The following is a 64,505-nucleotide window of genomic DNA, read 5'->3' as shown; positions in this document are numbered from 1 at the left end:
AGCCACAACCCCACCTCCCACCCCAGGAAGACACCACGGTGGGGCGGGTAAAGGATACACCAGGTCCGAGCGAGATGGGCCCCAGTACGTCACAGCCCTACGCCCCTCTTCCCCTCAACACGACCAGAAGCATCCTCGCAGTAATAACCAGCTACATCTCAGCCGGGGCAGCCTTCACCAGGATCAGGGTGGGACTTGTCCAAGTACAATCCCAAACAGCACTGTGGCATCAGCCACCGTCCGTGCCGAGGAAGGATCGGCAACCATATGTCCTTCTGCTGTTGCCCCCTGCAGCACCGCGGCATCAGCCACCATCTGTGCCGGGGAAGGGTCAGCCACTGTATGCCCTTCTGCTGCAGCCACACCTGAAACCTGCCCCGTGGTGGTGGCCACCGTATGCCCCAGGTTGGACGTATTGGCCACCATACACGCATTGGCTTATGTACCAGAGGGAGGTGGAACCGCAGCATCTGCCACCGTCTGTGCCAGGGAAGGGTTGGCCACAGTATGCCCTTCATCCGCCTCCTCCTCCTTCGCGAGCAGCACCGCGGTATCGGCCACCGTCCATGCCAGGGAAGGATTGGCCACTGTACGCCCTTCTGCTGCTGCCCTCAGGGTCTGTGGAACCACAACATCGGCCACCGTCCATGTCGGGGAAGGGTCGGCCACCGTACGTCCTTCGTCCACAGTCTCTAGGGCTTCTCTGTCGGAGGGAGACCCTGGCGCAGCCCACCCTCCACCCAGAGGCCACGCAGGGTGATCTCCCCACTCTCTCCACAGGTGTGGTTCCCAGGAGAAGCTGCAGTTCGAGGAGTGATGGCAGGGTCCGATTGCTGAGGAGGGGATCCACACCCTTCGGATTGCCCCTGGCTGATGCCCAGGCCTGACAGACACCACCCGGAGGGGACACCGCAGCCAACCCCTGATGGTGCTCCAGTCTCATAGCGACTGCAGTCCCCATCCTCCCAGGGACATCCCCCGGACCCCAGGGCGGGACCTCCCGGGCTCCTCCCGACGCCGGCCCTCTGCCTGGAGCATGAGGGGTCAGGAGCGACTCCTGACCCTGTTTGGCCCCAGTCCCGAGGGCCACTCACCAGGTCGAGGCTCCGCCAGGAGGAAGCCTCCCTGCACCCCTGACCAGGACTGCGCCCGGGCCACGACTCCCCCTGTAGTGGTTCCATGCCTCCTACGGGAAGGCACGTCCGTGAGCCAACCCTCTACGCCCGGGCGCCACCTCGACTAGACCCAGGTTTCAGCAGCCCATGGAAGTCTCTAGTGCAATCTTAACGCCGGGAAATAGAGACTGACCATACCCATACTGTGTGTTTGAACTCAGAGTAGCGATACAGTGAAAACTGACAGTGAACGTATCTGCAGACAGTGTACTCTGAGATTCAGTGCGGGTTACTTAAGGCCAGAAACTAAGAACGATACACAAGGACTGTGGCACAGACGGTGACTGTGGGGACTATATGGACTGTATCTCCAACCCCTATGTATTATTTATATATGTTATTGACTAAGGATAATCACATTGTATGTGTAGTGTGTTGCAAATACTGCCACTAATAAGCCTGTCACTGTGCCTATGCCCTGTATTGTATGCCATTGTATGTATATTGTAAGGAGGTCAAACAAAGGCAATATATGTGCTATGGTAGCCTGCCGAGTTTTTATGCCCTGTTCCTCTGTTAAGATGTTCTAGTTCCGGTATCGAAAGAGGACCCCGCTCAGTAGCTAGTGTCTATAGGGCGAGAAGTTGACCTAAAAACACCTAGCATAACAATATATATATATATATATATATATATATATATATATATATATATATTTAAGTATTCTAGAGAATGCCTAGCATATTTTTGGCAAAGTATAATGTACTAGGCAACAGGGGGTTAGGCTGGAATAATCTAGGTTAAGTTTAAGTTAGGTTGGGCTAGGTTAGGCCAAGGTAAGTTAGATTAGGTTAATTTAGGAGAACGCTAAGTTATGTTAAGCGCTTATCTAAAGTAGCCTAACCTAACCTAGCCTAATGTAACCTAAATTTAACCTTACTAACCTAGCCTAATCTAATCTAAACTTAACCTAGATTATCCCAGCCTAACCTAACCGCAGCCTAAATTAACCTAATGTTAATGAAATGACTGATTTCACAGTTTGCCTGTTTGATGCGGGTTGGTCGTTTCACATGTTGACTAAAACAAACTCGGTAATCTATAGAATACCTAGGAAATGTGTGCAGGTGAATTTTGTCTTGAAGTCTTAGGCATTCTATAGAATACCTAGGCATTCTATATAATGACGGGTTTCCCACTTTGCAGGTAACATATACCGGTATATATACTGTGTGTGTGTGTGTGTGTGTGTGTGTGTGTGTGTGTGTGTGTGTGTGTGTATTTCACTGTCAGATGCATTCTTATAACTGTGCATTATGCAAGTCTATTTTAATACGCTTCATTATAAAACCCAATTATTAAATGCTTATCATTACAAAAAGTCCATACTTCTCATATATTTCATTGCAGAACAGTTCTTTTATATTTCGCTTCAAAAACGAGACTAAGGAAAACTGTGAACTACCAATATACTTGTTCAAGGAACCATCTACTCACCGACTTCTGATGCTGAATGCAGAGATATAGATCCCTCTTTTGATATAAGCTTCGAAGGTCTGTATTCACTCAAAAGTATACTTAATTTAGTCCGTCATTTCTTGGATTCGGAGATTTTCTTGAGGAGACTAACAATTAACAGTTCCATGTGACAATCACCTTCTGCCTGGCACCCAACTGTATTTCCAAATAGTTTCAGTTAACAGTGTATAACAGCCACACAGGCACACACACACACACACACACACACACACACACAGCCACTGCCAACCAGAGACATAAACTGCATCTGATGAATACGCTTCAGATTACTTCTGAAGCTGCATCACTTCAAGGGGCGCGCTCAACACCTCACAGGCGCCAGGAGAGTTCATGCTCTTCAAAGCTTTGTTTCAGTGTTCCCATATTATGAACCCACAAATTAGCCTAAAGCTGGGGAATATGCTTTTGATACGAAAGATATACAGTATTTGAAAATGTAGCCAATAATTATAATCTACTTCATTATCCTCTCGAGCCTCGACGTTCAGAGATGAAAAACACAAATGATGCTCCAAAACCGAACCTCCTACATTAACCCCTTGAATTCGCCGACGGTTTTCATATTTTATTCTTGCTACCATCAGACCCTGTGCTCAGGAGTGTGCCTTAAGGCCCGTTCACACGATCAGTAAGCGCCTGTGGTGGTGGAATATGGTAATGGAGAAAGCATGGAAAATGACTGTGTAGAAGTGGTGAACTGAAGCTTCATCCATGCCACAGGTCCACTTTTTATATCGTGTTTCGTCACAGCGTTTCGACACTGATGAACAGCGACTTGGACTAACAACTGATGTCCACTGCATGTGTAGACGAGCCTCTGATGGTAAAGTGACTGATGAAAGCTTAGACTAACCCTTGCCGTTCAAAAAATCCCTCTTAAACTGAATGAAACTGTCTGAAGAAAGCAAGAATATAATAAAAATGTGGCCACCGTATTGATGGTGCTAACTGAAATGCAGCATTTATGTGGAAAAGGTGGAGCTGGTGATACAAGGAAAAGTGTAGAGAGCAACTATGCTTAGGGACGGGTTGAGGGGTAAGGAGAAAAATGGAATGGAAACGAGGGTTACTGTACCAAATCAGTAGGTAGGTCAGCAGAGAGCTTCCCTCGTGTTTGTTCGGTCTCAGAGGGGCAATCGGTGTCAGTATATTGGTTGGCACAGGAGAATTTGTAGTGCCTACCGCTTAGCGATTTACTTCCATCTTACACCAAAATTTCTCTTATTTATTGTGTTTCATATGGCTGATACAGGCTCAGTTTGTATCAGTAGCATAAAAGAAAATTTTAAATATGTGATATGCAAAATCCATAGCTGAAGAAGAGGCGTTACTAAATCTCCTAGAAATGCGGCCCTGAGTACGAAATTGTGGGTCCCCTCCGATAACATGCCACATTCAAGCCAGATTGGAGGTGGAGGCGGTGGTGCATTGGTTTGCACGATCAACTCGCAACTGGAAGAACCAAAGTCCGACGCTCAGGCCAGCGAGGCTGGTAAATTCACTTTGCTTCCACTCTGTCGTCTATCCACGTTCACCCAGCAGCACAGTTTACCACCTGGAAGTGGTGGCTGGTGGGGACGCCCATCATCTACTCACATGATGTAGTGCTGACTACTTCTTCCTTCATGTCTCATTCTTTTTCTGTCTGTCCTCCTCTCTTCCAATCTCTCTCATCCTTCGTGTCATTGTTTATTACTCTTCTTTCCATTTCATATGGCTCTACACCAGTGGTTCTCATCCAGAGGAAAATTTACCGCTAAGGGATTAAAAAAATCCCATGGCTGAGGGTAAATAAGTCATTTCCAAAATCAAGTAGTATTTCTGAAATATTTACTAAACAAGTAAACTGGCTGAGACGCTACAGCAACAGTGTTTTCTCTTATAAGTGGTTTTGATATTTTTGTTAAACTCGGACTGATATGAGTGAACCGTATTTTGACTTCCAGCTTCAAAGTTAATTTTTTTTTTTACAGTACCTTGATATTAAAAGTATTGTCTATCTTTGTATTTTGCGCCTGAATGCCCTTTATTGTATGTGTGTGTGTGGGGGGGAGGGGAAGGCTGGTTGCACCCAGCCTTGAGGGTAAATGATAGAAGAAAAAGAATCACTGCTGTACACTGTGTAACAAGGCAAATGATTTCCCGTAACCCAAGAAACTATGTACAGTACAACGCTGGGTGGTAAACATATAGCCAAATAACGAGGTGACGTGAAGCCCAATATTGTAACCCTACTAATGCAAATGCAGCATCCACCCAGGAACCAAACCTTCACACCAATGCCCACGTCAAGCTGTGGTGAGGCGCTGTCAGTCACATGGGAACGTCGGTTCACTGTAAGGCACGGCCCTGAAGGGGCGGTTGTTTGCCTGCGATTGATGGGTCTGCCTGATCAAACAGACCGGGGTAGCACAGAATCAACAACAACGACCTGGACGTGATATAAACTATTGCGGGTCGTGTTATAGGGAAGGACTGGGACTTAACAAGTAGAACTGTATATTGTATGCCTTAATGATCCTCGTGCAGTCCATAAGCAGTAACCTAAACCTTTTTTAACCTCCCCCCCGTGGACATATCTGGTTACCCTCCTATCTTGTAGTGCACTGGTACCGTAACGGATGGTCCATTGTGGTGAAAATAACTGGCAGTTTTGTACATACCTAATGGAGGATAACTGCAATAGTCTATGTTATGATGGACTGCCAGCATTACCCAATTAATATGCGACGGGAGTGTTAGATACGGTGGTTTACTGGTCGTTGATCTCAGCAGTGGTGCTCTCATACTGAGTTCTAATGCAGCCATGATGGGCATTCAGAGTAGGCACTGATAGCTTGTCCTTTCGTCAAACTTACGTTCGCACATTGTCGGATTATACCAGTGCTATGATGTGGCTGCAAACGTTGACACACACACACACACACACACACACACACACACACACACACACACACACACACACACGCACACACACACAATACAGGAAAGGGAAAGATGGGTGGACAGTATCTATTTAGATTTCAAGAAAGCTTTTGACACAGTACCACACCAAAGACTTTCATGGAAACTGTACCATCAAGGAGGAATTCGAGGCAAACTGTTTTGTTGGATGCAAGACTTTCTCATAAAAAGAGAAATGAGGACAGTACTAAGAGGAAACTACTCATCATGGAAAGAAGTGACTAGTGGAGTACCACAGGGTTCAGTGCTGGCACCAATCATGTTTTTAGTGTATATAAATGATATAAACAGTAACACTGGAAATGAGAGCTATCTTAATATGTTTGCAGATGATGCAAAAATACAAAGGAGAATTACTAACACAGACTCTTGTAAAGAGCTACAAGAAGAATTAAATAAACTTCATGAATGGAGTAGTACATGGCAAATGGAATTCAATGTGGACAAGTGTCATGTGATCAAGTTTGGTAAAAGTGGAAAAAGACCTGATTGGGATTATAAGTTAGGAAATAAAACCCTATACACATCAGAAAGAGAGAAAGACCTAGGTGTGATTATCAATAACAGACTATCTCCGGCTGACCACATCAGCGAGAAGGTACGGAACATGTATACACTGCTTGTAAATATGAGAACAGCATTCACATACACAAATGAAGACATGCTAAGAAGGATAATAACATCATTCATTAGACCAACCCTGGAATATGCATCAGTAGTCTGGAGACCTCATCTCAAAAAGCATATAGACAAGATCGAAAAAGTTCAAAGGGCCGCTACAAGATGGATACCAAGCTTAAGGGACCTAAGCTACGAAGAAAGACTAAATAAACTGAATCTACCAACACTACAGGAGAGAAGGAAAAGAGGTGACATGATAATGCTATATAAGTGCATATCAGGAAAGGAGAAAATAGACATAAATGATTACTTAACATATGGAGAAGCATCAGCAAGAGGACACTGCAAAAACTGCATAAGGAGAGGTGATAAAGACGTAAGGAAATTCAGTTTCCCAAACAGAGCAACTGATCAATGGAATGCACTACCGAATGAAATAGTGTGTGCCAATACAATTCACAAATTTAAGGATATGTACGATAAATATGGTTTAAGACACGGGACAGTACGAGCTTGACTCATTCCTGTAAAGATACAATTAGGTAAGAACACACACACACACACACACACACACACACACAGCGCAACATTTACAACATTTCAAATCCCACACGCAGTGCTCGTACTTGAGCCATTCCTTCCTGGTTCGTACTTAGTCGGCATGAGGAAACGTAAATTCAGGCATCACTTTCGCTCACCGCTTCTGGTCCTCTCACTCCTTACCTCCTCTAGCCCTCCTGACTCCCTCTCACCTCTTCTATAGTCTCCTGATCCCCAAACACCTATCCAACATGCACGCTACATCCATAATAATTGATTTAATAAGGACGATCCACCAGTGTTCAACAGAAAGCACTAATCGGCGACCCCCATCCCCCCAGCGGTGGAAATTAGGGCCAGTGAACGACCCATTCACTCTAAGGGCAAACAAAAGGCCAAGGAGGAGGATGGTCAGTGTGGGTTCAGAGTGATATGATGGGGAAGACAGCGGAGATACTGCTTATTGCCTTCACTTGTGTATACCTTAATCCACAAGTTCTTAATCCTTTAACAGACATGATAATTATTTTATGTGAGCAAAGTCGTCGGGTGCTAACCTGAATATAATATCTAAGTGTATCCAGAATTGTGAAAAGATTAAGTAACCTAATTATGGACGAAATCTATTATAATGTTAGTTCTAAACCTCCTTAGGTGATGTGAAACATGTATGATAAAATCAGTAAATAAACATAGAATATTTAAATAATAACACACTGAACCTTGCAGCTATGTGCATCAGTTTTCTTTTTATTATATCTATACATACACGCCTGAAACCGTAACAATTAGCAGAACGATGTTACCGATGGCAGTTAAAGGTAAGACACAAAATACTGGCAGCCTAATTATTAAATGCAAACACTGGTATACTGTACATAAGACGGTGAGACTGTGTATCAAGCGAAAAGAAAGAAGTATAATAAAAGGAGGAAAACGATAAGGTAAAAAAAAAGAAAAAAGAAAAGAAAAGAAGGAAAGAAAAAGAAAGGAGAGAAGATAAATTGTACGAGGTAAAAAAAAAAAATGGAGGAAAGGATATCAGTTTTGATAACAAAAGACATTATAAGCCGTATTTTTGTCGTCCATGCTGCAGCTTGGGATTCGAAGCGCGTCTTGGAGCGCTTGGTTTCTGTCCGCAAAAACAGTCCAGGATACGTAGAGCCGAAAAATTACATGCCAATCGCAAAGTAAACAAAGGGGTTCGCCGAAGATCTTCTGACGAATATGCAGCTTTAATGTAGCCGTTATTTGTGCTGAACTGGCTCTATATGTCGTTAATATTAGCCATCTGCTCCCTAATTTTATGTACATGGTGTTGATTTCATGATATTTATCATTTGCATGTCCTTGCTGGCCAATCTCACTCTCTCCAAGCTACACCAAGACTGCTCCGGACCACGCTTGGGTGAGATACGAAGACGGTCTTGGTTTCGATGACAAACGCTTGGGTCAGCTTCGTATCACTTTGGCCGACAAAAACAGGGCAGCTTGGTTTCACCGAAGATGGCTTCGAATCCGACCCGTCTGCCTGGACGACAAAAACGCGGCATATAGATAGATAGGTAGATAGAAAGACATAGAGAGATTGATACAGATATAGATATAAATATTGATATACAAGTTTTAAGAATTACATCCTTTAAAAGAAACGTAGGAAGCGATACAAGTAAAATAGAGGAAATTATAAATGATAAAAAAAAAAAAGAGGGGTTGCACGAGAGAGAGAGAGAGAGAGAGAGAGAGAGAGAGAGAGAGAGAGAGATTATACGATTTAATATCGGAGGCAACGATTGGAGAAACAAACAAACAAACAAACAAAAAAAAGGGAGGACAAAAAAGGAGGAGTTGAGCTGAAAAGCAGGAAGAAGTATCCGTTTTAAAAATGAAGAGATTATGCGAGCTGAAAAAATAAAAATGAAAATATACTAGGTGTAAATCAGGCCCATACACACCAGGTCAGAACAATAATGACCTCACTTGTCTCACAGTCAAGTCTCGTCCAGCAACAAAATATGTTAGACCCTCTTCTGCGACACCATCTAAGTTCATCATGTACCCACTTTTTATATTCCAGTGGTTTTCTTTATCTTTACTACCAAGCTCAGATACCACAGGTAGTGATGCAAACATCACGGACAAAAATATTCTGCGATGTGGAGAATCTCCATTTCCACCACTACATCTGGTCTCCCATTCGAATCTTGTGTTACATTTTCTTCTTCAAAACTTTCTTAGAATTGGACTTAGTGCCTACTATTGCATTACATTTTCCAACAAGGTGTATTCTCACTCGATGTTTTACAGATAATGGGGAAGAAAGGTCATGACAGGACCCCAGTTTCCTAAGACGGAAAAAATAAAATCTTTAAGCTATCGACTTCTTCCAGTGACGTCACAGCAATCACGTGGTTTTGTTTACGACTCGATATTGGACGGCAAACTCCTCGCAGTAATGGCTGTCCAGACAGGGCTGTCAGCAATGAAACTGTCAGATATAAGCAGAAATCTGAATCTACGCCACCAAGATCTGTACAGGAACAACATAAATTGTTTTGGACTAGATCCTTACACCATATCTAGGGAGAAATTCACCAGTTTCAAGGATTGGGGACCGAAACCTGGTCTCAGATATGGCGATCTCTATCACTCCAGCAATGTTCACCGGGTCATCCTTCAAGGTAAACAGACATGTCATATTGTACATGCGCAATGTAGACAGTTGGAACTGACATATGGTACTTGTAAATTGTCTTGGTAATCAGTAAATTATTGATGCGGGGCCAAGGGGGGAGGGATTGTATACACCGGCCGGGAATCGAGTAGTTAATGAATGGAATAGGTTTCCCAGTGATGTACCCTAGTTGCTACCCCTATTTAGGAAGTTTCAAGCATAGGCTAGATAGGCGTATGAAAGGGATGGGCTGCATACAAAATCTGTTGTTCTTGTAGTCACATTCCTGTGAGAGCTGCCTAGCATGGGCTATTGTAGGCAGGGTAAATTAGTCACACTTTTGTGGGAGCTGTCTAGCATGGCCCTATTGGCCTACTGCAGTTATCCTCTCTTCTTAATCTTCAAGTTAGGTCCTAAGTTAGGTTAGGTTAGGTTAGGTTGGTTGGGTTTGCTTGGTTTGGAATAAAAAGTAAGTAATTTCCGACAGAAATGAATATCATATTCAAATTAATCACACTACCGGTATAAAACATTAAAAAATCAAAATTTTCAGCTTCAAGGTGAGTTCGGTGTAATTCTGGAAATTTACCAAAAAATTTACTTGTTTTGGAAATTTCAGTATTTAGTTTTACATAAAATGCACAATTGATAGTATATGCCAAAACTGTCAAAATTAATCTTGAAGTTAACTTTTACATTACAAATGAAACATAACATTGGCACAAATGTAAGTTAGGGCCATTTATTTCTTGCTGAATACCATAACATAAAACTAAAAGATTTCAACAACATTGTTTTAATGATTTTAATTTTATCTTAACAAAAAAATCTTAGTAGCTACATACCTGGTAAAAGATAAATATAGGGGGCTGTTGTTATAAGTACATTATATATCCTCTTATTTGTAATTATTTTTGTACTAAGTGAAGAATGTATATTTAATTGAAGCATGTACTGACAGTTTTGCTTTCTGTGGAGCATCATTCATTTCTAAATAAAACAGAAAATTATAAACAGTAATAATGGTAATTATGCTTCAGTTATAATTGAAACATTAGCACACAGGCTTACAGTGGTATATAACAGTTTTATACTGAAGTGTTGAACAATGTTCTGTACTGCAGACACAAATGACACAAATACCAGTTTCAAATGAATCACACTAAAAAGCATTGAAAAAATAAAAAGCTTTAACCTAACCTAACCTCCTTACCTAACCTAACCTAACTTTAAGTATGACCTAACCTGTAATTTATTCGGTTTTACTTACGCATCTAACATTCTTGACCATCACTGCTAAGTCCAATTTGGTTTGGGTGAAACTGGAGTAATAACAAAACAAGGCCTGTGACATGAACCTTCCCCCTCTTTTTCCACGCACACACATGGTCGTGTGGGTCTTGTGCTCTGTGACATTAACATAATTAGGATATCCCATGACACCTACAACTGCTGAGATTGGTAAATATGCCCGTATCTACTCACAAATCATCGGCTCACCTGATATGAAATGCTTGCTACAGAGGCGGGAGTAGGCCATCGACTGCCAATTCTCCCTCCCCAGTCCCCACAGCAGTTGTTCACTTCTGCCGCCTTTCCTCATTGGCTAGAAACCGGTAGAAGTGTACCCCACTTTCAGATTTCTGCTTTGTCTTACAGCCGAAGGCACAACAGTGGAATATCATTGTGGATTCTGCATTTCTTTCGAGATGTCCGACAATTTACCGTCCAAAATTGCACCGTAAACAAGTCACATGACTCAGGTAACCTCTACCATTTCATACAAGTTTGATAAAGATTGGGACGATTATGATCAGTACTTATCGTAACTTATACAGGTTCATTAACTTTCACTGGTGTTACAATTTTACTTATTTTCTGTAGTACTTTATTCTGAGCCTCTTAAGCTGAGCCAACATGCATTTTTGGGATGGTTTTGCCGTACACTGGATGCGTGAATTAAATAAGCCAATTATCAGTTAAAGTAGAAAACTGACAGGAGTGGAAGGGACATCTGACGTCACTATTTGGGGATGTCCAATGTAAATAACAGGAAATAATACCTTAGTGTAGATAACAGAGCAAATGAAAGTGAGGTGTAAATAACCGAGGAAATGTTAACGAGATGTATAGAACAGAAGAAATATGAAAATAACAGGAAATTATAACAAGGTGTAAACAGCAGAGGTGCAAATAGCGGAGAAAAATATAACGTGTAAAGAACAGGACATAACGAGGTGCAAATAACAGACGAAATGATAACGAAGTGCAAATAACGGAGGAAATGAAAGTGAAGTATAAATAACGGAGGAAATGATGACGATGTGTAAATAACGGAGGAAATGATAACGAGGTGTCAATAAAGGAGGAAATGATAACGAGGTGTCAATAAAGGAGGAAATGATAACGAGGTGTAAATAACGAGGAAACGATAGCTAAGTGTAACGGAGGAAATGATAACGATGTATAAATAACAGAGGAAATGATAACGATGTGTAAATAACGGAGGAAATGATAACGATGTATAAATAACGGAGGAAATGATGTGTAAATAACGGAGGAAACGAAAGCGATGTATACGTAACGGAGGAAATGATAACGATGTGTAAATAACGGAGTACGTGACAACGACGTGTAAATAATGGAAGAAATGATAACGTGTAAATAACGGAGGAAATGATAATGGTGTAAATAACGGAGGAAATGATAACGACGTGTAAATAAAGGAAGAAATGATAACGTGTACAGTATATAGGCTAACGGAGGACAACGATGTGTAAATATCGAGGGAAATGATAACTAGTAAAAAAGCAGGACATTTTATTACGGTGTAAATACGGAACGAAATGATACATAAACCTTAAGGGATTGGACGAACACCAGGGAAGTTTGAAATCAATTACTAAGATCATCAGGGCAGAAGATAACAATATCCCCTAAACTAAACGGATGGAAGATGAAAAAATAGACAAAGCTATACTGTTGCAACCCTCCATCTGACCAAGCACACACACACACACACACACACACACACACACACACACACACACACACACACACACACCTCCCTGCACACCTAACCGAGCGCATAACGGCCCATATCCCCCCCCCCATCTTTACTTTAAAAGATGGGGTAAGGAGAAAGCCCTGAGGAAACATAACCTCGGTCCTTCAGATTCCTTGTGCAGGTCGCACTGAAGTCTCTGGATTTTTTTTTTTTTTTACTTTTTCATTGTTAAAAAAAAAAAAAAAAATAAGACACAGGATTCTACCTATGAAAAGGCACCAGTTCGCAATAAAGACACATAACTATGTGAAATTTTATGACTATAGTGAATACCTTCTGAGTTCTGGCCCCGAGACGAAATCTCTACACCCGGCCAGCCGCCCTACAGCCAAACTCTACGGACGGACACCCATTGATCCCAGTGATAACAACACCCTCCTCTGACTCTGTCAGGTGGATGGTTAAAATATATATATATATATATATATATATATATATATATATATATATACGCTAAGTATAAGCATCAGGATGTGCCTCTCCTAACCTAAAAATAATATAATTTTCATCACAAACTGCCACAAGGAACAAAGGAAATGAAAGTGAACAACAACTGGGTAGGGTAGAGTACAACATAAAAACAATATTTCTGTGGTTTATACTTCCCAATGAAAGAAAATGTTTCCAAATCATCAAAGAAAACTGTTTTAAGGAAGTAAACACCATACTGTATCAGAATGAATATTAAACGGGAAGGAAATGGTCAATGCATCCAGGCAGTGAAGGTACCCTGAAACGAAATAGTCTTGATTTTGGTGTTATTTCGTTGACTTTAGTTGCAGAAGGAAGCTGCACGACAGTCTGCTCAAATATCTTTCATTGATCCACACACACACACACACACACACACGCTTTTGTCAACTTTTCCCTTGCATCCTACTCTCCCTAACTGGTGGGTGAGGAGGGTCGGATAATGTAGCAAATTCGCTGATGTTTCTTCCAGTCCTGCACCTGGCATTCCCTGCAACAAACCACACACGAAAACTTTTAGGTATTACAAAGGAAAATGATTACAGAGAGTGAGGATGAACAAAACAATAGAATCCACAAAAATATCATCCATAAGCATTTTAATTAAGAAACTGAAGATTATTAGACCCTGAAAGTGAAAGTGATTGTAGAAAATGAAGATGATTACATATTGAAAGAGAAGATAATGTGATGCAATGAATGGAGATGGTTTGATATATTATTGAGACATACAGATGATGAACCATATGAGAGCTACAGTACATCCACAAGAATACGGTCTATGATACTGATTAGCTTAGATTTGGCAAATGAGCAAACATGACCGTCAATGAAAATTAGCGACTTGCGAAAGTGCGTACAACATTATTATGAGCTATTTATGTGGTCAAGCTTTGATATGAATGGTAAGATTTAAAATTTTCAAGTCAGTGTGAAACAGGGAAAGGGATGAAAGTTGTATGGTAGCTGAGAAGAAGGTTTAGATGTATGCCTACCGACCGCACGAGGGTCATTACAGCAGAAGGTCAGTTATCTGACAGGTCCCGGTCTTTCCTTGTAACACGACATGCAACGGTTCGAGTTTACATCCAGGTCCCTAACTGAACTACTGGGTGAACAGGGACAAAGGTTAGGGACAATGGGTGTGGAGTGAGGTGCTGGGGGTATACCACTATATACATACATACTTATTTTAATTTATTATTTTTTACGCCCCTGACCGGGAATCGAACCCCAGATCTCTAGGTGGAGTGTCAGGCACTGATGCCACTCCACCACGGGATAATGAAAGCTGAGCCACCTGAATATTTTGACAAACCAGGTAAATCAATTATGGAAGGATATATTTCAATCACAACACATTGGGATTACTGCTCAGCCCCACACAACTCGGCAAGTAAAAGAGCAGTTTTCATTTATCCCAGATACAACACGAGCGTCATTATATGTTGGAGAAACACACATTACGAGCGTGTGTACAAATGTTTTTTATGCTCCTGACCGGGAATTGAACCCCAGACCTTTAGATAGAAGTCAGGCATCGATGCCACTCCACTACGGCGTAATGAAACTGGAACTATCTGAATTTTTTGACAAACTGTGTAAATCAGTTAAGAAAGGATATATTTCAATCACAACACATTAGGATTATAGCTCAGCCCCACGCAACTCGGCAGGTAACAGAACAGTTATAATCTATCCAAGGCACAACATGAGTGTCATTATAACTTGAAGAAACAAACATTACACGCGTGCATACAAATGTTTTTTATGCTCCTAACCGGGGATTGAACCCAAGACCTCTAGATGGAAGTCAGGCACTGATGGCACTCCACCACGGCGTGATAAAAGCTAAGTCATCTGAATTTTTTTTGACAAACCAGATAAATCAGTTATGGGAGGATTATTTCAATCACAACATATTAGGATTATAGACCAGCCCCACGCAACTCGGCAAGTACAGAGCAGTTTTAGGCCACTTTCACACAAGGCCACTGGTGGCCACCACTGGTGGCCCAGTGTCAAGGGGCCGGCAACTAGTGTCCTCTATTGAACTCACGCTACTCCTTGGCACGGTTCTCAATTGAAAGAATGGCGTCACAGCAAGAGCTCCTTCTCCTTACCTTGCTGGTGGCAACTGGTGGCGCTGTATGAAAGCTCCGATTTGAAACAAAGTTTACAGTGAGTGGCAGCAACCGCCAGTGGCGCGAGCGAGCCACCGCCGGGAGCTGGTTGCCGGCAGGGCAACCGCAGTGGCCTCGTATGAAAGGCTCCATTGAAAACTGTGAGGCCACCGGTAGCCTCGTGTGAAAGCGGCCATAATCTACCCCAGACACAACATGAGCGTCATTATATGTTGGAGAAACACACATTACACACGTATGTACAAATGTTTTTTACGCATCTGACCAGGAATCGAACACCAGTCTGTTGTGACTGAAATATAATCTCCCATAATGGATTTACCTGGTTTGGCAAAAATTCAGGTGGCTCAGCTTTTATCACGCCGTGGTGGAGTGGCATCAATGCCTGACTTCTGTCTAGAGGTCTGGGGTTCAATTCCCAGTCAGAGCATCAAAAACATATGTATACACGCATGTAATGTGCGTTTCTCCACGTGTTGTGTCTGGGATAGATTAAAACTGCTCTGTTGCTAGCCCAGTTGTGTGGGGCTGAGCAATAATCCTACTGTGTTGTAATTAAAATATATCCTCCCATAATTGATTTACCTGGTTTGACAAAAAATTCAGGTGGCTCAGCTTTTATCTCACCTTGGTGGAGTGGCATCTGTACCTGACTTCTATCTAGATTCCCGATCAGGAACGTAAAAAACAATTGTACACACGCGTGTAATGTGTTTCTCCAACATACATAAATACTATCTAACTTTCTATTGGCAGACGCCTTAATCCCGTAAGGGGTGGCCTCAAACAAATCGCCTCAATGTCTCCCTGTCCCCCGCCATTTCACTGCCCTGCTCACAGCTCACATCCCCTTCACTCATATACCTCTCCACTCCATCCCTCCATCTCATCCTTGGCCTCCCCCTTCCTTTCTCCCCCTCCACCTCACTCACATGCACTCTCCTCGTCAGTCTCTCACTCTCCACCCTCTCCACATGGCCAAACCACCTCAGTGTGTTTCTCCTAACACTTCCTATCACATCCACATCCACACCACAACGCTCCTTCACATCCTCATTTGTAAGTCTGTCTCTCCATGTGACTAAACAGGTTCCTCTTAAATAACTCATTTCCACTGTTCTCACTCTTGACTTCTGTCCCTCCATCAAGGTCCAAGCTTCACTTCCATACGTTAGAGTTGGTATCACGATACTGTCATGTAGTAACTTTTTCACTTCCATGCTCACTTCGCTGTTTCTTATCACTGCTTTCAAGGAACCAGCAGCCTTTCTTCCTTGTGCATTTTCAAGCACTTCACCCTCTAAACTTTCATCCTTACTCATCACACTACCCAAGTACTTAAACACACTAACATTTTCCACTTCCTTCTCATCCAACCTCACCGTACATTCACTGACTTTACTTCTCTCGAAGACCATAATTTTGCTCTTCCCTACATTCACCTGTAGATTCCGTTTCTTACACACTCTCCCAAACTCATCCACCAAGCCTTGCAGCTCCCCTTCGTCTTCACTTAACAACACAGTATCCTCTGTAAACAACAGTACAAGGATTTACAGTACAGCATTTACAACGCTGGGTGGTAACCTTATAACCAATCAACACGTGTTCCTTGCATGGCAACAAGTGGGTTGGCGGAGGGCTAGTGCCCCTCCCTGGAAAACGACTAACTAAAAATACGAATAAGAAGCCTCGGACCAGGACTGATCAAGAGGTGACGACTAAGGACCGAACAAGGGACTTGATACGGATTGCGACGTGGAATGTAAGGGGTGCAAATGATGAAGTGAAAGAGAGCGAGATTGTCCAGGTGCTTGAGGGTGTGAAAGTGGTTAACAGAAACTAAGTGGAGAGGTAAGAGTGTGAGATGATGGAAGTGTGGATGGGGTATATGTGAGGGAGTAGGTGAGAATGAGAGGGCAAAAGAAGGAGTGTGTATTGTTGTGAGTAACAGATGGAAGGAGAATATAAGAGCGTATGGATCTGATGGCTCAAGGACTGTGTGGATGAGAGCGAAAGTTGAAATACAAATGTGGGTGATTGTGTGCGTGTATGCGCCAACGCAAGATCATGCAAGCAGAGTGAGAGAAGAGTTCTGGACAAATGTGGAAGAGTGCATGGAAAAGTTTGAAAGGAATGAGAGAGCGTTTTTAATTGGCGATATGAATGGTAAAGTAGGGAATGTGAAGGTGGATGGAGTAGTTGGTGAGTAGAGTGTGCCTGCTGAGATTTATGAGAACGGCAGTGCTTTAGTGGACATTTGTGCCGGGAGGGGGTTGGTGATAGCCAATACAATCTTCAGGCACAAAATGATCCATAGTTATAAGAGTTTGTGGCGAGTGATGAGAAGGGTGAGTGGTGAACTGAATGAATAGAAGGCAATGATTAATTATGTGTGTGTGGATGAAAGGATGAGCAGGTGCGTAATGGATGTAACAGCATAAAGAGGTTGGGGGTGTGAACTTTCTGACCACCACCTGGTGGTGGTGAGAATCAAGGTCCAAGTGAAATGGAGAAATGGATGAAGGGAAGGACAGGAGGAAGCAGTATATGCAAGGAGGATGGAATGATTACAATAGAAAGAAAAAAAAGGCAGAATATAAGAGAGAAGTGGAGGAGCGATTGGGTAATTATGGATTGGAGCAGATGGGGAATGTGGAAGGTGTGTGCATGATATTTACAGACGAAATCCGTGCAGCATGTGAGGTGGTGTGTGGGGTGAAGAGATGACGAAAGGGGGTGCAAGGAACAGCATGGTGGAATGAAGAGGTGAGGCAGGCTGTGACACAAAAGAGGAAAGCATATAGTGGGTGGATGAGAGACAGGGACGTGGAAGAAGTTGAGGGACGTGAGTATTATATGTAAGAGAGGATGAAAGAGATGAAAAGATTAGTAAGAGAGAGTAAGAAGAGAGTGGACGAGGAAGTTGAAGGAATTTGTGTGTAAAGTGGAGGGAATGTAAGAAAATGTTCTTGAAGAGGTAAAGTGAGTTAGACAGGGTGGCAAAGAAGTTAGTCGGGGAGTGAAAGATAAAAATGGTATAATAGAAGTTGAGAAGGGAGAAAACGTGAGCAGAAGGAGAGAACACTATAATGAATTGTTGAACATAGAGAATGAAAGTAATACGAGTATAAGTGGCTGGGGAATGGCTGGGAGACGTAGGGATGTGAGAAGAGAGGAAGAAAACAGTAGGATGGAAGTTGTGGAAGCAATGAAGAAAGTCAAACTGGGGAAAGCCCCGAGAATTGATGGAGTGTGTGGTGAAATGCTGAAGCATGGGGGAGAGATAGAAGTAGAATGGATGTGGAAGATGTGCAGATTGACCTGGGAGGAAGGTAGAGTCCCGGAGGATTCGAAGTCAGGTAAAATTATTCCCCTGTACGAAGGAAAAGGGGAAAAAGAGTGTGTGGTAATCATAGGGGTATTTGTCTTCTTAGTGTAATAGGAAAAGTGTATGGTAGGATACTTATTAACAGAGTTAGGGAAATAACAGAGGAATTAGTTAGAGAAGAACAGGGAGGTTTTAGGAAGGAAGAGGTTATGTAGATCAGATATTCATTCTTAGATCTCTTGTGGAAAAGTTCCTAGAGAAGGGAAAGAAGTTGTATGCGGTCGTCATGGATATGGAGAAAGCATATGACAGGGTGGATAGACAAGGAATGTGGAAAGTTAAGAGAATATATGGGAAGTTGTTGAATGCTGTCAAGAGTATGTATGCGTGTGGATAGAGAACTGAGTGAATTTTTCTATTTGAAGGTTGGACTGAAACAGGGATGTGTCATGTCTCCATGGTTGTTCAATCTGTATATGGACGGAGTTATAAAAGAGATACAAGGTAGGGCAGTGGATGCTGGAGCGGCTCTAATGAGAGAGGGCAGTGTTTGGAAACATACATATATAGATAGATAGACAGATAGATATACGAGGTGCTAACCAAAAGTTCCCGAAATTGAAAGGAGGGTGAAAACCGCTTGTAGTACGGTGTGTGGATGCTAGGTGGCAGTGCACGCACCCTTCGTTTGTTATGTGGTGTTGTGCGGTGTGGATGCATTCGCTGCTTTTTTCTTTTTTTTAATCACTGTGGTTGGATTAGTTTGCGAATTGTGTGATCTCAAAAATGGAGGATGTGAAAAAGCAACGTGTGTGCATCAAATTTTGTGTGAAACTCGGGTAGGACGCGGAAAAAATCCATAAAATGTTAAAACAAGCATTTGATGACAATGCTTTGGGGGTTACACAAAACTACGACTGGTTTAAGAGTTTTAAAAACGGACAAACATCAACAGATGACGATGCACGTTCTGGACGCCCTTCCACCGGTTCAGCTTCTGAAAATGTGGCCAAAGTTCGTGCACCCATCCTCCAAGATCGCGGGAGGACAGTCCACGATGTTTGTGACATTGTTAGAATATTGTATGGAGTTGCCAACACATTTCGTCTGGCGACGTGAGGCGAAAACGTCAAGACAGTTGGCGCACAAACAAATGGGTGCTTCACTATGACAGTACACCCGTGCACACAGCCCTTGCTGTTAGGCAATTTTTGGCATTGGAGAAAAAAAAATGGTTGTCCCCCACCCTCATATGCAGGAGATTTGGCTTCCTGTGATTTTTTCCTCTTTCCGAAAATGAAAATCCAGCTGAAAGGACTAAGAATTAACACCAATGAGGAGATCCGGGAGAAAATCGCAGAAAATCCTCAACAAGCAGATGCACAAGGACTTCCAGAACGCGCTCCGATCGTGGGAGAAGCACTGGGATCGATGTCTGCATGCCCAAGGAGACTACTTTGAAGGGGACGTGGTGATTAGGATATGATGTGTTTTATTCCTTCTTTAGTCATATTTTGGGAACTTTTGGGTAGCAACTTATATATATATATATATATATATATATATATATATATATATATATATATATATATATATATATATATATATATATATATATATATATATATATATATATATATAATGATTACTTGTTTCAGCGTTTACCTTGGCTCATCAGCTACTAGACACTTTATAGCCAATCGAGAGAAACATTTAAGTGAAATATGTGAAACAACAAACTTTGAGCTAACTTGGGCTAAGATGGGTGAATTCTATGTGTGAATTAATATCAGGAAAGTGGGATGACACACTTCTTTTAACAAAATAACAAGACAAGATTGCTCGTTTAAATACATTGTAAACTATTAAATGTGATGCCTATACTCATTGCCGTATGAGGTGGGGAACTAGGAAATTGTCTTCTTTCAAGGAAAACGTTGATTTTTCAGGGCAGATCGTTTTGATGGTGTACTGGTACCTTTATAAAGGAATTATGGTTAAAGCTATTTGAATTCTCGCATCACTAAGAAAGTATTCTCTTTAATGTGTGTCCAGTCTTACTTGTTTTCCGTTTGTTCTTATACATATTCATTACTTACTATCATTTTTCATGTGAATACAAATCTGAACATGAGATTTTTAGCATCTAAACTGTTCATATATAAATATTTTTATATACCAATATTTGCTAATATTCGTGTAATATATACAGCACGTTTAGCAGTAGATATTTGGCGATTAGGGCAACGTCGAACATTTTCGGGGCAAACACCTTCTGCCCTCCCAGAGAAATACCTACCTGTGTTCATATACCTATAATGTCATGAATACTTCCCTAAGGGAGTGAGTGTGGTGGTGGTGGTGGTGTGTGGGTGTGATGGTGGTGGTGGTGTATGGGTGTGGTGGTGGTGGTGGTGTGTGGGTGTGGTGGTGATGGTGGTGTGTGGGTGTGATGGTGGTGGTGGTGTGTGGGTGCTGTGGTGATGGTGGTGTGTTGGCAATGGTGGATGTGGATGTAGTAGCGGTGAAGATGCTGGTGGTTGTGATGTAAGGGTGTAATATTTCAATGTAGACAAGACCATCGGGGATGCTAGATACATCGTAGATAATAGAAAAATCAATACACCGGAATGCGAGAGAGATCCAGGAGTCATGGTTAGAAAAGACCTTAAACAAAGGAAACAGAATGAAAGTAAATAGGGCCCCGGGATTTCACGAGGCGTTAACAGTAGAAAATGTAAAGTAATACTGCAACTTTTTCTAGCATTAGTAAGGCCACATTTAGACTGTGCCGTGCAATTTCGGTGTCTGTACTATAGAATAGATATAAATTAGATAGATAATGTACAGGGAAGAATAATAAGAATTATACATGATACTCGGAACATTTCACATAAAGAATGACTGAGAAGACAAAATTTGCTCTCACTACTGTAGAAAGGCGTAGTGTAAGGGGAGACTTTAAATTTGTGTTTGAGTGAATATAAATGTGAAAGATATTAAGTACCCGGTAAGTGCTTAAAGTGAGCATATAGGATAAAACTCGAACTAATGGTTTCAAAGATAAATTCCGTTTTAGTAAGGAGATAGAGATTAGTTTGGCAATTGAGTAGCGGAGAACGGAATAAGCTGCCAAATGATGCAGTTGCTACCCTTTCCATTGAGAGTTTCAAGCATAGGCTAGAAAAGCATATGACAAGTAAGGATTGGGTATTTTTTGAAATCATTTTTCTACTAATTCATTCTTTCTTCTTTTCAGGTTTTGGTACGATAGTCTCTTTTCTCCTTTCCCACATTCCTGTAAGATTTCTAAGTTAGTTTTTCTTTACTACTGAGTGGTGTTCCTTCTCACTTTTTTTTTTCCCTGCTGGTATCGGCTGGAAGTTTTGGTGGAGAGACTACTACCTTCCTATCTTTGTCTTATTCTAGTATAGTAAATTTAGTCTCATGCTTGTAGAGGTGCCAAGCATGGGCCAACTGAGCTACTTCAGGTATCTTCTCTTTTTATGTTCTTATGTAGTGGTGGTGATGTGTGGGTGTGGTGCTGGTGGTGTGTGGGTTTGGCTGTGGTACTGGTGATGTGTGGGTGTGGTGGCGGTGAGTGGGTGTGGTGGTGGTGTGTAGACGTGATGCTGGTGGTGTGTGGGTGTGATGCTAGTGGTGTCTGGGTGTGGTGTTGGTGGTTTGTGGGTGTGGTGTTGGTGGTGTGTGGGTGTGGTGTTGGTGGTGTGTGGGTGTGGTGTTAGTGGTGTGTAGGTGTGGTGCTGGTGGTTTGTGGGTGTGGTGTTGCTGGTGTGTGGGTGTGTGTTGCTGGTGTGTGTGTGTGTGTGTGTGTGTGTGTGTGTGTGTGTGTGTGTGTGTGTGTGTGTGTGTGTGTGTGTGTGTGGTGTTGGTGGTGTGTGGTGCTGGTGGTGTGCGGGTATGGTGGTGTGCGGATATGGTGGTGGTGGTGCGTGGGTGTTATTCTGATCGGTGTGAGGGTGGGTATGATGCGTGGGTGTGGTGTTGGTGGTGTGTGAGTGTGATGCTGGTGGAGTGTGGGTGTGGTGTTGGTGATATGTGGGTGTGGTGTAGGTGTTATGTGGGTGTGGTGTTGGTGATAGCCTATGTGGGTGTGGTGTTGGTGTTATGTGGGTGTGGTGCCGGTGATATGTGGGTGTGGTGTTGGTGATATGTGGGTGTGATGCTGGTGATATGTGGATGTGATGCTGGTGATATGTGGGTGTGGTGTTGGTGATATGTGGGTGTGGTGTTGGTGATATGTGGGTGTGGTGTAGGTGTTATGTGGGTGTGGTGTTGGTAATATGTGGGTGTGGTGTTGGTGTTATGTGGGTGTGGTGCTGGTGATATGTGGGTGTGGTGCTGGTGTTATGTGGGTGTGGTGCTGGTGATATGTGGGTGTGGTGCTGGTGATATGTGGGTGTGGTGCTGGTGATATGTGGGTGTGGTGTTGGTGATATGTGGGTGTGGTGTTGATGATACGTGGGTGTGCTGTAGGTGTTATGTGGGTGTGGTATTGGTGATATGTGGGTGTGGTGTTGGTGTTGTGTGGGTGTGGTGTTGGTGGGTAGTGGATGAGGTGCTGGTGGTGTGTGGGTGTCACAGAGATCCTGGTGGTGTGCTGGTGTTATGCTGGTGGTGTGAGGGTGTTGTGGGTGTGGTACCGGTGAAGTGTGGGTGTGGTGCTGGTGATGTGAGGGCGTTGTAGGTGTGGTGTTGGTGGTGTGTGAGTGTGTTGGTAAAGTGTGGGTGTGGTACTGGTGGTGTGAGGGTATTGTAGGTGTGGTGCTGGTGGTGTGTGTGTTGGTGATATGTGGATGTGGTGCTGGTGGTGTGAAGGTGTAGTGAGTGTGGTGTTGGTGGTGTGTGAGTGTGTTGGTGATTTGTGGGTGTGGTGCTGGTGGTGTGAGGGTATTGTGGGTGATGTGTGAGTGCGGTGTTGGTGGTGTGTGGGTGTGGTGTTGATGGTGTGTGTGTGTGGTGTTGGTGGTGTGTGGGTGTAATTCTGGTGGTGTGTGGGTGTGGTGCTGGTGTGTGGGTGTAGTACTGGTGGTGTATGGGTGTGGTGTTGGTGAGGGTGTGGTGCTGGCACTGTGCGAGTGTAGTGGCAGTGCTGATGGTGTGTAAGAGTAGTCGTAGTGGTGGTGGTGGTGTCCCCCATGGGAACCACCTTGTCGTGGTGGGGGGCTTGCGTACCCTGTAAATCTGGTGGGCCGTACTAGCAGACGTAGATCCTCTAGGCCTCAGCAGGAGGACAGGGTTGCCCACGCTGGAGAGGCCATCAGTGAGGGGTCAGACTAGGTGTTCCCAGGCCCACTGTCTTGTGGATTACCCTCGGATGAGTTAAGGCAACGGGAACAAACGTTGAACAAAAAATCTGTGAATGGAGTCCCAAGGAAGTCAGGACTCGAGAGACAGAGCTCCCGGCAAACTCCTGCAGTCCTGATCAGTAGATGATCATTGTGAATCTTCATGCCACCATCACAGGCTGGGAAGGGCCAAGTCATGTGGTGGTAAGGATTGTGCACCCTCACCATCACACTAAATCCAGTCATTGCACAAGCCCACTGCTATACTCACCTCCAATTTCATCTTTTCATCAAAATCAAAAGACTTATGGCGACAGGATAGGGTGACAGTTGCAGGTCATGGATGTGATTGGAAATCGTTAGCTTGAGTCCTGTACATAGGCGGCGCTGGACGAGTGGTCACTGGCCTGATGGCATTGGAACAGGTCAAGCCTTCAGCAGCATCCAGTACGACCACGCAGCCGGAAACGGACGCCCAGCTACTCACCCCTAACAGGGAGGGATTTAGCAAAGGTAATCTAAAAATTTGCTGCTCCACACCACCTGGGCAGACAACTTCATCTGTCAAGGCATCCCACATTGTGGTCGAAAAATCTAAAGAATCCCTCTGACTCTTGCTACCTGGAATATACAAAACTTGCATGACACTGACCAAGACACAGGACCCTGCTGTAAGACTGCCTTATTGCCCATGAACTGAAAATATATAAAATTGACACTGCTGCCTTATCTGAGACCTGCCTCTCAGGAGAGGACAACCAACAGAAGCAGGAGAAGGGTATACTTACTTCTGGAGGGGATACCCAGATAATGTAAGAAGAAATAATGGTGCTGGCTTTACAGTCCGATGCAACCTCCTACAGAAGATCCAAGAATCACCTGTGGGTACGTGAGAGGGGCTGATGTTGGTGGTGTGCAACATTCATCAGTGTCTATGCCCCAGTGCCTGACTCCCAGGGAACCATCAAAGATTACTATATGACTGGATGCTGTCATTCACTCAGTACCACATAATGACAAACTCACCCTACTTGGAGATTTTATCGCCAGAGTAGGAAAAAATAAACACCTCTGTCAAGGCATTATAGGCTACCATGATGTTGGTAACATTAATAACAATGGCCTTGGACCGCTTTCCTAATGCACAAAACACAGTCTGGTCATCACCACGACCATTTTTCAGCTTAAGAATAAACTAGAGGGGCATTCATTGGAGGGCATCTCTCCAACAAGGGCAACGTAATTTCCAAACCACTTTTCATAATGGGTTAGGTTTTCTCATCACTGATTAGGGTTTCACAAAAAGTGTTTTCCGGATCCAGAATCTGTAATATGATCCGTATCGGTCCCAAAAGTTACCATAATCAGTAGTTCACTGGGACATGGGCTATCTACCCACCAAATTTGGTTAAATCTCTCTTTTTAGTTTTTGAGTAATCCTGCTAACAGACAAACAAACTAACAAACACTGGTCCCCAAAATTAATCAATTGTTTCCTGGGACATGGGCTATCTACCCACCAAATTTGGTCCAAATGTCCCTTTCAGGTTTTGAGTAATCCTGCTAACAAACAAACAAACAGGGGTGAAAACATACTCTCCTTGTCGGAGAGAACAAAACATCACATGGATGCACCCACGATCTAGAAATTGTCATCTAATTGACTACATCATTGCAAGGCAGAGAGACTGAAAAGAAGTTTTTATAACCTGAACTATGAGGAGTGCTGAGTGCTCAACAGACCATAACCTTGTACTGACTAAGCTGCAACAAGTCATATGCCCTCAAATGTGCCATAGACCATCCTCCAAGAAACTAAACTGTAGTATTTTAAAGGATATGGCAACTTGTAACACCTTTAGTAGCACTATTACAGATCACCCCTCTCAAGGCCCACCACTTGACCCGAACAACAATGCAACAACCTAGATGCAGAGTGACTGAATATTAAGGCTTTGCTTCACAGCACTGCAGAAGAAACTCAAGGCTTCTCCACTTGCTGCCATAAAGACTGGTTTGATGAAAATGCTGAAGGCATACACGACCTTGCAATGAAGACTAGACCTCATTACAACAAAAAAATTAAATTTGAAATCTCAGAAGTGAAATCCACAGAAAACTGTGTGACCTGGAGAATATGTGGTGGACTGAGCAACCAAAACAGCTGCAGTGACCGGCCAATATTAATGACCAGAATGGGTTCTACCAGTCCGTAATAACCATCTATGGGCCAACCAAACATAACATAACCCTTGTTCAATCAGGAAATAGAGAGCTCCTGAAAGACAAGCAAGCAAACCTAGAAAGATGGACAAAACACTTCAGTACCTTACTGGATCAAAGGAACCCAGTGGAGCACAATATCCTTGATAACATCCCAAATGCTCCTCATGCGGCAGATCTCGAGGTCCCATCTACACCTGCAGAAACTATTCAGGCCATCCAATCTCTAAAAAATAACAAAAACCCTGGCCCTGATGGCATACAATCTGGACTAATCAAAGAGGGTGGCCAGTTACTCCGCCGGTGCCTTCATGATCTCAGACTGACTATCTGGAACCAAGAACGAATTCCATCTGTATGGCTTACTTATAATATTGTAACCATCTACAAGAAGAAAGGGGACCGCCCAAATTATGACAACAGCAGAGATATCTCGCTCATTTGCAAAGTACTAGCCAAGATAATGTTATCCAGACTGACAGAACATCTGACAGAGTCAGCACTTCCTGATAGTGTGGATTTCAGGAGCGAAACACTTGTGATAAGATCTTTGTTGCCTGACAGATACAAGATACAAAAGAAATGCCTCGAGCAGAACTGTGACATATATATTGCATTCATGATCTTGCAGAATCATTTAACACTGTCAGTAGAGAACTTTCATGGAATGCTCTTTCAAAATTTGAAGTCCAGACATATTTCTTACCATCCGGAGAACCTGCATGACAACATGAATGATCCATAGACAGGAGCAAATCCTAACCTTCAACGTGGACGTGGAAGGAAAGCAAGGAAGTGTCTTGGCTCCTGTCACTTTCAATATCTATCTCACTGCAGTCACCCATTTAAGTCACCAATAAATGAACCCTGATATGGTGGAATAAAAATCCACTTCCATCTAGATGGTAACATATTTAATGTCAGATGTCATCCAGCACAATCAAAGACTGAAACGGCTCATTTCCTATAAGACGCTGATGACTGCTGTCCTCGCACATATCCCAGAAGGCCTACAACAGAGTCTCACCATCATCTCCAACATTTACCATGAAATGGGGCTCCAAATAAATGTCAATAAAACAAAAATAATACTTCAGGGAAATAACCCATCAGATCCTCTTGCATTTCAGATAAATGGAGAAAATGTAAAACAGGTGGAGAATTTTACCTACTTTGGAAGTGCGCTCACAGATAAATATAACACTGATGCAGAAGTCTTTGCACGAATCAGCCACGTCTCAGCCTCTTTTGGACGTCTCAGATCCAGAGTCTTCAAATATACCAACTTCAGAATCGAGATGAAGGTATCAGTATATACAGCTTTATACCTCTCCACCCTCTTATATAGTGCTGACTCTGGACTACCTACCAGCGTTACATCAAACAGCTTGAGTTGTTTCATATCCGATGCTTACAATGCATCCTAGGACTCACATGGGAGGATAGTGTCCCTCACTCAAACTCTCCAATGGGCATAGTCAACATGCAGAGAAAATATGCTGAATAAAAAGCGGTTGAGACGGGTCGGACACATGTTTAGCATGCCTGAACACCTTCCCCGACTGGTTCTGTATGGCCAGCTCCAAGCAGCATGCCACAACACAGGGGGGCTGAGGAAGAATATAAAGATCATATAAGGACAACCCTGAAGAAATGCAACATCATACCAAAAGATCTTGAAACCAAAACCTCGGACAAAAAACAATGGCGAGCCCTCCGCAGTGAAGGTACCATTCATCCCAAAGAAGCTCAGAACCAGACCAAAGAGCATAGACAACGGAGGCACAACCAAAATAGAATTCTCCCAGCAAACCCGGACTTGGCATGCCTCCTGTGTGGCAAAGTTTGCGGATCCAGGATTGGTCTGCACAGTTGCACACATTAACACCAGAGACAATGAAAAACGTTGTATCCTTGTGGGTATAGTAGGCGTCGTCTTCTGTAGAAGAAGGACAGCTTTAATGTAATGTAATGGTGGCGGCGGTGTTGTGCGAGTGTAGTGTTGTTCTTCATGTTGTTGCTGTTTTTATTGGTGTTGGTGGTGGTGGTGATATTGGTGGTGGCGGTGATGTCTGAATGTAGTGGTGGTTGTGGTGGTGATGTCTGAATGTAGTGGTGGTTGTTGTGGTGTGTGGGTGTAGTGGTGGTGGTTGTGGTGGTGTTTGGGTGTAGTGGTGGTGGTTGTGGTGGTGTGTGGGTGTATGGTGGTGGTGTGTGAGTAGTGGTGGTGGTTGTGGCGTGTGAGTATTGGTGGTGTTTGTGGCGTGTGGATGTACTGGTGGTGGTGATGGTGGTGGTGGTGTGTTGGTGTAGTGATAGTGGTGATGGTGTGTTGGTGTAGTGATGGTGGCTGTGGTGTGTTGGTATGGTGATGGTGGTGGTGTGTGGTTGTAGTGGTTGTGGTGTGCGGTTGTAGTGGTGGTGGTGTGTGGTAGTGGTGATGATGGTGGTGTGTGAGTGTAGTGGCTGTGGTGGTGATGGGTGGGTGTAATGTTGGAGGAGGTGTGTGGGTGTAGTGGTGGTGGTCTTGTGTGAGTGTGGTGGCTGTGATGGTGTGTGGTTGTAATGGTGGTGGTGGTGAGTGGGTACTGTATAGTGATGGTGGTGGTGTGTGGGGATAGTGATGGTGACGGTGGTGGTGGCGGTGGTTTATTGATGTAGTGGTGGTGGTGTGTGGTTGTAGTAGTGGTGGTGGTGTGTGGTTGTAGTGGTGGTGGTGGTGTGTGGGTATAGTGATGGTGGTGGTGTGTGGGGATAGTGGTGGTGACGGTGGTTTATCGGTGTAGTGGTGGTGGTGTGTGATTGTAATGGTGGTGGTGGTGTGTGGTAGTGGTGATGGTGATGTGTGGGTGTAGTGGCTGTGGTGGTGGTGGGTGGGTGTAATGGTAGTGGTGGTGTACGGTTGTAGTGGTGGTGGTGTGTGAGTGCAGTGGTGGTGGTGTGTGGTAATGTTCTGTACCTGCGGCAGTACCACTGTGAGCGGCAACGGGAGCACCTGCGGCCTGCGGGGCTGCCGCACACGCCACATGTGGGTGGGTCCGGCAGCAGCTGTTCCAGTGCGTCCAGGTCCCACGCTGCCGATAGGCCCACAGCCAGTCCACGTAGTGCTGCAGGGTCAGGCCGCAGAAACCGTGACCGTGCCATCCCTGCCAGCTCCTGCCATCGACCCTCCCACACGGCACCTACCGCCTCACTCACCTGCAAATACAATAGCTAGGATGCAGTGCAGGCAAGGTTACGTTACTCTTGCCCTACACCACTGTTGCCAAGGGATATAAATAGGAACCAGAAAACCTAACTTCAAACACATATTCTCATAGCAGTATTACTGGCTTTGCAGCCACTATGGCGAAAAGCCTATTTATGTCATGGAGGAGAGTTTAGCGTTCCAAATCTATGGCAGTTGCTCTTTCAATATTGCAACTGTGTGTAATGTAGAACATACACCGCCAATTCATGGGAATTTAATACCACCAGTAAAAACAAAAGTAGTCACATTTTATACTGGCGAGTGCATAGACTCCCTCTTACTCTTCCCCATCCGTGATCTGCTCTCCTGAGGTCCTATGTGGCCAGGTCACCGGACTCCAGAGGTCATTCTACCTTCGCGAATACCAAACGCCAAGATGACCATAGTCATAATTATACCTTAGATTACTGTATTTCTATCAGTTCAAAGTTTTTACACTGTCTGGAAAACAAAAATCTGAATTATTTCATTTTGGCTGCTACAAGACTGGATCCTCATTTTTTCAAGGGTAAAGGTAGGAGATGTAACATTTTTTTAGAACATCATATATATATATATATATATATATATATATATATATATATATATATATATATATATATATATATATATATATATATATATATATATATATATATATATATACTGTATAAGCATATAGATAGATAGATAGATAGATCGATCGATCGATCTACAGTATATATATATATATATATATATATATAGATAGATAGATAGATAGATAGATAGACAGATATACATATATATTATAGGTACAGGAAGGTTTCCTAAAAAAGAGAGGTGAGGTATTTAATGACCTGTGTGAGTGTGGTGACGAGTGGCGGTGGTCTGGCTGGTTGTGGTGGTGCTATAGCGAGGTTAGCCAGCCAGCGAGCCAGGGGTTCCAACGCAGGAACCTGCGCTAGGACAGCAGGATGCAGCCGTGATCGCAGCCTCAGCAATGCTGCCCGTCGCACACTGTTGACATCATACCCCGCCAGCGCCTCGGGATCCAGCAGCAGGTAGGCCAGCGCCGCCCACGCCTGACATTCGGTGCGGCACAACGGCGGCCCAACATCACCCATCCGCCGCCACTCACCGTCCTCAAACACGCACTGCTGCCCGCCACGCTCACCCCGCCACGGTGCACGCTCCACCAGCTGTGCCATCAGCTGCGGCACATCGTGGGTCCCCAGCAGGCGGGTGGTGACGCACAGGGGCAGCTTATTACGGCATGAGGCCAGAAGGTGCAGTACTGACACCGCCCTGCATCCCACCACCAGCACCACCCGACACTCCTCCCGCAACACCTCCTCCACCACAGTGGTGCCTCCACCCCCATCACTATCTCCACCTGCCCAACACACCATCGTTACATGCATGAACTGTGGACTCTGAAGATAAACTGAAAAGATGACTTCAATTATAGGAAAACAGAAAACAATAAATCAAGGTACTGTTGAAAAGACACTAATTACTGCTACGCCAGTATCAAACAAAACTGAAACACTGTGCCACAAGCTTAAAATAAATGGTCACAAATTTTATTAATATTTAAATGCTTAGTTCTTAACATTCTTTAAAACAGATTACTAGTACAGTGAATAAAGACTGACTAACATACTGTATATTTCATTCATTCATTCATCATCTTAATACTAGTAGTTAATGGGAATACAGTCATGGCTACCGTATTCAAATCAATAAAATACGAGCATGGCTGTACCTCTTGGTGTGGTGTGGTGAGGTGTGGCGTGGTTTTGCGTGGCATGGTGTGAGACTGTGGTATGATATGGTTTGGTGTGGTGTGACTTCGTTACAGCCGCAAGAGTCAACGGATATGAAGCACCTAGCGTCCGAAACTTGTTAGTGAGAGATGCTGTACATGGACAGCGACTTCTAAGATACTTCAGCATCTAGAATATGCAAAATATGATACAAATGACCGAGTGAAGTCCATATGCTGAAGACCTGACAGAGGTCTCCTGCCGTCCTACTCCTAAACGGTATTTTTTTTTTTTTTTTAACATTTGCGAGCTGCTAAATTGATCATAAAACAGGAATGCTGTAGACCGTCATGCAGGAGGTGGAAATCTTTAATGGACAAGTGACATGGCATCCTTTTCTGCATTTTGTGGTGGCATACTGAACCCCACCAGATGCGCGAAACACTAGTCTCTCTCTTTCTCTCTCTCTCTACTAATCTAGCTAGCTAGCTAGCTTACTTTGAGTGTGTGTGTGTGTGTGTGTGTGTGTGTGTGTGTGTGTGTGTGTGTGTGTGTGTGTGTGTGTGTGTGTGTGTGTGTGCGCTCACCCGGCAGAGTGGCGTGGTGGGGGAGTGCAGCTAAGGGCACCAGCTGTCTGACACAGTAGTCCACCAGATCCAGCAGCAGACCGTCCAGGGAGGCGGCTGAGTCCTCGTCATACACCAGCCCCTCGAGCAGACCCAGGGACGCTGCCTCCGTCTGCATCTGTAGGGGGTAATGAGGGGGAGGGAGATAGACACATAGATAAACATAAATAGGCAGCATCGGAATCCTTGATACACACCACCTACTGCAAGTCTATACCAGCGTTCCGCTTCCCTCTGTATAGCTGCGGATGGTCGGAAAAAAAAAGGTCCCCATACTTCCTCTTCTGAGGTGCAGCAGCCTCACACACACACACACACACACACAATCCCTCACTCTCTCTCTCTCTCTCTCTCCGTTGCCGTCTATACTCCTCCACTTCAAAAACATTTCATCCATGCACTCGAGATTAATCCAAGCAATCAATTAGTTTAAAGTGATCTCTGCTGAACATGGGTATGGGATGATGGGATGGCAGGCACGTCATTATCCCCTTCATTGCGAGACGTCTTCCCTGAATTCCTGTACCACGAGAGGTCCTTCCTGAGGGAAATAAAACTGTCCGGTGGTAACAAGAATAGAAAGAGAAAAGTCCCGTTCTTAGATGAGGGAAAAAATATCAGGATGACGACCACGACGACGACTGCAGCGATGATGATGATGATGATGATGATGGTGATGAAGTCTTTAATCACGAAGTTAAAATAGAGCGGAGACGAATATTCCAGGGGTGCAGCCAGGATTTTCCCATGAAGGATGAGAGCCTGAAGTTCGGTTGTCATTATTCTTGAGATACAGTTGCTTCGACAGTATTGTTATATTCTAGAATAGTGAAAAATGTATCTTGTGTTAAACAGGAAAGGAAGCAACCCAAGTATACATCAGTGAGTAAACAAACAGCAATAAAGGATTAAATGACTACCTTCCCGTTATGCATATTTTGTTAGAAAGGTTGTGCCCATGAACACTTCTCCTTGACCTTGTTTTTCTTGATGTAGATGTTCCAGTGTCCCTACAGTATTATAGACGCTTAACCCGCACCAAACCAGAGTGAGTAAGCTTGCTGACGTGAATGATGCTGTAAGCACCGTTCCAACTAAAGGATCTTGGGTGGTGACAACTGCCTAGTATATCGGAGAACTCATAGCTGGCATGTGCGGTAAGTCCAAGCGAGTGATGCGAAAGCCAACATTAATGTCGCAGTGAGTGGGGCATCGTCAGCCAGAGCTCTAGCTAGGACACTGGGCACTATACCATGTTGACTTGGGGGGCTTCGAAGCACCTCACCCTTAGCGAGTTATTTTGCATATTACATTTCATCCTCTTGAATGCTGTTCATATCATTTCTAAATTAACATTTCTAAATTACCAAAAAAAAAAAAAAAAAAAGACAGAGAAGATGTTGAGGTGTAATGTTAAGACTATATCTGTAAACAAGAGGTATTACGAAATATTCAGAGCGTGTATTCTCCAATGCCGTGTTCCCAGAGATTAGAGCCAGTATTCTCGAGAGCTAAGGGCACCGCCACACGTGTTGGAAACATGTGTTCAAAATATGTTCGAAACATAATCGTTATGTTCCCCATGCAGTAGATTCGATTCGAAGTACCAGTGCTACGAACAAGTTCGTAATATTTTCTGGAAATATGTAAATTAATTGCACTGGTTGTGGGCATATTGTGATCTGAGCATAAATGTTGCAAATGCTTGACATACAATAATGTGGTGTGTCTGTCTATGCTCCTCTTTCCCAGTGACGGTCGTACCCAATACCAGTAAAGGCGTTTAGCTTTCTATCCGCAGAGCACTGTTGCAGCCGCAGCGATCTATGGATTCTCTCCCATCGACGTAATGAGGGACACTGCTGTAATGGGGTGTATAAAAGCCCGCGTTGCTTACAATTAAAGCCGGGGATCCTTTCTTTGGCTCAGTGGTAACGTGCGCGCGTATGAGGCGCGAGGGCCTGAGTACAAAGCCCGGCCAGACCAGTGCTTAATTTGTTAAGTTTCATTCCCACCTTTACACTGCCAGACACGTGTGTCTTTAACAATGTTATCAGACATTGCTGAGTATTATAAATGTTTGTTCCATATTCAGGAATATGATTCTAGCATGTTCATAACATGTCTGTGACGGTGTTCTCAGCAATGCTGGAGGGCAAGAAGGTACTTGCTCTCAGTCCCAGTATTGTCATTGGTCTACGAAGCTCCCCAGCACTTATTCTTCACCAGTTTATTTTTAGATATGAGGCATTAATACTCGCATGTATGATACTTATGCAATCAGTACTTTATGCACAATAAAGAGACAAATAATTTGAAAGGGAGACATTAAGGTATACAATGGAAAATAAATGGTTAGGGAAGAGGTGTTAGATAACCTCCTAAGCTGACGAGAATAAGGATCACGGAGGCTGTGTAGCACCTCTTCCTTACCAATTCAGTTCTACAGTACATTCACCATGTCAGGACTCTCTCTCTGCGTACTTTGTGCAGTCTATGTTGGGACTGAAAAAACATGAGTACAAGAAAATCTTCAGGATCATTCTGCAATACTGTATATATCACTGAGGTAATGTACAATCGACAGCAAAAGTTCGTCCCTACCATCCTGGGCGATACAAGTGTATTGATCTGGTAATGCTGTATGAGACTGAGTTGACTGGTGTGGTTTAAATTAATTGACTGTTGTGGTTTAAATGGCTATATCCAAGATATGTGATCAAAAATAAGCTAAGAATATACTACATAAGTCTAATATTAATGTGCAGCAAGTGGGATGATAATGTTATTGAGATTTTTGACACTGGTGTATGAAGATGTCTGAGTAAGGACTCGGACATTCAGGATTATTTCTATTGATGTTGCTGTCGAACATTACAATTAGGAAACAATGTGGAACATATCAACACAAACGATTTTGAAACATCGTCCAACATTTCCAGCACAAATGGTGTGGTTGCAAGACAACACTGATTATGGTTGATACCATAAGGTTATTACTGTACAATCTACACCTCAAAGTTATTAAAGTATTATTTCTAACAAAATAGTGCTTCAGAAATAATTTTATTGCAAACCCCTGCTTCAGGAAGTGTATTGAGGTACTGATGTTAGAAAGTCTGCACGGGTAAACATGTTCTAAAACCAGCAATGCATAGCATAAGAAAGATAAGTGTAGGGAGAAGCGAGGAATACAGCGTGAAGATGGGGGGAGATGAGGGACGGAATCAGGTTCGTATGGTGCAGAGTCCTTGCTGTTGCATAAGTATATGTGGTTGTATGGGAGTAATAGTGTTGACAATAACAAGTATATCTGTATTGTGTTCATAATACTGTCTTAATGATGGTGATAATTCCAGCTACTGACAACAGCCTTCACATTCTAAATGGCCGCTCATAGTGAAAACGGTAACAAGAAGAAGGGAGAATGGGATGAAACCGGAGAGAGGATAGGAGTGGGATGGGAGAGGGGTGACGGAGGAGAAAGCGAGGGGATGGAGAATGAGGGAGAAATTAAGGCCAGTGGGAAAGGAGTGAAAAAGAGGTGGGAGAGGCTGAAAGGGAGTGAAGAAGGAGAAGATTTCGAATATATTAGCGACAAATATTGCATAAATGTTATCGGATAGGCTATTGCTCTTCATGGCCAGAATGACGAACAGTTTTTGTTATCGTAGTGTCTGTTCATAACAGGCTTGGGTTCGAGTACATTTTTCTGTACTCGAGTTCAAGTACGATTACATTACGGTATCACGAATCCAAGTACAAGTACAAGTACTCCGTTTTATAGTTGAACTCGAGTCCAAGTACAAGTACATTTGTGCTGTACTCGAATCCCAGTACGAGTGACACAGCATGGAGTCCAGGCAGCTGCTTTTCACTCCTTGCAATTAGTACCAAGGTGCTAACATATTAAAAGCAGCTTATCAGGAGTTAGTGGGCGTGGTTGTACACCACTGGACCTCAGTGACTCACCAACCCAGGCCACCTGGCCTCTCCAATTAAGGACACAATATTGTTACCCTCATCATTTTTATATATCATGGTTGTACTCGAAAGTACTCCTAAAATTGTCGAGTACTTTGAGTCCGAGTACAAGTACAAGTACAAGTACTATGGAAATTTTAAACCCGAGTACAAGTACAAGTACAAGTACATTATATTGTGTACTTAAGTACGATTACGAGTACGAGTCCATGTACTCGGACCCAAGCCTGGTTCATAAACACCTCATCATAGTGAACGCGATAAAACGAATCTCAATTAATATGGTGTACTCTAGTGGGCTTGGGAAATTGTGTTTGTACCTCTTTCTTAATATCTGCATTACTGTATCTGTAGGAGTACTCTGCAGGTTGAGGGGGGGGGGGAATTGTTGATAAGTGTGCATTGCTCTCTCCCACACCCAGATGCGCATCACCTCTCATCATCCCAAATATAGCAGGTGGGACGGCTCTGGAGCAGTCAGGTGCAGGAAAGTTGAATCTTTACATGTTAACCTGCGTCTCAAAGCAGCGAGAAGGAATGAAAGCCACGTGAGCTTATGTTGTTTTTCTTGTTTTTAGGGAAAACTTTGAAATACAGTAATCCTTTACTACACTCAGACCATTAATTTTCAGCACCCATCTTCACATGGTATACTTCCTTGCCCCAGTCCCGCTGCCCATGAAATTTTCAGCGCATCCTACCCATTCCTTTACTCAACACGTCAGTGCCGTTATCTCTACTCCTTCACTAACAAATGGTGCCAAATATCAACCAATTTCAGCACTTGACAAGTAGTACTGAGTCGTCCATAACGAGACATGCATGATAATCTCTTTAAGGAATGGCCTGAGGGTACCAGTAGGAATGTTTTATGATGTCTCAGTGACTAATGACGAAACCTGTTCACTACACCAGCCGGAAGTAATTTCGTTATCTTTTGATCAGCATTCCACTCTTCTGCCAACTTGATCATCACATATAGAACAGGGTGAAAGAGGAGTAAGTGAATGGAGCCACACTTCCTCTCTCTCCAGTCCAGCTTTTGTCACTCACCACCATAATGAAGGGAAGGGAGGAGGTGGCGGTCCCTCTCTCTTCGTTCTCGTTTACATCCTGGTCCTCATCTTCCTGTTTCTGGTTCTCATCTTGGACTTGCTGGTTTTCCTTATGGTCTTTATCGTGGTTTCTGTGGTGGTGGTCGGTGTGGAGGTCAGGCAGGAGGAGGGGCAGGAGGTGGATTCGCCAGAGTTCGCAAGAGAGCAACAGCCACACCACCGCCATGCTCTGTAATATCATACTTTACATTAACACCATAAAAACGCCATACTGACACTAAAGTATCCCCATAACAATATTGCCTAAACAACGCACCACATTACACCAACACAAAACACAAACACACAACACAAATACACAACACAGTCACTCTAACCTTAGCACAACCATACACACACACACACACACACACACACACACACACACACACACACACACACACACTATAATGCATAATTTGATACTCTGCCTGTCTGTCTATCATCTAATCCTTTATTTCCCCATCAAGAGCATAGGGGCTCGTGGCTAGGCTACTTAATCCAGACTTTTAAGGCGAATGGCCAATCACTCAACCCTAAGCACTATTATGTAAACAGTAAGCCCCCCTCCCCCCCTTTGTATGCAATCCATTATGGACCACATCTGACTGGGAAACCTTAATCCACTAGAGCACCAGGCGTCACCACCCAGCGTAGTAAGTGCTTTCTTATGCTACAAGAAACCATTTGCCTTGTCACTCAGTGTGGAGTCCACAGAAACTAGCACTGCAACAAATGAGTGGACGTCCGGCCTCTCACCTACTATACTACAGTATTTTCGCATTCACAAACTGATATCTGTTTTTCTTTTAAGTTTCATATAAATGTGTTTATTGCGGAACATCTTAAAATATTAAATAAAATATACGGCATACTGGTATGGCCATCATCATCGTCATCAGCATCAGCATTATCATCATGGCGTCCACAAACAGGCAAAAAGCATAAGTATGAAAACTACCATCAGAGTGGCCAACGAAAAGGGATCACATTACTCTTCACTCGGCAATAAAGCCTTCGAAATAATAGCAAACAACCGTGAAAACAACAAGAGTAGCAGCAGCAGCAGAAACAATAAAAACAACAACAATAACAAAAACAATAATAATAATAGTAATAACAATACCAATAATGACAATAGCAATGATAATGATGATAGTCCTGACCTCTTCTCCCACTCATGTGTTGGAAATAATAACAATAATAATAATGGAGGAGGAGGAAGAGGAGGAGGAAAGCTGTAAGAAATACGAACTTTAAGATGAAAGATGTTAGCTAATGTGATGTATAAGAATGACCTCAGATAAAGCAAGCTCTGATGTCAAATGATTCCGTCATTCTAGACAACTTCATTTTTCTTGGATGGGCTGAAGTGGGATAATGGTGCGGTTGGTTGAGGTGGAGTGGAGTAAAACTGACAAGTGAGGTACGATAGAGTATGGCAGGGTTGGGTAGTGTGGGGTGCGGTAAGGGATGGGATTGCGTGGGGTGTAGTGGAGTAAAATTGACAGGTGAGGTAAGGTAGGATACGACCAATAAGGTAAAGTATTAAGGCGCTGGGTGAGACGGACTGGGGTAATGTTCGGATGGAGTGGGGTGAAACTGACATGTGAGGTACGGTAGACTGTGGTGGTGTTGGATGGGGTAGAGTGGGGCCAGAATGAGAGGTAAGGTAGGGTTGAATATAAAGGTATTATGTGGGATGGCTTGGGATAATGACCGGCTTGGGTGGCTGGGGTGGAGTAAAATTGGCAGGTGAAGTAGGATTAAGTAAGGAGGGACTGGGAGGCGTGGAGTTGAGTAAAACTGAAAGTCAAGGTAGGATAGAGAATGGGGAGGTGGGTGGAGTGGATTGGGGTAAGGTACAGTATGTTGGTGTTGGGTGGGGTGGAGTAGGGTATTTGGAGGTTAGGTGGTGTGGAGTGGAGTAATAGCTGGGTTCGACGAGGGTGGAGTGGGGCTGTATTAAATGGGGTGGATCAGAGTGAGCTGGTCCGTTGGGGGGTACAGAAGAGTACATAGGAAGTATAGATAACGAAGGCCTATTAACCCATAACGAGGTTATCAGTTGGAAAAATAAGCTAATTCTACTAACATCTAACCAACATGTAAGAGTAAAGGATAGACAAGAGGAAGATTCTCCCCCACCCACCACACCATCCGGTAAAACCGGAAGGAAAATGGTAGAAAAATTACCATGTTTGTTACCAAGGATGGAATATTTTATAGGAGAGGCAGAAGAGGAACAACTAGGCACTATTTCATCTCGAATCTACAAATCTGTAAAAGAAAAAGCATATATATACTACTGCCGAATATTTCATAATTAAGCAAAACGTCTCACTGTCTTCGCCACACACTTGTCTCAGAAACACCAAGTTAGTTACAGACTATAGTTTCAAAATATCTGCCTAGCCGAATTTTAAACGTATCCTTTTTTCTCGCGCTAACTACTATTACTGGTAACGTGTTCCATTGTTCTACCCCGCGAATATTAAAATAATTTTTCCCTGTATCATTGCTGCATCTCCGGTTTTTTAGTTTCATTCCATTATTTCTAGCCAGAATATCATCTGTATTTCGACCAAACTATCATATCTAACATCGTCGAATTTACATATATTAGATCTCTATTAAGTTTTTTTTTAAGAGCACATTTGTTTTCTTTACCTGCTCTTCGTAAAGTAAATATCACAGGGATGGGATCATTTTGGTGGCTGTGCTTTGCAGTCTCTCGAGTTTGTCTTTGTCTTTAATAAGGCTCGGGGACCAGTGTTGCACACAGTATTCTAGGTGTGGTCTAACTTATAACGTGTAAAGCTTAGAGATAACACTGGCCATTAAATGATCGAAGTTTTTTCCAATGAAGAAGAGTATTATGTTTGCCATGTTACTGGGTGCTATACACCGTTTTTTTTTTTTTTTTTTTTTTTCGTTACTTATAATAACTCCGAAATCTTTCTCGTCTTTTACCTTCGTCAGTGAGTGGCGTATCGAACACGCGCTATTCGTATTTCATGTTTTTGTCGCCGAAGTGCGTTACCTTACATTTTCATCTGCTTAAAATTTCATCAGTCATTTTTCGCTCCAATTTATTAACCTATCCAGGTAGTTTTATATAGATTCACAGTCTGCCTTTGCACTTACTCTGCCTTCAGTCTTCGTGACATCTGTGAATTTTGCTAACTTAGCAGCAAGTACATTTTCTGGATCCTTGATATAAAAAGTAGAAAAAATGGTCCAAGAACTGACCCTCGAAAAGCCCCGCAAGTAACTTCCAGCCATTCTGATGATTCGCCGCTTATCATTACTCACGGGTTGCGTGCGGTGGAGCGGAGTAATGGTGGAGGTTGGGTGGGGTGGATGACGTAATATTGACGGGTGGGATTATTACGGGGTTAAGTGGACTAGACTGGGGTAAGAATGAAGGGTAACATAGGGTACAGTGTGGTGGGGTTGGGCGGGGTGGAATGGAGTAATAGCATAATTGGGTGGGGTGGAGTGGGGTAAAACTGACAAGGTATGTGGTGTAAAGTGTGGCGGGGTGGGGTGGGGTGGGGTGGAGGGGTGATGTGGGGTTGGGTGAGGCGGAATGGGATAAAACTGCCAGGTGAGGTAGGGTAGAGTATGGTTGGGTTGAGTAGGGTGGTGTGAAAAATTAACAGGTGAGGAAAGGGTACCGTATAGCAAGGTCAGGTGGGGCACACAGGGATAAAGGGGGGTTGGATCTGGTGGAGTGGGGAAAACTGGCAGGCGAGGTAGAGTGGAACATGACAGATTTAGGTGGGGTGGAGTGGGGCACTGGCAAGGTTGGATGGGGTAGAATGGGATAAAACTGACAAGTGAGGTGGGGTTGAGTATGGTGGGGTTGGAAGGAGAGAAAAGGGGTGAAACTGAGAGGTGAGGAAGGTAAAGTACTGCTGGGTTGGGTGGGGTGGAGTGGGGGAAAACTGACAGGCGAGGTAGAGTAGGCCATGTCGAGGTGTAGTGTACAAAGGAGTACAAAGAAAAGCAAACAACAACAGACCTGTTGGCCCATTCGTGGCTGTTTGGTACAAGGAAGGTTATAACTAACAAAACTATTTTATCAGCTAAAGACAAGGATAGAAAAGTAGGAAAGTTATGGCGGGGTCCGGGTGAGGTGGAGTAGAGTAATGGCGAGGAAGGATGGGCTGGAATGGGGAACTATTGACAGATGAGGTAAGATAAGCTCGGGGATGGGCGGGGTGGAGTAAGGAAAGGGTTGGGTGAGGTGAATTGGCGTGAAAGTGATGGGCGGGGTAGGATAGAGAAGGACGGGGTTAGGTGGGGGAGGATAGAGAAGGACGGGGTTAGGTGGGGTGAAGGGCGGAAATGGCGCGAGTTTGGGTGGGGTAAAGTGTGGTGAAATTGACAGGTGAGGTATACTAGAGAACAATAATTTAGAGTGGGGTGGAATAAGGTATAACTGACAAGTGAGATAATACAGAGTGTGGCAGGGTTGTGTGAGGTGAAGTAAGGTGATGGGAAGTTGGGTAAGGTGGTATAGAGTAATGGAAGGGAGGGGCTAGGTGGGTTGGAGTAAAATTGACAGGTGGGGTAGGGCAGAGTATGGTGACACTGGGAGGGGAAGGTGGGGTAATGAGAGGTTGAGTGGGGTGAAAATGAATAATGTTTGCGTTCGGTTGGATGGCATAAGGCAACACTGACCAATGATGCAGGATAGACTATGTCGGAGTTGGAGAGGTGTAGTAGGGTAAATATTGGTGAAGAGTGGAGTGGCGGACTCGGAGTCAGCTGGAATTAAGGCGAATAAAATTAAATGTAAGAGGGAGTACGTTGAGGTTGGGTGGACTGAGAAGGGTACTCTGGGGTTTAAAGGTGGTGTATTAGGACTGGGTGTATTAGGACTGGGTATTTAGGGGTTCGATGTGGTAGTGTGGGATAATGCTGGGGTTGGGTGGGGTAAAGTAGGGTGACACTGACAGGTGGGAGATGATAGAGTATGGAGGAGCTGGGTGGGAGGAGCAGTGTAATGCGGGGGTTGGGTGGGTGGACTGGGGTAATGCGGTGGTTGGGTAGAATGGAGTGGGGAAATTGTGGCGTTGGGTGGGGTACACTGCGGCCATGGTGGGGTTGTGGGGTGAAGTGGAGAATAAATGACAGGTGAGGCTTACTAAACTATGGCGTAATTCCGTGGGATGTGGTGGGGAAATGGCGGGGTTGAGTTGGATGCAGTGGGGTCAAGCTGAAAGATGAGACAGGTTTCAGTATGGTGTGGTTGAGAGGGGTGGAAATGGAAAATGGTGGGACTGAGTGCGGTAAAACTGACAGGTTAGGAAGGGCAGAGTATGGTAGGGTTGAGTGGAATGGAAGGGGTAATCGTGAAGTTCAGTGCGATGGAGTGAAATTAAGTGAAATCCACATGGGAGGCAGGGTAAGGTATGATGTGGATGAGTGGGGTGCAATGAATGATGGTGAGGCAGAGTCGGAAAGAGTGGGGTAAAATTGATAGGTGAGGCAAGGAAGAGTATGGCGGGGTTGGGTAGCGTAGATTTGGAAAGTTGTGGGGTTGAGCATGGAGTGGATTAAATATGACAAATGCGGCAGAGTATGGTGGGAACGGGTGAAGGGGGATTGGAGTGTTGTTGGGGTTAGGGAAGAAAAGTGTGACTGGCGAGGTCGGGTAAAGCATGGAAGGGAGGGAAGGGGTGAATTGGGATAATGGTGGAGATGAGTTGGGAGGAGTGAGATAAAACAGACAGGTGAGGTAGGGTAGAATATGGTGGGGATGGCTGAGGTGGAATTAGGTAATGGTGGGGAGGAATGCTGTAAAAACTAAAACTGACAAGTGTTATGGGGTCGAACATGGTGAGGATGGGTTGGTTGGAATGCGGTAATCGTGGGGTTTGGAAAGGAATGGAGTAACACTGGCAGTTGAGGTTGGTTTGAGCATAGTGGGGTTCGGTGGGATGGGAAATTGGAATGGTGGTGTTCAGTAGGGAGGAGCAAGCTGAAAGTGACAGGAAAGGTTAGGTGGGCATGGGTGGGGACGACTGGGGTAAAGGTTGGGTTGAGCTGGGAGGACTGGGGGAAAAATGATAAGTGGGAAGGGGTACAGTATGGTGGGGTTGGGTGGGGCGGAATGTAGTAACAATGGGGTTTAGTGGGAAGGAATAGGGGGAGTAGGTTGGAGAAAGATAAGGTGGAATGAGGTAGTGGTGGGTAAGTGGGGAGGAGTTGGGTAAAATTGACAGACGAGGTAGGGTAAAGCACGGTAGGGTTGTATGGAGACGAGTGATATAAAACTGACATGTGAGATCGAATAAACTGAGGAGCTGATTGGGATGGGATGGGGTAATATCTGGATTGAGTGTGAAGGCATGGGGTAAAAAATAACAGTTAAAGTTTGACATGTATGCTTGGGATGGGTGCAGTTGAATGGGGTAACTCTTGTGTTAAGTAGGCAGGAGTGGTCTAAAGTTGACACGTGATAAGGCCGCTTTCACACGAGGCCATCGGTGGCCTCGTGTGAAAGCGGCCTTAAAGGTTCAATTTTGCGCGGTTGGTTGAGGAGGATAGGCAAGTTGAGTGGAAAACAGCGGGGTAAAACTGGCAGGTGAGGTACGGAAGAGTATGGTGGGTATGGGTGGGTTGGAATGGGGTAAATGTGGGACTAAGTGCAAAGGAAAAGGGTAATTTTGATAGTTTAAGTACGACAGGGTATGATGGAATTCAGTGGGATGCATGTAACTGGGTAACGGTGGGGCTGGATGAGATGGAGTGGGGTAAAATTAACATGTGAGATACTGTAAAACAGGGTGAGGTTGGGTGGGAAGGAAAGCAGTAATGGCGAGGTTGAGTGAAGAGGACTGGGTCACAACTGAAAAGTGAGGGAGGCTAGAGTATGGTGATGCTGACTGCTATTGGATGGGATAATAGTAAAGTTAAGAGGGAATGAGTGGCTTAAAATTAACAGGTGAGGTAGCGTCGAGTATAGTGAGGCTTCATAGGATGGTACTGGGTAATGGTAGAAGTGAGTGGGGAGAAGTGAAGTAAAACTGACAGGTGAAGTAGAGTATGGAGCAGTGTTTCTCAAACTTTCTCACTTCATTCCCCACTTGTGGGGATCTAAACATCCTCGTGGCCTCTCTTTAGTTTTCTCTCAAGTCGCTCACAAATAATGATGAAAAAACTGTTTTGATGCTCTCCATTTAATTTAATGCTTACAACTATCAATCAGAATGCATATTTTGTTACTTATCAATGGGCTGGATGACACTGTTTGCCTTCAGTCAAACGAGTGAATCGAGGTTGAGTCACTGGTAATGGATATTTCATATCTGGGTCTACAGCCAACCGGTTTCAGCTTTAACTTTTTATGTGTAGAAGGGTGGAAAAACCAGATTCAAATAAATGTGGGAAATGGCACGAGGACTCTATGTGCGATTTCACGGACACTCTGATTTACTACTAACACTAGCCCGCATGGCCTCCTCAAAATCCTGCCGTGGTCCTCTTGGAGGCTACCGCTCCCAGTTTGAGAACCACTGGTACAGAGTATGAGTGTTGGTTGAGGAGGTATGGGACTACAATGGGATTGAACTGTGAGTTGTGGGGTAAACTAACAGGTAAGGTAGGGTAGGGAATGGCGGGGTAGGAAGGGATGCAATGGGATAATGGTGTCGATGAATGGGAAGGGGGGAAGTAAATTTAACAGATGAGGAAGATCATGTTACGGTAGGGTACGGTGGGGTAAAGGTGCGGCTGAGTAGGGATGAGTGTGGTAAAATTAACAAATGCGGTTGGTCTGAGTATCTTGGGGTTCGATGGGGTGGAATTGTGTAATGGTGGCGCTAACTTCAAAGGAATGGGGTATAAATGACAATTGAGACAGGGTAGAGTATTGCGTGGGTGGTTGGGTTGAATTGGGTAATGGTGGGTCTGAGAGGGGAGGAGTGGTGGTAACAATGAGAGGTGAGCTGGGGTATATTATGGCGGGGAGAGGTGGTGGGGAATGGTGTAATAGTCGGATTGAGTAGTGAGGAGTGGGGTAAAATTGACAGTTGAGGTAAGGTGGAGAATGATGAGAGTGGGTGGGTTGGAATTGGGTAGTGGTATGATTTAGTGGGGAGGAGTGGGGTAGGGTGAGGTAAAAAAAGAAAATGGTGGGGTTGAATGGGAAGGACTGGGGTAAAAATGACAGGTAACGTAGGGTAGACTATGAGGGAGACAGCTGGGGGATGAATGAGGTGATGCTGGACTTGCGTGGCGAGAAGTGGGTTGAGGTAGAGTACAGTATGGTGGGACTGAATGAGGCGGAATGAGGTAAAGCTGGGAATGAGTGGGAAGGAGAGGAGTAAAGTCACAAATGGGGGCAGAATAGAGTATCTGGGGATTGGGTGGGGTGTAATGGGGAATGGTGTTGTTGAGTGAGAAGGACTGGAATAATACTGATAGGAGACGCAGGTTATAGTATAGTGGAATTGGATGGGGATAATGAGTGGGTTGAGTGGGGAGGAGTGGAGTAAAACTGACAAATGAAGTGGGAGTTTTGTGGAGGTGGGGGGGGGAATGGGACAGTAATGGGTTTGACTGTGGAAAAGTAGGGTAAAATTGATGAGTGAGATCGAGAAGGGAGGGAATAGTGGGTTTGGTGGTGTGGAATTGTGTACTGGTGGGGTTGAATGGGGAGGAGTTGAATGAAACTGACAGGTAAGATAGGGTAGAGTATATCAGGGGTGGGGTGAGTGGTGTGCAGTGAGGTAATGGCGGGGTTGTGTCAGGTGAATTGGGGTAAAACCATGAGGTGACGCAGCATAGAGTATGTTGGGGTTAAGTGGTGGAGCAGTGTAATGGTGGGGTTTATTGGGGTGGTGTGAGGTTGAGCTGACAGGTGAAGCAGGGTAGCCTAGAGCATGACGGAGCTGAATGGGGTGGATGGGGAATATGGTGGGGTTGGGTTGGGTGGGATTGGGTACAGGGCGGTAGAGTACAGTTTGGATATACCGTACCTTCTCCTTGGTGATGATGGTGAGGTGTACCGTCTCTGGCCCACCCCGTCCCGCCTGTACGGCAGCTTCCACTCCCAGCCGCACCGCACCGCATCCACATGCTACCCACCTGCCGACCGGGACATACACAAACACCATTAACATTCACCTTCCCACGACACATTTTCAGCTGAATAAAATCGTCTGGCGTTAGCTGAAAAAGAATGAAAGATTTGATCAGATTGAGATAAGGTTAATGGTGACAGTGTTCACTATTTCAGCCTCGTGTGTCTCACTCAGATATACGAAATGGCAGGGTTGGCATGCTTGAAATCAAGTGATTTAAAACAAAAATTAATTCAGCAATTTCTGACACATTATACATGTCATAAATGTAATAATGTCAACAATGCACGATGTTGAGAAGCAGGATTCACTAGAAGTTTCTCACTGTTTCTCGTACCGTAGTTCCGTTACGAGTAAGAGTTGCCAGTTAGCCGCTGTTGTGAGCGTAGTCATTTTGTAAGTTGTACCTTAATTTTTGTGCTCTTTTTCTCTGTTATGCTAGGTGTTTTTAGGGCAGCTTCCCGTCCAAGCAACACCTAAGGTATAGCTGGATTCCCTTTCTAGACCGGAGCTAAGACACAGTGTGAGAGGAACAGGGCATAAAAACACAGGGCAACAACTTACATGTATATTACCAAATTCTTAACACAGGGAAGCTAGACAATCCACAAGACTCTATACAAAGGCAAAGCTCGGACTGGCAGAGATATATTACAGGTATCACGCAGGATACCGGCAGTCTCGAAAATAGACGGACAGACATTGTACTTAAGTGACTTAAGTGAAGCTGGGAATACACTTAATTCTTGGGCTGCATATACTTTATACTAATCATACACATGTCCCGTGTTCACTGAGTGGGGCAGGATGGTAGAATACTGTTAATGTCTCGCCTCACAGATAGTGGAGTTGAGATAGTTAAACACTGTCACTGTACTCTGATTGTCACTTTCACTTTTACTCCTTGGGCATGGAAGTCACAGTCATGGTAGGGGTGAGGGGCAAGGGAGCGGCCGTCCGGCGGCTCACAAGTGTCAGTCCAGTGTCGGCTGAGTCCTCTCAGGTGTCTTCTCGTCTAGGGGGCACGGGGCTACTCGTAGGGGCGTCGTCCTCCAGAGTGGGCTATGATCGGGCATGGTGAAGGGCCCCGAACTGGAGGGGCTAGATATAGGGGTTTGGCCCTCGGAACTGAGGCCAAATATCTTCTACAGGTGCTCCTGCAGGCATCCAGTGTGGGAAGGGAGTCACTCCTCCTCCGGACTGGAGAGGTCGCGCACCGGGGTACTAGGGGCGACGTTGAGGGCCCATCTGCTGCAGTCTTGCTCCCGCTGCTTCGCCGTCAGGGTAGGGCTGTGGCGTTGCTGGCAACAGGAGTCCGACAGGTGCTGGTCGCCTCCAGGTGCCGGCTGGATGGAGTGCAACCCCGGGGTCAATACACATCCTATCCATCAAAGGAGATTCTCCTCCTGGAGGCTGCCTCGGGCTGGGGAGTTAGAGGTGGGACTTCCTCTGCCACCGGTGGGGCGGCTTGAGTGGAGGTCTCCCTCCGGTTGTGGAGTCACAGGGGGCGAGGGGATTTTGCTGTCCCTCCCTGGCACGGCTACTGGCCGTCGCTGAGGTCTCGTGGGCAACAGGAGGAGGGAGGCTATTGGCCGTCCCTTTCCCATCGGTGCGGCAAGCAGCCGTCACCGGGGCCCAACTCCCTGATGGGACCGCAAATGAAGTGCGGCTACCGGCTGCCGCCGAAGTCCCGTATGAAAGGTGACGTGTAGGTGAGGGGCAGCTACAGGCCGTCCCCTGTCTACTGGTGCGACTGCCGGCTATCACCGGTGTCATGCCCTTCAAGGCAACTGCAGAAGGAGAGAGGGCGTGCCATTCTCTCCCAGCGTGCGGCAACTGGCCGTCGTGGGTTCTGCACAGGGGGGGGGGGTAGACAGCACAGCGAACGGTTATTGGCCGTCTCTTCAGCGTGTGGCTACAGGCCGTCACAATTGTATGGCTGCAGACCTTTGATGGTGAACAGCTATTGGCCGTTGCTGATGCATGACTACAGGCCATTGCTGGTGCACAGCTACAGGCCATTGGTTGTGCCCAGCTACAGGCCATTGCTTTATTTCTGCAGCTGCTGGCCGTCACTGAGGTGCTGTCTGGAGCTAGTTTATTAGCTTCACCCCGATCCTGGCAAGGGCTGGCTCAGTTGGAGGGTAATGCACCCGGATGTTCACGCCGGGTGCACTCCGTGGAATAGGGGCACGCGGCCATATGGGATGTATGCCCATACTGCATGGACGTCGCACGCGCCCATTGTACCCCTCCGTTGTCGCCTCCTGGGGGTGTTGTGATGTCTTCGGTTGCCACGGCTGCTATTTCATTTTCAATAATGTTTTATCTGTGTGATTGCTTGTAGTTATGTACCGTAAGTTAAGTCTGTATGTTAAATAATTTGGTGTTATGCAGTGTAAGAAACTCTGGCATGTTTTGGATGTCTCCGGGTTGGTAACTGTTGTCTGTTGCTCTCTCGGGAATACACGATAACTGTGGAAAAGTGTAGAACACTACAATATAAGAGGCTCATATAAGGATGGGCAAGAGACTAGAGCAGTTTCAGTCGAGTTTCGGTTCAGTCTGGGTGTAGTGCAGTGTCAGTGCAGTGAAGTGTTGCTGGCAAGCATTGTCAGTGCAGTTAGTGAGTTTGTATATCTTCGGTACTTGTGAAAACAGTGAAGTTAGACAGCATTAAGTGTAATTATTTGGAAAATAAAGACAGTGAACCTAAGAAGCCAGTGTTTATTTTCGCCTCAGCTGATCTTGTGCTGTACACCGAAAGGCAGACCATAGGAGGAACAACTCACTAGGTAACGTCCTTCCTTTACTGTACTACTGCTGTTGGAGCCTGTGGCAGTGTGGGACGGGGACGTAACAATAATTTAACAGTTTTATGATTTACTAATTTGTTATTCGAAAAAAAAAAAAATCCACAAGAAAATGTTTTTTCTTTTATTACATATAGAAGGCTCATTGTAACATATAAACGTAATTTACAGGCATGATTTTACGATCAGTGAATGAAAAAAGTTTTCTTTGATTAAATAACTGAATGCTATCGAGAATTAATTTAAAAAAACACTTCAGTACTACAAATATCATGTTTCTTTCCTGTTTCCTAAGATATTCAGGATTATCAACAGTTAAACTGTTTTATAGATTTTTTTTTTAGTTATAAAAATTAATGAGTTTTCCTAAATGGACATGTTTAGCAGTTGTAGCACATGTAAGAGTTAACTGATGCTCCCAGTCCTTCATGCATGCACATGTCACCAATGGAACTGTCTTCCTTTGTCTGTATTTCCTTCTGCCTGTGAGTCTTTTAAACGCAATGTATCTAGGCACCTCGAAATGAACGGATCTTGAATTTGGCTTTTTTTTTTCTCTCTCTCTCTAGTAGGGGGACAATCTTACAGGTTCTAGCCTTTGGTTTCATCTTCCTTGCACACACACACACACACACACACACACACACACACACAACTTAATTTACATGATTATTACCCACCATACCGAGAATAATATCTTCTTCCATTTTATGTCTTCAGCAGCAGACTTCAGAATGTATTAAGTATTTAATTCTTGCCAAACTTTTTTTTTCTGAAGCAAATTCAATACAATTTTTTATTTATATGGCCTTCTCTGACATCTCATTGTGCACAGAAATGTGAGAAATAACTTGAAAGAGGTTTAGTGTATGTGCTGGTTAATTTTCATGGCTTTTCAAGTGTGCGAGTATGGTATTTAATTTGTATTCTCTTACATTTGTGGCTCTACAAATTTATGACAACTGTGGCCTTTGTGACATGATTTAAATCACTGACTTGCCGCAAATAATTTAGGACACTTTTTTTTCAACCCTGTCAAATTGTCTGGCGTTATCTGTATATACAGTATAAAAGAGCCGCGTTGTTTGTCTGTCCTTCAATCACGCCCAAACCATGAGCCAGAGACCCCCAGACCCATATATATTCTGAATCAGGGTAACCCAAGGATGGTTTTAGAGGGGTAAAAATTCAGATCTGGGTCATTTGAGGTGACCGCTAGAGTGTTCACCTTTTTGGCCCGGGCAACGCCGGGTACCCCTGCAACCCAATTTTTGGCATGGAGACTCACATGACCTCCAGTTCCGACATAGGCTATGTGAGGTTGACCTCCGAGGTCATTTGAGGTCACCGGTAATACACGCTCGAACGACTGGACCCAGCAGCCCAATTTTTGGCATGGAGGCTCACATGTCCTCCAGTTCGGATATAGGATATGTGAGGTTGACCTCCGAGGTCAGTTGAGGTCATCGGCAATAGTAAACAAGTGCGCACAAACACTCTGCTTTAGTCTGCGAAAGCTGGAATAGAAAGTTCCTGCACCTCTTATAATTCCTCTTCAAAAGCACGAGAGGTACATGGTCTTTCTGGAGTAGAAAGACTGAACTAGAACAAATAGGATTAGAGTGTTCACCTTTTTGACCCAACCAACGCTTGATTGCCCTGCTAGTCTGGAATAAAGTACAGTATTTGATTTGTTCCTACAGTGAGAAAGTTGATGTTTTTGTCTGACGCCTCCAGTATTATGACCTGCATTCTGTTTAACCCGCGGCATCCCATCAACGTTCTTTAACGTCCACACGTTTTGTCACTGCCAATCCCGTCGACGTACATAAAAGCGAAAAAATTGCAAGGTCCCTAATTTGCACAATTTTCAATTTTCACGAGTGATTTTTGGTACGTATACACGTGACACCTTCCTCTGCAAGATGCCAGGCAGGGACAATGCCTTACCCAGCATGACCTCCTCCCCCCCCTGCATGCCATTGTCTCAGCAATTCACCTGTTATCAGTGACCTGGCCAGTATAGCCATGTCATGCCATGGTACGAAGTTCAGGGCCAGAGTGATTCCCCAATCAATGACAACGTGGAGGACAAACTTTACATAGCATTAGAGGAAGAAACAGTTAGAAATGATGATCAGGTAATGTGGCAAAAAAAGGTCAGGTATTAGTGAGTGAAACAATGCTTATAATCCCTATATTACTGCTTGAAAACCAATATACTCTCGTACTACATATAAATTCGTACCAAGTAAATAAATAAATATCGTTTATGAGTGGTGTGAAATAGTTATCCTCCCATAGAACTCGTTTTCTCTGGTGCCAGCCTGATAGAAAACCCAGAAAGGTAAGGAGGTACCCCTACCTGTATCGAGTACTTTAAACCTCAGGTGAGCGATTTCTCTGTGAATTTGCGATGTTTCTCACCAAAAGCGAAGGTTTGAGCCAAAAAAAAATTTTCCTAAAATGGTCGGGTTTGGGGGGAGTCAGTGGTGGAAAAGTGGTCGGGATGGGGCGGGTTAACCTCATCAGCACGACAACATATTTTAAACTTTCTTCTTGCTGTATCCAAGCTATTTTAATATTTTCCATTTTAGAGGAGACCTTTCGATGGGGAAGGATTACATACATCCGCCTTGAGTTCCTTCAGTACAAGAGCTATTTCTCATGCTGAATTGAATCACCTGGAATCATCAAGACCATACTACAACACAACGTCGTGGTACTTGCCATTTACATGCACGCACCAAAACGCAAACACAGCTGCACACATCATTCAACCTTACCTCAACACACTACACGAATGGTTCAACACAAACAGGCTCAAAATAGCCCCAGCCAAATCTACAGTGACTCTTCTCACAAACTGGACAGCAGAACACAGTCACATCCCACACCTCACCATAAACAACACTTCCCTACCACACACACACACACACACACACACACACACACACACACAAAATCCTTGATGTAACACAGTCACATCCCACATCTCACCATAAACAACACTTCCCTACCACACACACACACACACACACACACACACACACAAAATCCTTGGTGTAACATACAATACATCAATGTCATTTAAACAACATATCACAAACATTAAAAATAAAATAACACCAAGACTCAATGCTTTGAGGTCACTTGCCCATACAACATTCGGACACAACAAAGAAACTACCACCACAGTATACAAACAATACATACGTTCAGTGATGAGTTATGCAAGCCCTGCCTGGGCTTCTAACCTCACCAAAACACTAAACACTCTACAGACCATACAGAACAAGGCCCTAAAAATAATCACAGGCTGCACAGCTACTACACCCACAGACCACCTACATCAAGAAACCAAAGTCCTCAAAGTCAAGGATCACCTAGACATGAGAGGCACCCAGTTTCTTGCTGCAGCCTCCACAAACCCACAACATCCACTACAGTACATGGCAGCACATCCACCCACACCAAGGAACATCAAAACAACACCCAGCACACGATGCCATACACAAATACTGTCATCTTCCCCCCCCCCCGCCCACCTCAGACAAGCTTCCAGACGCATATCCACACTCAGATCACTCGCCGCTCCATTCAGTCACTTAAAGACAACACACAGCTGCATGCATGGCCTCCTGACATCCACCCTTCTGAATCCTCTTTCTCGTGAGGACAGGGTCCACCTGGCCAGGCTGAGATGTGGGGACCATCCAGCCCTCTTAAGTTACCAGAAGAGGCTGGATGACTCCATCGCTGATGCCTGTCCAGGATGCAACACAGCACCCCATACTATTAAGCACATTATGGAAGACTACATTGCACACAATCACCTACGCCAACAACACAACATACACTCTTTGAGAGCGCTGTGGGAAAGCCCGGTCTTGGCCATGGCCTTCCTAAGGGACTCGGGGCTGTTCGGACGGACTGCCTAGGGAACAACTACTACTACTACTACTACAACGTCGTGGTACTGACGGTGTCAATACTTTAGCCTGAGCCCTCCATCACTTTGTTCGTTCTTACCGCCACCACACCCGCCCCGCACCCACTTCACCGCCGAAGAAAAAAAAAAAAACGTGAACCACTTCAGTCACTAGACTTTACTTTTATCAGTTTATCTCCAGATGATTATATTAAAATTAGGAAAGTGCTGAAATAGCGAAGGGGCTAATGGAGGCTATCTCTAACCCCTCCAATGGGGTGCTGTTTGAAAAGCATGTTTTTCTTTGTTAAATATATACACTGTTGTGTGAAACTGTGAATCATAGTAATATACCGTAATATAAATAATACAAATAGAACACGTATATATAACGTAGCGTGAATTGTTTGTATTGATCATAAACAGAAATTAAAATATCATTGATGGAATATGATGGCAACCCGCCATTTCAGTGGTCCTATATTATTTAATTTCTGCTACATTTAGTGCAAGTTAGGTTCTTAATACATAGTTTGTTCAGACTGTAAATTACGCCTAGTAGATATCTTGACTCATTCAGTCTCTGTGTGGGCAAAAATTTAATGTTGAGTAAATACTGGGACTCAACATTTTCTCACTCCCTTAACGCATGTTCATAAGACAGTCCAGTTTTTAAGTTTTCTCACGAGAGATTTGTTTTCAAAACAAACGCACGAGGACTAATGCTTAAAATAATACAATTTAGACTACTTGTGGTCTGGTTAGGTTGGATAAAGTAAGGTACTGTAATTGCCTTGGAGGGTCTGAGTCTTTACTCAACATTAAACTTCTGCCCACATAGAGATTGAATGAGTCAAGATACCTACTCGGCGTAATTTACAGTCTGAACAAACTATGTATTAAGAACCTAACTTGCACTAAATGTAGCAGAAATTAAATAATATAGGACCACTGAAATAGCGGGTTGCCATCATATTCCATTAGTGATATTTTAATTTCCGTTTATGATAAATAGAAACTGTAATGCTAGGTGTTTTAAGCGGGTATCACACGGGGACCCGTGAACAATTTGTGCAGCACAAAACGGACGTCCAAACTGAGTTTGGACGTCCATACCCTATCACACGGTGGACGTCCACGGCCACCTTCTTCTTCTTTATCGAGTTCACCCCACGCGACTGGGAGGTCACTTCCAACTCCCTAGCAGATGACGTGTTTATCAACAACAACAATGGGTGCTGCAGTCCTAACCCTGCAGGATGAGGAAGAAGCCTCTGCAAGAAGACAAAGGAGGGGGAGAAGGAGGGCATTGTGGATGAGAGAATGGCTCCCACGAAGTGAAGAAAGCAGCCAGTATAGAAATATGCACCGTAGTGCTTTCTTCCCGAGTATGCCTTTCGAACGTACGCGGGCCTCTCTTGGAAACAATCAATCCACATTCCATCATATTTACCACATTTTGGTATATATGAAAAGTTTCTATGACAAACAGAAATATTAAAAGTACAAAGTTTACTGACGGTTTTGAATTAATCATAATATATCACCTCAACTGACTACAGAGTTCAAGATAGCAGGTGACACACACTACGTGTAAACAGGGATGTTCTACGTACGATAATTATCGTATTTGTACTATAATTTGGGATGCTTGTACGATGTACGATATCACATTCAAAATATACGATAATTTTTGTCTATTTCAGCTTCCCTAGATTTTTTTTTTTTTTATATATATACTGCAGGTTAACAACACTCACTATTCCCGCCACACGGTTCATTGTGCCCACACCCCAGTAACCCACGCTTCCCCTGAGTTTCTCACGAAATTCCTTTCCCCTCCCAGTCCCATGGGAGGTCAGGGCCAAGCCCGGCCGACCCCATAAATGTCAAGGACTTACAAGTTCAAACTTTACTTGGTGCTTGGTAGTGGTCTGGTTCAATGCCCTGGCCAAGCTGCAGTGCTGCTGTACCCACTACCCACTCTGCAACTTTGTATAGGACTTCAGTAAAGTCGTAAGTACAGTTGATATGCTGGTATACATAAAGCTTTGTAGGATATTCTTAATTTCTTACCGGGAAACGTGAGTGTAAGAAAGGCAAAAGTAATGTACCGTCTTAATTACTAGTTTGTATTCACCTAATTGTGATTCTCCTGGATTGACTCAGTCAAGCTCATGATGCCCCGTCTACATTTACCATTTCATCATACTTTCTTTACACACTATCTAGTCTGGTAACTTGTTTTAATTGAAAATTTACCTGTACGATAATTTTAGGGTAATATACGATAATTTTCATGCTACGGTACGATATATTGGGTCTCTGGGCAGAACATCCCTGCGTGTAAACTCCATAGAGAAGAAGGAGACCACCAAGTCGTAGACGTCCGCGGTCACCGTGGACGTCCACGAATGGGTCAGGCAGCCTTCCACTCGTGGACATCCATGACCCTCCTGTGGAGGCAAATTTGGACGTCCACGGCCAGTTTGGACGTCCACGAGTCTCCCGCGTGATAGCCTCTTTAGGCTCGGCTTCCCGTTCCGTAAACGCCTGCGTATAGCAGGGCTCTCTTTCGAGACCGGAGCTTACACAAATAAGAGAGAGGCAGGACACAAAAACTCCAGGCAACAACCTTACACGTGTATTGCTTAGTTAGACAGGGGAAACAGTAGATGTTACAAACACAAATATTCTGGGGGATTATGAACTCTTATTTCTACCGTAGATATGGTTAATAGTATCTCGCAGGATACTGTTTTATGTCACTGTGAAATAGCACTTAAGGCAGAGTGTTCTCAATTAGGGAAACACAGGGTTTCTATATGTGAAGTGGCTAAGGTTAATTCACTCTGGAAAGGGTTTGTAAGGCACTGGGGTCTGGTTTTGATTATGGTAGTATAAGACAATTTCTGGTGGTTGCGTGTTCACTTCATTACCCTCCACCCGTATTCTGCTTTTGACTAATTATCATCACTTTCTATACCACTTTGATCTTGTCACTGTATCATTCGGTACCCTGTTCCCTGTATCTATTATGCTCTCCAACACTGGGTATTGTCACTGATAAGGTCAATTCACTGCTCTGCCTAGGCACTGTTTGGTCACTAATATTTCACAGTTAGGGTCACTGTTCCGCGTCAGGCGCCAGGGGCGCAGGAGAAGGGGCGGCACAGCTCCACTACTGACGGGGCTGGGCTCCACTAGGGGCCTCCGTACTCAGAGGGCAGGGGACCACACGCAGGGGCGTCCATTCTCGTCCAGGGCTGTGGGTGGCAAAGAGCCCAGCACTGTCAGGGCTGGGGACAGGAGTGTGGCCCTCAGGACTGAGGTTGAACAATTGCCTGAAACGGTCATTCAGGCCCCTGATGGAGGGTGAGGACCTCCGTTGTGGTGTGGGAAGTTCCCGCCCAGAAGTTCTGGGGATGGCCTGTGGTTCCCGAGAGCTGTGGTCCCCGGGGCTTGATGGCGCCAACAGGAAGGGGCTGCGGCACTGGTCTGCATCAGGGTCCGTCAGGTGGGTCTCCTCTTGAGCCAGTCGTAGAGAGCAGAGGCCAGGTGCGATTACAGGGCCTCTCCAATGCTCCTCTATGCCCGAGACTCCCCTTGTGTCAGGGGTCAGGGAACAGGTGCCTGCTACAGGCAGCGGAGCGGCTACAGGCAGTCTATTGCTGTAGGGCCTGGCTACTGGCCATGGCTTCCTAGGGGCGCAGCTACAGGCCGGCGCCAAGGCCTGGCTACTGGCCATGGCCTGAGGGAGTGGGTGGCTGCCAGCAACCCAGGGGCACCTTCAGAGCAGCTACAGGCCGTCTGATGAAGGCAGGAGCGGCTACAGGCCGTCTGATGAAGGCAGGAGCGGCTACAGGCCGTCTCCTGCAGGAGGGGTGTTGAGCGGCTACAGGCCGTCTCAGGGGGAACACCTTCAGAGCGGCTACAGGCCGTCTGATGAAGGCGGGAGTGGCTACAGGCCATCTCCTCGTTACCCTCAGAGCGGCTACAGGCCGTCTTCTTAGCAAGGGGCGAGCAGCTACAGGCTATCTCAGGGGAAACACCTTCGGAGCAGCTACAGGCCGTCTGACGAAGGCGGGAGCGGCTACAGGGCGTCTCCTCATTACCCTCACAGTGGCTACAGGCCACCTCCTTAGCGAGGGGTGAGCAGCTACAGGCCGTCTCAGGGGAAACAGCTTCAGAGCGGCTACAGGCCGCCTGGCGAAGGAGGGAGCAGCTACAGGCCGTCTCCTGCAGGAGGGGGTTTGAATGGCTACAGGCTGTCTCAGGAAGAACACCTTCAGTGCGGCTACAGGCTGTCTCAGGAAGAACACCTTCAGTGCGGCTACAGGCTGTCTCAGGAAGAACACCTTCAGTGCGGCTACAGGCTGTCTCAGGAAGAACACCTTCAGTGTGGCTACAGGCCGTCTCCTGCAGGAGGGGGTTTGAATGGCTACAGGCTGTCTCAGGAAGAACACCTTCAGTGCGGCTACAGGCTGTCTCAGGAAGAACACCTTCAGTGTGGATACAGGCCGTCTCCTGACGAAGGCGGAAGCAGCTACAGGCTGTCTCCTGACGAAGGTGGAAGCTGCTACAGGCCGTCTCCTGTTTATCCTCAGCGCAGCAACGGGCCATCTCCTTAGTGAGGGGCGAGCAGCTACAGGCCGTCTCAAGGAAGACACCTTCAGAGCGGCTACGGGCTGTCTCCTTAGAACCCTCAGAGCGGCTACAGGCCATCTCCTTAAAGAGGGGTGAGCAGCTACAGGCCATCTCTAGGGTGCTGGCAGGAGCTGGATAGGCAGCTCCACCCCCTAGCTGGTTGGTGAAGGCTCGCTCGGAAGGTAGTGTAGTATTCCTGCTATGGTGACGGCGGGCGAGCTTTGCGTTATAGGGGCACATGGCCCGGGCTGACTTAGGCCGTTGTCGCACCGAGTCCCCGCGCGCTGTCGCTGCTCCTCTGTGGGCTCCTTGTGGTGGTGTCTGGGTGTTCTTGGGGACGCTATACTGCATTTTAGAAACAATTCACGGTACGTTATATGTACGTGTTCTATTTGTATTATTTATATTACGGTAAATGACATTACTTTGATTCACAGTTTCACACAACAGTGTAGATATTTAACAAAGAAAAATATGCTTTTTCAACAGCGCGGGGAATGTGTTTGTCCCAATCGTGGTGACATCTACCGGAATACTAGGCTTTTCAGAAGCACCCCATTCGTAAAATCTCTCCTAGACTACATTAAAATCGCCTAAAGTTTACAAGAACAAAATAGAAGTAAATTACTGAAGTGGTTAAATATGGTGGCATATTTTTTCATTTTAATTAACCCATCTCCAAGCAATTCATTCAATTTAGGAGAGAGACTTTTGGAAGTGGCGGAACAAAATATGAGATCTTTTCTAAGTGCTGTATGATCGTTTGGAGGCAGTAAGAACTAAAATAAATAAATTAATATACACAAGTCACTGGATTCAGTGAGTCAGTATTTTTTTTTTTTAATGTGTCTGACTCAGGGCAAAGGCTTCAGGGCCTATATCTCGGGGGCAGTAGCCTATCCCAAGGCCCAGTAGTCCTCCTGCACCTCCACATGTCACCACTTCAGCGCTAACACCCACCGTCCATATTGAATACATGTAGGGCTGTCTCATACAGGACTGATGCATTGGTCTTAGCGGGGGTATTTTTACAACATGTCGGCGGGTCATCTGGTAGATCAGGAAAGTCTCCATTTAATGAAATTCAAATTCTTACACTGTTCCCTGCCCCAGCCGGGATTCGAACGTGGGTCCATCAGGACTGCAGGCCGCCTCTCTACCGATTCAGCTTAATCCCTTCAGTGCGGTGTTGTCCCTTATTCTTAATTCCTGCTGTCATCAGACGATTTTAATCAGCTTGGAAGAGACTTTTCGAACTGGAGAAGTTGATGAAGTGATCCGTGACAAAGAAAATGAGCTTGAAGAGAGTTCAGGTCAGGTGGACACTGTTGAATTAAAAAAAAAAAAGAAATACCATAATCTACTGTGATTCATAATTTGCTCGAGGAATTAAATGAACAGAAATAAAAAGTGAAGTTCACGAACATACATTAATTGCCTCACGTAGTGATGATGCAAGAGGGGTCTCTCTCTCTCTCTCCGAATACATACAACTGTTACGAACTGGAATTAATCGTAAGAGAGCATCCTATGAGTTAATTATCTAAACACCCAGGTTGTAAGTTTTTTTGCGCTCGGATTAAACCGTCTGATTATGACACGAGTAAAGCAGAGATCATCGTACTGGCTGGGTGCAATTTTTCAATAGTGACGTCTTGTATCGTTTATTCCTGCTAACACCAGACGGTTGTAGGCAAATCCGCTAAGAAAAGGCTTTTCGAACCATTGGAAACCTATATATTGTAGTCTTCTATACCTCCTCCACAACAAGAATTCTTACCCCAAGTTGCTGCAATCGTCTGGAGACACAAGAATATATATGGAAGATGTGAACGTGGTGAGAGAAAGAACCAATTATGGCAGCAACTATCACTTCCCGCAAAATAAGGGGCTCCAGTACAACACAGCGACTGGTCACCATGGTAACGGCGACTCTACCAAAGCCTCACCTCGACGTCAGCATTTCCTCCAGACTGATGCATTCCAGTTTGTCAACGTACTCTTCTATTTGAGAGGGCTGTAGTTTGCTTGTATCCCTGTAGTCCATCGTCGAGTATGGTATTTCAGCTTCTGGGCGGGTAAACAAAGCCAACTAAAGGGACTGGACAGAGGGTGAGCCCGAGCCAGTGCGTCCAGGCGCGCTGTAGTGAGGGAAACAAATGCACATCGCCACTCGTCAAAACATAACACAACGACAAAACAACACAGAGATCTTGATTGGTTGATTCAGCTTTCGAGATCATGGACGAACAGTGACACATACTACAGAGTAAAAATGTCTCAGTGCTCTTTCGAATTGATAACCATGGGAATACTGTAATTAAATACTGACCACTTTATAGCAGAACTGATTTAATGAGTGGGCTATGTTAGAAAGTTATAAAATGTGTACAAATGTGGGGTGATCACGTTGCTTTTTTTTTTTTCTTGCTTTCCCACTATAAAATATAAACTACTGCTTTAGTTAAGGCTACAAAATACGTTTCTTCCAATATTTCATATAAAAAAAGAAAGAAAGAAAACTACGAGTATTTTCTTGGGCAGGGGATCAGTTAAGTTTTAAATTGCTATATGAAATTAGCTCCGTGCCTCTGAGAAGTGTGTATGACAACAGCTACCAAGGACGTGGCTTTACGTCATTCAGCGGTAGGCTACCCATCTACCTGAAATCCACCGAGACCGGTGAGTTATTCTGTTGGTAAATACAGTACATCGAGGATCGCAATGGGACATACAAGTTCATACAAGTTATATCCATCTTAACACAGGCTCCTATGGCTCACTTAGCTGAATAAAACTTTCTGGCGTCACCTGCAACACAAAAGGCTGTCAGGAAATAAAAATCACAAGTCATTCTGGAGGACCCCAGGTGACTCACCTGCCCAAGCACCACCGAAGTGTAAGGCCATCGCTGATATTCCTAACACAGCCCGTGATCTCAGTGCAAAAGATCTGTTATGGCTACACACGGAGCAACTGAGATCATGGAGTCCAAAACGGTGGTTCTTAAGGAGTTAACCGGGTACAACGTACCCCATGGAGGCTGGTGCACGGTTTACGAAACACTTATTGATTTACATATAAACTGCAACAAAATTACCATTCCCCCCCCCCCCCAGTTTGGTGCCTTGTTTTAACTACTGGAAACATTTGTTATTTGTAATACGTACCATTTTCTTACTTCCATGCGCGCCCTTGGTTGTCACACGAATAATCTCGGTCAGGGATAATGTGTACAGTACTTCACGATACAACTTTTAATTTTGCCAAAACTCATACAGAAATAGATTAGCAGTTTATCGCTTCCAAGTCTACGTTCCTATGTTGACGTGCCACAGAAATAATTCGGATTCTAACGACGTCAAAGACTGTTATGCTAGGTGATTTTAGGGCGGCTTCCCGTCCTAAGAACGCCTGGCCTAGTATTGGGTTCTTTTCAAGACCGGGCCTATACCACAAATATAGAAGGAACAGGGCATAAAAACTCAAGGCAATACCTTACACATATATTCACTAATCTTACACAAGGGCAATAGGATGTCTCACAATATTTCTGACACATCAATGCTTGAGCTGCTGAAAAGGGGTATATAGGGGATTCGCAGGATACGTGATAGACACAGTTCACAATTCAGGGTGGTACATTTCACAATTCAGGGTAGTACAGTTCACAATATGAATCTGGGTGCCTTGGGATTACAATTTGTACACAGTCTCTAAGATTAGTGGCTCCTGGTCACATGAGAGTTCTTATGTTCAACCTTGTTACGATCACTGAACTAGAACATCCACAAACTAAAATTCAGCACAATTCATTCAAGACAGAAAACGTAGTAGAAGCTTTCAGCCTGAACTTTTTTTTTTTTTCTTTTTTTTGGACAAAGCAATCACTACCTTCAAGAGAATCATCACTACAGCTAGCAAATCCCACACCCTGAGTGATATTGTCAATAACTTTAACAACTCACCAAAGGGAGAAACAGATAAAAGCAAAAAACTAGGATGACCCCAACAGAAGCAGAATCCATCAAAATATTAATCAGCTAATAAGATATGCAAACAGACAGCTGGAAAAAAAAATGGATACCCTTGATCACTGGGCAAACAGCAGAAAATTTTGAAGACAGCAAGCAATAAAAATCTGTACATATAAAATCTACCCCTCCAACTCATGAAGCCTTACTGATCAGTGATGAGATCGTCCCCAGTATGAACAAACATACAATCCAATAAACAAATAGGCACCAGTACACCACAAAAATATCAGTCCTCAAAACAAAGTATGTAATTAAAAGATATTATGAAACTCTGGGGTAACACGCAACCCCTCCCTTCCATTCACTTCACAAGTTCAGCAAATGACAAAAACTTGCAAATAGAAATACATATATAAATAGATAAATAAATAAATGCAGCAGGACCGAACCAGATCACAAACATCTACTTAAAACATCTCTGCCCCGTAGCCATAATTAGGTCGACTATCTCTCTCAGTGATCTCATGAAAAAAAAAAAAAAAAAATGGAAGGGGGCACTAAGCAGAGATATCAGTCTTAAAAGCCATAAATGATGAAGAAACAACAGTATCTGCAACGGCTACTATTACTACCACTACCACTGGTCATTTTATCGTTATTATTATTATTATTATTATTATTATTATTATTATTATTATTATTACTGTTTTCATTATTACTATTATTATTATTATTATTATTATATTTGTGCCGGGAGGGGGTTGGTGATAGCCAATACCCTCTTCAGGCACAAATGATCCACAGGTATACATGGCAAGTGATGAAAAGGGTGGGTGGTGAACTAAATGGAAGGTAGGCAATGATTGATTATGTGTGTGTGGATGAAAGGATGCGAAGATGTGTAATGGATGCAAGAGCTTATAGAGGTTGGGGGAGTGGACTTTCTGACCACTACTTGGTGGTGGCCAGAATCGAAATCCAAGTAAGATGGAGAAATAGAAGAAGGGAAAGACGGGAGGAAGGAGTAGTTGCAAGGAGAGTGGAAAGGTTACAAGAGGATGAGAAAATGGCAGAATATAAGAGATAAGTGGAGGAACGATTGGATAAATATGAATTGGAGCAGATGGGGGACGTGAAGGTGTGTGCATCATATTCACAGAAGATATATGTGCAGCATGTGATGTGGTGTGTGGGGGAAAGAGAAGACGGAAGGAGGTGCAAGGAACAGCATGGTGGAATGAAGAGGCGAGACAGGCTGTGGCACAAAGGAAGAAAGCATACAATGAATGGATGAGAAGTAGGGGCGTGGAAGGAGTTGAGAGGCGGAAGAGAGAGTTATATGAAGAAAGGAAGCGAGAAGTGAGAAGATTAGTAAGAGACAGTAAGAAGAGAGTGGATGAGGAATTTAGAAGGAATTTGAGTGTAAAGTGGAGGGACTGTAAGAAAATGTTCCGGAAAGAGGTGAAGAGCATAAGACAGGGTGGCAGTGAAGTCAGTAGGGGAGTGAAAGACAAAAATGGTAGATTACTAGTGGAGAAGGGAGAAAAGTGAACAGACAGAGAGAACACATAGAAAATGGAAGTAATGCGAGTATTATAGGGAATGGCTGGGAGAAGGAGGGAGGTGAGAAGACAGGAAGAAATCAGTAGGATAGAAGTTGTGGAAGCAATGAAGAAAGTCAAACTGGGGAAAGCCCCAGGAATTGATGGAGTTTGTGGTGAAATACTGAAGCATGGGAGAGAGATAGTAGTGGAATGGATGTGGAAGATATGCAGATTGGCCTGGGAGTAAGGTAGACTCCCGGAGGACTGGAAGTCAGGTATAATTATTCCCCTGTACAAAGGAAAAGGGGAAAAAGAATTGTGTGGTAATCACAGGGGCATTTGTCTTCTTAGTGTAATAGGAAAAGTGTATGGTAGGATACTTATTGACGGAGTTAGGGAAATAACAGAGGAATTAGTTGGAGAAGAACAGGGAGGCTTTAGGAAGGGAAGTGGTTGTGTAGATCAGATATTCATTCTTAGATCTTTAGTGGAAAAGTTTCTAGAGAAGGGAAAGAAGTTGTATGCGGCCTTCATGGATTTGGAGAAAGCATATGATAGGGTCGATAGACAAGAATTGTGGAAAGTATTAAGAATATATGGAATATGGGAATTTGATGAATGCTGCGAAGAGTATGTATGATGGTGCCAAGGCTGCAGTGCGTGTGGATGGTGAACTGAGTGAATTTTTCTCTTTGAAGGTTGGGTTGAAACAGGGATGTGTTATGTCTCCATGGTTGTTCAATCTGTATATGGATGGAGTAATAAAAGAGGTACAAGGTAGGGTATTTTGTAAAGTTATGCACTAAATTTTGTCCTTTTTCTATAATGTTTTTATCTAGGTGATTGTTAAATTATGTAATTTTACCTCATTTTGTATGCTAAAGCATTTTGAGTGTTACGTATTGTAAGAAAACTCTTGATATTTTGGATGTCTCCGAATTGGTAACTGTTGCCCCTTCGTGAGTGTACTACTATAGAATGTTGGAGAAGGAAAGGCTCTTTAAGGAGGTGGAAGAGCTTAGGGCAGTCAGTTTCGTTTCAGTTCAGTTTGAGTTTAGTTTGACTTGTGGCCTTGCAAAGTTAGTGTAGCTCTGGTACTTGTGATATCTGTGAAGTGTAATTGGCGAGCATACGTGTAATTATTTGGTAAATAGACAACGAACGTGTGAATCTTGTTCACATTCAACACCTATGCTACTCTGTGTTGTACACTGAAAGGCTGCCTCTTGGAAGAACGACTCTGTTATGCAGCATATTCTGGGTTCATCTCCTTGAACTCAGATACGGGCATGGACTTGGGTACTTTTATTCAGGACCGGGCTAGAGCATGCAAACAAAGGATAGGGCTCAAACACAGGCTAACCAGTCTTACACGTATATTACCTTACAAACAGATGCAGTGGACTTAACAAAATCAATACATGAGGCAACACTATATATGGGGCATAAGTATGGGGTATCTCACAACACTATGTAAAGAGGGGACAAGTATTCCACAGAGTTATGACACTATAGATGGGGCACAAGTATTACACAGGGGTCATGACACTACAACTGGAGCACAAGTATTACACAGGGCTTGGGACACAAATATTACACAGAGTCTGTAACATTATGGACTGGACACGAGTGTTACACAGAGTCCATGATACTATAGAGGGGTCACAAGTATTACACAGGGGTCATGACACTATGAACGGGGCACAAATATTACACAGAGTCTATAACACTATGGATGGGGCAGAAGTGTTGCACAGAGTCGATAACACCACAGGTGGGGCACTGAGGTGCACAGAGTCTAAGTCGCTGTTAAGTG

At 44.3% G+C, this 64,505-nt stretch overlaps 2 protein-coding genes across 2 annotated transcripts; one reads left to right on the top strand and one right to left on the bottom strand.

The window, feature by feature from the left end:
• Positions 1 to 24,185: 24,185 nt before the first annotated feature.
• LOC145406752 (uncharacterized) lies at positions 24,186 to 26,743 on the top strand. Its single transcript, XM_080277851.1, has 2 exons — positions 24,186 to 24,288; positions 26,040 to 26,743. Exons 1-2 carry the CDS (start codon positions 24,186 to 24,188, stop codon positions 26,741 to 26,743), a joined length of 807 nt encoding a protein of 268 aa, XP_080133977.1.
• A 175-nt stretch (positions 26,744 to 26,918) lies between these two features.
• Positions 26,919 to 36,866, bottom strand: LOC145406751 (zinc finger MYND domain-containing protein 10-like). Its single transcript, XM_080277850.1, has 8 exons — positions 36,802 to 36,866; positions 36,639 to 36,687; positions 31,563 to 31,719; positions 30,975 to 31,127; positions 30,067 to 30,653; positions 28,958 to 29,196; positions 27,461 to 27,608; positions 26,919 to 27,008 (listed from the first exon to the last, which is right to left on the bottom strand). Exons 1-8 carry the CDS (start codon positions 36,864 to 36,866, stop codon positions 26,919 to 26,921), a joined length of 1,488 nt encoding a protein of 495 aa, XP_080133976.1.
• Between the last annotated feature and the right edge of the window lie 27,639 nt (positions 36,867 to 64,505).

This window comes from Coenobita brevimanus, chromosome 71 (genome assembly GCF_032717465.1).
Source record: "Coenobita brevimanus isolate Jiangsu-jjx chromosome 71, ASM3271746v2, whole genome shotgun sequence".
NCBI lineage: Eukaryota > Metazoa > Arthropoda > Malacostraca > Decapoda > Coenobitidae > Coenobita > Coenobita brevimanus.
The sequence above is the reverse complement of the archived record's forward strand: the minus strand, read 5'-3'. Positions and strand labels throughout refer to the sequence as shown.

Excerpts from the sequence above, each read along its gene's own strand:
- LOC145406752 (XM_080277851.1), top strand. The coding sequence starts at position 24,186 with ATGGCATTGGAACAGGTCAAGCCTTCAGCAGCATCCAGTACGACCACG. Across the intron at positions 24,289-26,039 it reads CAGGGAGGGATTTAGCAAAG|GAAATAGAGAGCTCCTGAAA; the intron begins GTAATCTAAAAA and ends TTGTTCAATCAG.
- LOC145406751 (XM_080277850.1), bottom strand. The coding sequence starts at position 36,866 with ATGGCGGTGGTGTGGCTGTTGCTCTCTTGCGAACTCTGGCGAATCCAC. Across the intron at positions 36,688-36,801 it reads CACCTCCTGCCCCTCCTCCT|GAACGAAGAGAGAGGGACCG; the intron begins GCCTGACCTCCA and ends GGATGTAAACGA. Across the intron at positions 31,128-31,562 it reads CCACCACGCCACTCTGCCGG|CATCTCTCACTAACAAGTTT; the intron begins GTGAGCGCACAC and ends GTCCATGTACAG.